We start from the raw sequence: 72,089 nt of genomic DNA, 5'->3' as shown, positions 1-72,089 counted from the left end.
TCTTATGGTTCTAGAAGTCCGAAGTCCAACATGAGTTTCTCTTGGCTAAAATCAAAGTGTAGGTAGGGCTGTGTTCCTTCTAGAAGCTCCAGGAGAGAACTGTTGTCTTCTCCAGTTTCTAGAAGCCACCTATGTTCCCCGGCTCGGGCCTCTTCTTCCATCTTCAAAGCCAATAGTGTAGCATCTTCTAATTTCTCTCTCACTTTGACAATCCTGCCTCTCTCTTTTAGACAGGAGGCCCTTGTGATTACATTGGGCCCACCCAGATGATCCAGGAAAATCTTCCCATCTCAAGATTCTTATTTTAATCACATCTATAAAATTCCTTTTGCCATGTGAGGCAACATATTACAGGGATTACAGGGTTTGGGGATTAGGAAGGAGACATCTTAGGGCTCCACTCATCTACCTGACCACAACACCTGGCATTGCTTTTCCTAGCAGTACCAGGAAGAACTAAGGGTGGGCACCATACTGCTGACTAAGTAACTGTGGGGCCAATTTCCTAAGTGAATGTCATTAACTACCTTTCAACTGGATCAATCATTCTACCAATCTTTTACCACAAACTCTTCCAAATACAACTTCAACTGCCAAGAGACTGATGGACCAGAGAATGGCTTCTTCATTCCAGGCACTTCTAAAGTCCAAGTGGTCAAATACCAGCCTCTTTTTACCAATGTTCCCACCTGTTTCATGCAGCCAAATTTCACTAGAGGAAGGTAAAGCTAATGATTCCCTCATTCTCTGTAGTTTGACTCTCTCGAAGTGGCTATTAAGGAGGACAAATACAACTTAGACATCATGCCACATTCAGGGCAAAGGCAGCTAAGACTAATGTACAAAACCAGGAGAAGCTATTGATGTTTTTTAAGTCAATACAGGGGGTTGGGTCTTCATTTTGCTTTGAAAATACCTTTTTGTGGAAGATAGTTTCATTTTATGTATACAGATGATTTGTATAAATAGTAATAACTGTAATAATGAAAATAATGTCTACTTAGTGTAATTTAATCTTTAATTTGTCTTATGGAGATAGAAAATTTACAAATGGAAAAGGCATGCCCACGTTTGAGAAAAAAACAGAGGGAGAAAGAGTAGGATGCACACAGAGATCAGTGTTGTCCAGGATTTTCATCTTCCCCCTTCTCTCCTGTGGCTCAGGCTAAGAATGGCATGGGTCATGCCATCTCAAAGTAAACTAGGCATGTCTGTGGGCCTGCCTCTGAGATAGTCTAAAAGTCTTGCCTATTTCCCAGAAGATTAGCATGGAACAGTAGCCCCTAGAAAATACCTTTAGCCCAATATTATGGGAATTAACCCAACCCAGTTTATGTAGAATATCCAGCTCTGGAATGAAGAATTAATGTAATCCAGGAGGTTAAAAAAGAAATAACTCAATTTTAGAAGATGAAAATAAATAGGCACAAACAGGCAGGATACAGAAATCAATCTAGATGTTGTGCAAACCTTAGTGTCACTACAGGTGTTAGTGAAATCTACAGTCTGTAGCAAAGATTAGGACTAGCAGTGAGCCACAGTGATTGCATGGGTTAGAGGTAGACAAGGAGAACAATATTCCTGTCAGCATCACCTTCGACCATGCAATCATACCTATATATAGCCTAAATGAATAAAACACTTTTAACAGGGAAAGGAAGACATACAGTGACATCTATTATTGTGTGCAGTTTCTAAATGACATGGTAATAAAAAAACATGTTATCACTTGCTTTTTTTCTAATGGGCTACTTAAATGAAATTTTCAATGACAGCAACCAACAATGAGTAGAAGACCATTAAAATCAGTTAGGATTGTGCTTCACTGTTTTTAATACAACACCTGACAATGATTAAACAATTATGGGATTTGTTTGCCTCACACAACTAAGGATGGAAAGTGCTGGCCTGATAGGCCTCAGTGAAGCCATCAGCACCCAGCCTCTTTTTACCTTTTGGGCTCTGCCATCCTTAGCATGTAGACCTCTTTCTCCACACTTCCAGCTTCCTGATTGCCAGATGGCTGCTGCATCCCCCGGTCCCACCTCCCCATCTCAGGGAAAAAGAAGGGGATTGGGCAAAAGGCCAAAAGGGTAGGTGAGCTAAATCTATTCTCTTTTAAGAAGTTTTGTGGAGTTTTTTGAGTGTTTTTTTTGTTGTTGTTGTTTTGAGACAGAGTCTCACACTGTCGCCCCAGCTGGAGTGCAATGGCGCAATCTTGGCTCACTGCAACCTCCGCCTCCTAGGTTCAAGCAATTCTCTTGCCTCAGCTTCCTGAGTAGCTGGGATTACAGGCACCTGCCACCACACCTGGCTAATTTTTATATTTTTAGTAGAGACGGGGTTTCACCGTGTTGGTCAGGCTGGTCTTGAACTTCTAACCTCGTGATCCACCTGCCTCAGCCTCCCAAAGGAAGCTTTTATAGAAGACTCACCCATATTGCAGACTCATCCTCTGCTCATAGTCATTGGCCAGAATTGTGACATGTGGTCATGCTTAGCAGTGAGGTAAAGGTGCCTGGCTCTGAGACAGGTCAGTTGAAATGAGTCAGTCAGAAAAAGCATTCAACTGGAAATAAAAGTCATTGCTTCATAATCAAGCACCAAGGATGAAGAAGAGGAGAAGGGAGAGAAAAAAGAGAAAGAGGAGGAAAAACATTTCCTCATGGAAAGCATTTTCTTGGTATTTAATAGCATTTACAGGACACCAAAACTGTTTTCTAGTGAGGTGGTGGCATGTTTTTCCCTGGAGATTTTTAAGGGTTTTCCATTGCAATCAAATGGATGAAAATGTTTTATAATTCATCTCTTATTGGAAAACAAGGAAAGGAACAAGATAGTCCCCTGAGATGTCATGTCATCTCTATTTAGGCTTCCAGAATACTAAGTTCCTTTCTTCTTCAAAATGTTTAAGGAAGTGTTCCTGGCAATAATGCAGAGGCTACAACCCCAGGAATGAGGCCAAAAGAAAAGATGTTCAGATATTTTTTTAAATTAAAATATTGAAATATTCCCAGAGATACATTAAGTGCTATGGATGTTTAATTTTGTGTTGGAATGATAAATGTAGGGTCAAGTTCTACACATAAGGCTCCCTCATAGACCCAAACATGTAAATCCAAGGTGGGAGTACAAAATTACAAAATCAAGAATCTAGTTGCTTAAGAGAGAATATTATCATTGCAAATATTCAGGGAAGACTTCAATTGAAAGAATATGTATATGTGTGTGTGTGTGTGTGTGTGTGTGTGACAGAGGGAGGGAGGGGAACAGAGTTGGGAGAGGGGAACAAAAAGAAAAGGCCATAGAAATGTGTTTTACAAATAAAACTCTGAAAACACTGTATTCCACCTGTGCAGAAATTATTGACAGCAGCTTTATTTTGCTGACCTAGCAAGATATTTATCCAGCAAATCTCCTAACTACAGAAGAACACATTGTCAAATTATTTAACTTGTTAATAACTTTACAAAACAAAACTTTTTTGCAAACTCTCTGCTCTGGAGGCGTATCTCAGGTTTATAAATTCTCATTCTCTGCTCTTGCTGCAGCTACTACTCCCATTCCTCTCTGATCTAGTAGGTCTTCCTCTTTCCACCCTTGGCTCCAAATCCCAGTTGAGCCATTTCTCTTTGTCCAAGAACCTGCGTTACAGCCCTGCAATCCTGTGTGCATTTGCCCAGACTGAATATATTCTAGTGGTTCCCTCCAATAATCCTCTTGTCTAGACCCATATAATTTATGAAAAGGAATTTTATGAAGGCTTAAATGTAGTCTGTGCCATATTCAATTTAATTCAATAAATATTTATTGAGTGCCCACCTAGAATTGTGCTGTGCACTGTGTGAAATATAAAAGAAATATATAGCACAGTCCCTCCTGTCAAGGAGTTTGCAATATTCCTGGGAATAAAACTTGGATGCTGAAGTAATTATAGGATGCAAGATAGTATAGAGCAATGCAATAAAATTATGTAACCAAGACCACAATATAAGGTACAGACAACATTATGTTCGGTCAGGGCAAGCAGGATAGAGCTATGGGGAAGAGTTTACAGAGGAGACGGAACTTGAGCTTGTCCTTGAGAGATGTATGGGCTCAGCTGGGAGCAGCAGCGGAGGAGGGCACTTGAGGCAGCGGAAAGAGTGTGAGTAAAATCAGAGAGCAGGAACAGTAGGCGTGATATGTAAGAGGAAAAGTGAAGAGGCCAGCCTGACTGAAGAGAAGGGGGAATGGAGTTTGTGAAGTTGTGTTGGAAAAAGCTGGATAGAAAGAATGTAATGAAACCACAGAAAGCCTTGAAGGACATAGTAACAAATTTGAGCTTGAACCATATGCTCTTAATCTCTCTATATCCCTTCCTTGATGTTCTATCATTGTCATTAGAGAATTCTTTCACTGACAGCCAGCATGACAGGCTGGGCACAGCATGGACTACAGAGTGAGAAAGCACTGATTCTGCCCCACACACAACCTGAGAAAAGTCATTTTACTGCTCAACCTTCAGGTTCACAACTGTAAAAATGAGAAAACCAATGCCTATAATTTAGGACTGTTGTGAAAAATAGAGATTATGTGTATAATGTATCTTGTGGATACAAACAGATGGAATCTTCTACGAGTTTCATTCATCCAGTAACTATTTGTTGAATGTCTACTATGTGCCAAACACTGTTCAGCACAGGGAAAATGAGAACAAAAACACACAGTGCTCATTCTCAAGACTTGAACAGATACGGTTTGAAACAGTGGAAAGACAGTAGCTTGGAATTGCATATACTTGTAACTGAAGCCCATTCCCACCTTGTACTAGTTGTATAACTTCGTGGTAACTATTCAATTGCTCTGAATTTCAGTCTCATCATTTGTATAATTGGTCCAATGGTATCTACATTATAGGCTGATGTGGGGATTAAATACAAATATGTAAAGAATCTAATCAAGGGCCTGACAATTTTAAGGCATTTAACAAATGCAATTTGTACTATAGTGAAAGGGTAGGCATGAAAAATCATCTTATAACAACAAGTAAATGACTGGAAGGGAGTTAGAGAAGTCTTCACAGATGACACAGTCACTTCACTGAGACTTAAATAACAAATAGGGTTTGCTAAGTGGGCATGTGTTAATAGGACATTCCCAGAAGAAGAAACAGGATATGAAAAAATACAGATATTAAAAGGACTGGCTTGTTCTAGGACATGCAGAATTCAGTACTGATAGATCATAAAGTTGAAGGTGGAAAGTCCCAGAGAAGAAAATGGTCAGATAGATAAGGGCCAGATTATCAAAAGCCTGGAATGCCACAAAAAGGGGTTTGGCCCAGCACTTTGGGAGGCCGAGACGGGTGGATCACGAGGTCAGGAGATCAAGACCATCTTGGCTAACACGGTGAAACCCCGTCTCTACTAAAAAAAAATACAAAAAACTAGCCGGGCGAGGTGGCGGGCACCTGTAGTCCTAGCTACTCAGGAGGCTGAGGCAGGAGAATGGCGTAAACCCGGGAGGCGGAGCTTGCAGTGAGCTGAGATCCGGCCACTGCACTCTAGCCTGGGCGACAGAGCGAGACTCCGTCTCAAAAAAGAAAAAAGGGGGTTTGGATCCCATCCAATAGGCAACGGGTAGTCATTGATCAATGTTGAACAGTAAAGTGACTTGATCAGCTCTGTATGTTGGAGAACTCTCTAATACAGAGGTGGAAAGGCAGGGACAGCATTTAGAGGCTATTCAAAAAGTTCACATGAAACATGGAGATAGACGAGATGGGTTGATTACTAGAGATATTTAAGAGTTGGTTCCATCAGAATTCAGTTTTGATTAGATTTTAGAGAAGAATAAAGATTAACAAAGAATCTAAAATGCCCCTCCTTTTCTTGCAGGAAGGTAGTGCATTTCTTGGGATTGAGAACACAGATGAGAAGCAGGTTTGGAGTCAAGATGATATTTCCTGTCTGAGATATGATGAGCTTAAGGTGCCTGTGGAATATTCAAGTAGAAATCTGGCCACATCGTTCTGGAGTACAGAATGGAGAACTAAGCTCGCTGGTGATGTGGAATTGGACATTGTTTATATATATGAATGAGGGTTAACCATAAGAATGGACTCACCCAGGGAAAAGGACACGGAAGGGGCAGGCTATTCCTACTTAGCCTTAATATTGAGCTGCTCAAGGAGACAAAACTCAAATCCTTTAGGGTAAAAAGATAAACTTCAAATGTAGAGTCTGTTGAGGTATGCCCAAGGTCAAAGAAATTCATTTTCTGGCATACTCTACATGATGTAAGTTCCATTTGTCTGAAAGAAATGAGAGGGACCACATGGAGAGCCGACCTTGGATATTGAGGGACTACATACAGGATGACAATTATAAACACACTGTCTCTAGGAAAACACTTCATTTACAAAGCAGATTTGACAGCTCAAGTTGCTTTTTGGCAGAGCGGTCCTGCCTGGCCCCTGCGTGACCTGGTGAGCTTCGATTACAGCATTGATGCTGGCTCTACCACAGAGACCCCCTAAAAGGGGAGTGATAAATGAGGTCCTGTCAGGCTTCATTCCCTGGGTGGCCTTGAATCTCTGCCGTTATCTGTTACCCTGCCAGTACTGACAGTGATGAACACAAGGCAGGCAGCTAACGACACCCCGATTCATTACCCAAAAAGAAGGGAAAGCAGAAATAAAGGGAAGGTGATTGCCATGTGGAAGCTTCTCTCACGTCAGCGCCGTCTTCCTCCTACAGGTTTGAATGGTGAAGAAATGATGGACCCTGTTTGTCTCAAACAAAGACTCTAACGACACAACAAAACAAGTCACAAGAAAGTTTGCCTGGAAAACTATACACTGGCCTCTTCCTGGTAAAGTCCTTCACAAGCCTTACAAACAGAGAAAATATTCAGCGATTTGTTTGTTTGTTTGTTTGTTTTCCAGTCCACTCTTACTTGAGAAAAATGCAAAACATCAAAGACACAAAAAACCACCAGTCTATGCAGCTTGCCCATACTAAATTGTTATTCATTTCAGGAGAGTGTACAGTTTCTTTCTGTAAGACTCTATTAAACCAGTTACTCTACAATAGCAAACATTTTAGGCAAACCTAACCATTGCTTCCCATAAAGATATTTATATCTCTAAGTGGTATCTGATTCATTCCAAAGAAATATGTTATCGAGAATTGGTTTGTTTTTGTTTGTTTGGTTGGTTGGTTTTGAGGTGGAGTTTCACTCCCATTGCTCAGGCTGGAGTGCAGTGGCATGATCTCAGTTCACTGCAACCTCCGCCTCCCGGGTTCAAGAGATTCTCCTGCCTCAGCCTCCTGAGTAGCTGGGATTACTGGCACCCACCACCACTCCCAGCTAATTTTTTGTATTTTTGATAGAGACAGGATTTCACCATGTTGGCCAGGCTGGTCTCAAACTCCTGACCTCAGGTGATCCACTTGCCTTGGCCTCCCAAAATGCTGGGATTACAGGTGTGAGCCACCATACCCAGCCAGAGATTTTTGTTTTGACTGGTTTTTTCTGACCTAAAGGGGAATGATGGTTTTTATGTTACTGTCTCCCTTTTCTCATTAACTGGACTTCCTGTGATACCTGAAGACACTGTGCACTTTAATAAATACACTTTGAATTTAATGCTCAAGGAAGACAAGATTTTCCATCTTAATTCAATCTATCTTGATCTAGGGTGTTAATTAGAGTACTGGCTCTGTGGGACATCAAGAGGAAGAATGTTATTAAAAGGGAGAAAAAATAATTCCATGGTCAAATAGATTTGAGGAAACCTGAGTTACTCAACTTTATCAAGTTTCTTTCCTACAGGATTTTTTCAGTCCTTAATATACAAACGTGCATATTGACTCTCCTAAAACTATTGTCTGTAATATATCTCAGTCTATTTTCTTCTACTCAGCATATTTTGTGCAATATTTATCTAGACCAGTGTTACATAGAACCACACTTTGGGAACTGTCAGTCTAGATTTACCACAAACCCCATCTTCTCACTCATTTATTCCATTAATAAACTCATATGATTATCAAGCTATAGCTAAGTATTTGGCAGAGCAAAACAGCCTGAGGGTGGGATAAATGCTTTAAAAAAAAAAAAAGGTGTGATATTATATCTGCCCCCAAAGCATGTATATATCTTGCCCCTATATTCCGCTCTTATACATTCTGCCTTTTAACCTTATTTTCAACATTTCCTCTCTAAGGGAAAGAAGTATGGGTTAAAGAAGATACTGGTGCAGAAAGAAGAGCAGTTATCTTAAATTTGGGACAAAGGCAATGAAGGTGATTAATACATGGATTTTATTCTTGCTTTTTGCTTAAGACAAAATTGTTTTTCTAAAAATAGTAGCATGAAAACATCACCATTTCTTCTGGAAAACACTCCAAGCTTTTTTTATATACGTATGAATGAAAGTGGTGAGAACTTCAGAATACTTAAAAACTACAGCATAATTTTCGTAAGCGCCTCATGCAAGAGCAAGCATATAGGGACGATTCACTTCATTGCTATAAGACAGCTAAGCACTGTATGTTTCTTGTTATGTAAGATGGACACACATTAGCAGCATTTCTCATATTGGCTATTTGGTTTCTTCTACTAAAGCAAGCCCCTAGTGTTGTTCAAAATAGCTGAGGAGATGTAAAGTCTGGACTTCAGCACAAACAAACTTAAAAAGAGATATGAACTAATCAGAGTTGTTGATCAGTGTTTGCTTGTTATTTTAGCCATAGAGCAAAGAAAAAAAAGTAAAACAAATTTAAAGCACACTAGAACTTTCATTATTCAAGCAATTTTAAACTAGTATCCAAAGTAGTACCTAAGCAAACTTGTAATGACTAGAAATGGACTATAAAGCCTCTCTGATCTTTTTCATCTTTAAAAAGCAATCACGATTCAGGAGAAAAGAACTGTTCATCCAAGAACTGAAGTAATATCTGAGAGAGATGAAACAATCATTATAAATTAGAAGTAGCCCATCATTCATTTTTCTGCTATCTTCTCTCCAGGAGAAAGTTGACTCTCTGGAAAATCTGACTGGTGCTCTTTCCTCATGTGTTCCAAGAATTTAAAAGCCAATTGTGATGTTTCCAAAATAAAGTACAGAGAAAGACACTTCTATTTCGTTCCTCTTTCCCAGTGGCAGATTATTTGGATCCAAGCTTCATGGAATTTACCTGAGATGGGATGAATATAATTTTCTATTTTTTAACAGAATAAGGTTTATCTCTCCACAGTTTCCATGTAAAATTCTTTTTTTCCTACAACCAACTAGGTGCCTTCTACTTTTTCTGTGAAGGCATTTATTTCTGGCCGGCCAACCTGAATTGTTCCATTATCTTGCTACCCACTCGTGATGAATAAACTTCCTTATTTCTGAGTTCTCTGAGATCTGGAGGATTGATGGGCATGAAGGAAGAACCGCGACTGCCAATGAAGGCAGGAATTCATCTTATTAGTCTCTGGTTTGAGTTAATCACTGGGGAGATAATATTTTAAACTCCAAAAGACTTTATGAAATTTTCCAGAATTTCTCCAGAGACACAGATCAATAGACCAGAATAATCAAGAAAAGGGAGCACATTTGCCAAATGCCACTCACTTGGTAGGGTATTTTACATGAGTAAGCAAAAGGGTTCTTATGGAATTATTCCAACCCTATGAAAGAAGGAGCAAATCAACCCTCCAGGAAAGCTCCTCCAAATTGCAGCTAAAGATAAAAGAAAGGGTGACATTTTAATTCCAATCTTCAATCCTCAACAGAGGGATGCGGGTGGCACTTGTTTGTTATGTTATTCAGTTGATAAACAGCTTTCCCACAGCACTGAGCAATCACTGCCCTGTACTCTCAAAATAATGCACCATGATATGGGGACCCAGGGCCCCATAATTTTGCCAATGGCTCCCCTCTTCTCTTTCAGCGAGAAGCAACCGAAAATGAAGCCTGCCTGATTGCTATGAGGGTTCCTTGGGCTTCAGCAGTGTTTAAATATTAGCCCCCAGAGCTCAGAGCTTAACTCTCAGCAGCAAAGCAGAGTTATCTACCCTGGTGCCCTGAACCAGGCATAAAAATTCAAAAATTTTAAAGCAAAGCCTAAGTTTAAAAAAGAATATCACACATGGCGGGGTACAAGGAATGAATAAACCTCCAGCTCCCAACAACATTTTCCAAAACGGCTCCTTTACCACTTCTAAATGTGAAGCACACAGATCTCTGGGTATGGGGGCTGTCCTGCTTCTAGATGCCCCTCTCCCTCTACACTGTAAGCTTTATCTGCACCTGCACCTCCTCTAAGACTTGGCTCCTTCCTGATTATTTCTGCTTTCTATGTGATATGCTCATCTTATTTTCTTATCCTCTCTCTCCTCTCCCTGTTCCATCTCTTTCTCTGTTCATCCTTATTCCTCTTCATCTCCCTCCAAGCCCCTTTCGTCTCTGCTTATGGCAGCCACTTAAGCATTGGGTGCTCGAACTTGGCTTACCTGACAGGGGTTCCCTGAGGCTGTCCAAAAGAAACAAGACCCTAAGAAAGTATAAAAATCTGAGCTGCAACAAAGCATTTTTTTTAACTTGAATTCAAAAGTATTTTCCTTAGCCCGTGCTGCATGTGCTGTATTGTTAACTTCTATCAAAGGGGTTCATATCTCAGGAATCACGGGAAACTTTCAAACATGATTGATGGCCGGTCAAAAGAACATCCACAGCGCGATAAGCTGCAGAGAGGGAATGTGCTGAGCCGGTTCAGGATTGCCTGGCTGTGCCTTTCAAATTCCTTTCATCGCAATCGGTGACTATAAGCACTGCAGGGTGAGAACAAGCCAGGACTTTGTGGAATATTCTTAACTGCTGATATGTAATCCATACAGCCAGTGGTAGCAACCCGAGGATAAAAGATTTAAAGAAATACAGACACAAGGACTGATTTTTTTTTAAAAGGCAACTTGGAAGGAAAAAAAGAGAGTGAGAACAGTAAGATTTATGTTAACCCATTGGGAGTGCTCTGGAAATCTCTTTGATGAAGGATTGAGATTGCTTTGAAGCAGACTTTATTGAAGCAAAAAGTAAGTGCGGTGTCCAGGGACTTGGGTCGACTGGGTCACTTATCAGTCTTCCTGACTTTGAGTTTCCTTTTTCTTCCAAATTCTGCATGTTACCAAGCTCCTAAATGCTGCTCTATAAAAATATTTTCCTGCTAAAGGAGGCTTTTATATGGCCTTAGTAATTTGTAGAAACTTGACTGGTGGGAAATACATTAAAAAGATAAGAACCCAGAAAAGAGGATACACACATATATACACCCACATATGATGTGTAAAAGGCTATCAAAGTATCTCCACCCTGTTATGCATGTCCTTTCTTACTATGAGTTCAGATTTCAAATGCGACACCATAGACAGTTGGGACAAACCGGATGAGTACCATGGGAAGGCAAAAGTGGTTGTCATTTTCCAATGGTAGGAATATCAAACAGAGCTTAGGGAGCAAGAAGTAAAGATAGTCATGGCTGAAAAGGAGAGAACAACAAATAGAAGGTTTTGAGCCACCAGTGAATTTGCCTGAAACTGGGAATATAAAAGCGTCCCTTAAACAAGTGAGATGGCTAATCCTGGGATTATGAAAGAGAGCTTTAACAGAAAAAAAAATTTTTTTTTTAATCAAGGAGGAAAAGAAGCAAGTACCAATGAGTGACATAATGACGAGAAAGGACATATTGCTGATGATGTAGGGAAAGCCGAAACTCAGGATTGTCCTTCCTAGCACAAGCTGTCGTCTGTAGCTGCACTTAGGCTGTTATTATAATTATGCTTCTCCATCCTTCCCGGCTGTGACCATAAACTAATGAGGCTGATTTTTTTTTAACAAACTACAGCTTATATATTCAAACAGTGTTGATTTTCAGAGAGAGCAATGTTGCTGTTCTTAGATTTTGAAATATCTGATATCAGAAAACTATTTTCTTTGTGGCTAGTGTTTTGCCTCTGAAGGCAGTTTCCAAAGGGAAGTTTCCAAAGGGAATCATTTCCAAAAATGGTTTGAATAATCATACAGCAGTGTTAGTGGTTTCACTGAAGTTAGTGTTTAACCTTCCCAGCTAACTTTTTGGAAGGACAAAGCTAATTTGGGGATACAGGTTCAAGAACAGAAGTTCAATCAGTCATTGCTCACAAAATGAAGTCACAGGATTATTGGAGCAGGAGGAATTGCAACTCCTCTGCAACCCTTTTAGACAGATACTGAGAAATATAGCAATCTGGTACACTGACCACTGAAGAAACCACACTGGAAAACATGAAAGCAAGTGCAGTGGAGACTCTGCCCACCTGATCATTGTAGCTCCCAAAAAATAATGAAATCACTCTGCTCTCACCTGCCCCAATAAAGAAACACAAATACAGTGTATTCTCAGATGTTTGGCTTACTGATATGTTCCACAGAGAGCCACCAGCTTTACACTAATAGCCAAGGTGGCTCCTAGGGAGATCAATAATACCACTACTTGGCAAATGCTGAAACCCACTGCTCCCTTTAGATTCTCCACAAGAGAGCAAGAACACTTGGAGGACACACAGAAACTTCAATAACTTGGATGAATAACTATCTTTCCACTGGTAACTCATCCTTTCTTTCTGTAAGGAAATGGTCCAGGGATATAACAATAAATGGTACCTCTCCTCTACAAGGAGGGGCCGAGCAGTACAATCCCACTCAGCTTCAAAGAGTATCAGAATGACAAACACCATGCTGTTTTGTAATATCCGGACCAGTTTCCTGTGTTTTATTACAAGTGTCCACCATTTGTTGGAGTTCCTTAGAGATGGTCAACTCCAATGCCATAGAAATAATGGCATTTTTATTTGGCTTATGGGAAAATAGATATAGTGAGCATATAAACCTCAGAAAAGGTTTTCTTTTCTCTTATTTGCCAGCTTCTATAAAATCTGTCTTGGTTGCCTGATGCTTTTTCCAAAATCTGAGGGAACTGACTGAGCATAAAATGTTGAATTTTGGCATGCAGGGAAACCAAGAATCCAATACAAGTTGACATATTGGTAAATGTGATGAGCTACAAGGTGGCGTCACTTCTAAGGCACTGAGAGATGACCAGGTTCCAAGTAGGGGAAGTCCTTCAGGCCATTGCAGGGAACAGAGTCAGGAAATTATCACAGGTGTCTTCAGACTTGAGGACAAGTCATCAAAGCCCAAGGAAAGCACTAAAAGGACTTGAGCAATGGTTTCATCACCATAACTGACCAATTTCTCTGATAAACCAAGATGACATTTCAGTTTAGCCTGCAGTGGTATGCTATTGCATTGAAATGAGAGAAAGAATGAAAAGAAATAACATTTATTGAGTCTTCACCATATGGCCAGAGACCGTATGTCACAACAACCCAGTGTGGGAAGAACCATTACGTCAATTTCTACACATTAATCAGTTGAAGACTCAGAAGTTAAGTGACTTATGGAGCTTATGCAAGATTCAAACCCTGATCTCTCCGGTAACTAACGCTAGGTGTTTTTTACATGCCTAAGCTGAGCTCCAGTGACATCTCCCAGGGTGTCCTACCATTGTTTCCTCCTTTCATGCAATCTATTCTATGAAAGTCCAGTTTCACAAAAGATCTTCATTAGAAAGAAACTCTACTTCACACATAATTCACTACTGGATTCCCTTAATAAAGGTATCATCTGGAATATCTTAACAAATGAAAAGAATTCACCTCTTGCATGAAGTGTGGTGTAGTTGTATAGGCATGGAGTCCTTTTTTGATGATGCATCAAAAGTTTTTATCCCTTATCTCCTTACATTGCCCCCCACCAAGACTACTAACCAACAACCCCACAATAGTAACCAAGCACTTACCATATATCTACCAAGGGCTAGTCCTTAGAAAAGCCATGGGGCATGGCATTTAAACAGGTAAAAACAACAGAAAAATATAAACCTGGTAATGATAGGGCAGGTACATCTCCTCCACTCCAAACTCCCCTCTGCACTATCGTTCTGACTCACCCTCCCCAGCCTCCCACTAGAAAGCTGTATAGCGCCATTTTTCAGTGTCAAGAATTCATTAACTAAAACATAAATACTATACTCTATGGGACCAGGATCGGGCTCCAAACAAAATTTAATGTGCAAACAGCACTTAAAGGCCCTTGGTCTCCATTCTGCTGTTCCTATCACCAGCCTGGTTCAGAAACCTCATAACTCGTCCTCTCCACAAGTGACTTGGCTACAAAGCAAGTTGTTTAGAAAAGCAGATAACAACCTCCCTTGAAAGAAACTAGTGAGGCATTTTAGAAAATAGGGTGTGTAGCAAATGTGGTCGTAGGAATCACACAGCAACCTCTCAGGACTGGTTTCCTTTGGCATTGCCCTAATGATGCTGCTTACGGTCTAAATGATGGAGAACAGTTCTCCCACACCCTCTCAGGTCTGTGATGCCCCCCTATTTTCTCTGCTTCTGATGCAGGGAAAACTGAAAGGATGACAGTGCCAAAGAACTTTCTCCTGGTTAATAGAGAGAATTTGAGATCACCTGGAGAGGCTCAGTCTATTACAGAGACTCTGGGCAGTAATGAGACTTGAGAGATTTATCCGCCTTCAGGCAAGGTCTCTCCTAAACTACCCCCAGATGCACCTCTAGCCTATTTTTAAAGACCTCTCAAGAAAGAAGGTTCTTAACTCTTCCCTTCTGCACAGGAATAAAGAGAGTGATGGGAAGGCAGTTCACTTACATCTCAAATCAGCATACATGTGAGTCAACATAATTGGCCAAACAAAATTGCATTCCGTGATAACAGGTAAGCTATTTTTAGATCATTCATAATGAAAGTGCTTTCCTATCTATTGCCTATTTATGAGATCTGAACTAAGGAAATCCAACCAAATTATTTCCTTGATCAAAATTCTTCTATGGCTCTCCATAATCTAAGTAATCTCATGTAAACGAGATTGAAAAGAGAAACTCTCTTTTAATTTATTGTTCCCAGAGAGCCTGTAGCTCATTCCCTCATCTCCTTCAGGACTATATGGAAATGTCACTTTCTCACTGAGGCCTTCCATTAAAAACTACCCCATTTAAAACATCCCTCACCATACACACACACACACACACACACACACTCTCACTCACTCACTCTTTCATGCTTTATTTTTCTCCATAGCACTTATCACCATCAAATGTACTATATAATTTTTTATTTTCTATTTTCCCTATCAGGATGCAAGCTCCATTAAGGAAAATATTTTGATCTGTTTTGCTCACTCCATTATTAAAATAGAGCTTGGCACAGTGTAGGTACTCATTACATCACTTTTGAGAGTACTGAATGAACATATAGCTTCCTGCAAGATGCAGGGTCTTAACGTTAACTAATTGATGATTACCTTTCTCAAACAGGACATGGACTGATGAATAAACAATAGCTATTCCTATTTAGGACATTAATTCTGCTTCTCTTTAAGAATGTGAAATGGGGGATTTTCAGCTGTGATCTTCAGAGTCGGCACTCCTCTGAGATGTCCCCTTCCCCCAGCCCCAGAGGGGTACCAAAATGTGGGGTCTTGGGCTTCCTGAATTCTGCTTCGACCAAGCCAGTTCTTCTAATATCTGTCTTATACACTGGGGCTTTCTGTAAGATGTTACCGGGGAGGAAACTGTCCCATTGCTAAAAAAAAAAACAGTTAGAAAACCTCGAGGCTGAAGCATGAGAGAGAAAGCATGAAAGAACATTGGATAAAGTGTCAAAGAAATACAGAATTAATTCATTCAACAAAGATTTATAGGGCACCCATTGGGTACCTAGATTTGTGCCAGATGCTGGAAATACATAATGAAGTAGGACAGTCAGGCTCACAGTCAGCCAAGCTCACATAACAAGTAATTATAATGTCCTTGGAAATTTTGCAAAATCAAAGGGGCTTTGGAGAAGGCTGTCAGGAATGTGTCCTGCCAGAGGCACCTGCTGAATCTTAAGGACGGTTATTAGTCAGGTGGAGCATGAGGAGACTGACCTTCACATTGTGACTTTAAATAAGATTTTAATCTCTTAGGACTCAGTTTCTCCAACTTTAAAATAGGAGGCTTGAAAATTAGCTGATATGTAAAGTTCATCCCAAATGTAAAACTATTTATCAGGCCGGGTGTGGTGGCTCACACCTGTAATCCCAGCACTTTGGGAGGCCAGGGGTGGGTGGGGTGGATCACAAGGTCAGGAGTTCAAGACCAGACTGACCAACATGGTGAAACCCAGTCTCTACTAAAAATACAAAAATTGGCCAGGCACAGTGGTGGGCACCTGTAATCTCAGCTACTCAAGAGGCTGAGGCAGGAGAATCGCTTGAATCCGGGAGGTGGAGGTTGCAGTGAGCCAAGATCATGCCTCTGCACCCCAGTCTGGGTGACAGAGCAAGACTTCGTCTCAAAAAAATAAATAAATAATAAAAATACTATCTATCCAGCTTTGATTACTCACCCTATAACCAGTAACAAAAGTTGTTAGTTTCAAGTAATATTGCTGAATATAGAGTTTTGGCCAATTCGTTGAAACATGAATAATGTATTTGGCATTGCATGATGATGAGTAAGTCCCAAGAAAAATTGTTTAAATTAATTGGTGTTTTCTTTCTATGTGAGAGGTTTTTGTTGCATTGTTCAGATTCAACTTCAATAATTCCATTATAACTGTGCTCAATACCAGATATGAAGTAACCTAAAAACAAGTTATGAAATTACAAACTTTTTTGTTCACCATTTAACATCAAGTTTGTTTTTACATTTGAGATGCTCTTCCATGTTTAACATATAGAACAAGAAAACAGAGTTCACTATGTCCTGGTCAATTTGGAACTAGAAGAGATTTCAAGACATTTTACTCCTCCATGCTTTCATATCATAACAAATATGTCATCCAAGAATTTGTTCACTGTCATCAATTATCAAACTATCAAAAGTTAACAGGTTAGTGTAATGATGAGTGGAATTCTGAAGTATATGTGCTTGGAGAATTTTGATGTTGGGGTTTTCAATGTGTACAGATCTCATTATACTTATGATGCCCAAGAGCTTAGTCTCTACCAGGAGGATTAAAGAAAATGACTTACCTTCGAAAAAACAAAATAAAAGTTAACAGCACTATTTCCAAACATATTAGGTTGGTGCAAAAGTAATTGTGGTTTTGACCATTATGTTCAATGGTAAAAAACACAGTTACTTTTGCAGCAATCTAATACATGTTGGTATGTCCTTAATTTTAAGAGGAAGCAAGAAGAAAGTAAAAGAATATGAAAAGAGATATTCTTAAATTATAAAACATGCACTAGATTTAATGTCTGTAGTTCTACCACTGAGTGGCTGTGTAGGTAGATCACTTGAGGATAGATCACTTGAGCTCTTGATAGATAGTCTGAGTTATTTGTGACTGTTTTCTTGTTTATCAAATGAAGGTGTTAATATGTATCAGAGTGGGAAATGCCCAAATTTCTATCACCTGATGAATGGATAAGCAACATGTGGTATATCTATAAAATGGAATGTTATTCAACATTAATAAAGTCTGTACTACAATATGGATGAACCATGGAAAATTATACTAAATGAAAGAACTAAGTCACTTAAGATCATATATTATATGATTCCATTCATACTAAGTGTTCAGAAAAAGCAAATCTAAAGACACAGAAAGTTGATTAATGTTTATCCGGGGCTGAGGGCTGTGGGGATGAGGAAAGGGATGGAGGTGGTGGGAATTTTTTGAAGGAGTGAGTAAAATATTCTAAAATTGATTGTGGTAATGGTTTCACAACTCCGTGATTGTACTAGAAACCACTTGCTACGGATTTAATGTTTGTGTCATCTCAAATTCATTTGTTGATGCCCTAACATATAATGTGATGGTATTTGGGGGCTTTGGGGAAGGTAATTCGGTAATGAGGTTGAGAGGGTGGGGCCCCCATGATGGGATTAGTGCCTTTCTAAAAAGAGGAAGAGACCTGAGCTCACACTCTTTCTGCCATGTGAGGATACAGAGAGAGGGCTACCACCTGTAAGTCAGAAAGAGGGCCCTCACCAAGAACCGAATATTCCAGCGCCTTGATCTTGGACTTCCCAGCCTCCATAACTGTGAGAAATAAATGAAATAAGTGTATGTTATTTAAGCCACCTAGTCTATGCTATTTTGTTATAGCAGCCCAAACTGACAAAGACAATGCAGAATTGAACACCTTTAATAGGTGAATTGTGTGATAAGTGGATTATATATCTCAATAAAGCTATTATTTAAAAATAATACTGATCAGAATTGTTGTGAGGAATAAATAATAGAAGGCATCTGAAAGTTCTTCATTGATAAAGAACATCCTATATAATATTAGCCATATAATTATATTTAAATTTTCCTTGAAAAGGATATTTTCAGTGCCACTCTGTCAATCCAAAGATATCTAAGATAAGCCCAAAGTCACCAAAACAAGAGGTTGTCACCACTCAACACATGTTCTTCAATTAGCATGTGTGACAAATCTGGATGCTGTTCCCATGATACAGTGGCACACCAGGAGTCTATCTCACTAAGATTCAGAGCTCCATCTACATTGCTGAAAACTCAGGCAGCATTTACTTTAGAACTTGTCAAACTTCTAATCATCTCACTTCTTGATATCTTACTCTGAACATATATCGATAAAGTGGAAAAGGATAAACATGTTGAAAGTTTGCTTTGAACATAGGAAATCTACTATGAAAATAGAGGTAACCAGGTATACATAAAGTAGAAGGGCAATCTTTCTCACATAACATAACCATGTTGATTCCACTACTGAAACCCATTTTCCCTTGCATTTGAAGTAAATCTTGGTGAACACAGTTTTTCCTTGTTTCACTTAACAACTGCTGTTAAAATTTAGTGACAGAATGAGAAAGTCATTCAATGGAGATTGCCAAATGTCTAATTAGATGATGTTGAAAATCAAAAGAGGGGAATCCAACTGCTAAATATATTAAGCTAAGGCATAAAATCATGGATGAAAGAGAAAATGGTACCTTCATTTTGTTAAAATGGGGTACATGTATAAGATATTTTCTGCAATTCTCCATGGATTAAGCCCATTAGGACTCGTTTATTGATTGACTGAGTTTCAACTCAGTTTCAACTACATTGATTTCACATCTGATCAAGCTAAGATCCAGAATTACTGCAAACTCATTGTAACTAAAGGAGAGAAAGGAACTGAATTCATTTTCGTAAAATTAGAAAAGTAAAAACCATGAAAGAAAATATAAATAAATTTGATTATCTGAAAATTTGTAATTACTTTTCAACAAAAGACACTACAGAAAATTTGAAGACAAGAACCAGATTGTGAAAGATATTTGAAACAAATAAGAAAGACAAAATGTTTGTATCCAGAATATATGAAGAGCTCCTAGAAATTAACGAGAAAAAAAGACAATCCAATAGGAAAATAAGCAAAGGATATAAAGAAATAATTCACTCAAAAGAAAATACAAATGGCCCCCCAAAAAAATAAGAAAATAAGCTCACCCCGGTGGCTCACGCCTGTAATTCCAGCACTTTGAGAGGCCAAGGCGAGTGGATCGCCTGAGGTTGGGAGTTTGAGACCAGCCTGGCCAGCATGGTGAAACCCTGTCTCTACTAAAAACACAAAAATTAACCGGGCGTGGTGGCACATGCCTGTAATCCCAGCTACTTGGGAGGCTGCAGCAGGAGAACTGCTTGAGCCTGGAATACGGAGGTTGCAATGAGCTGAGATCGTGCCACTGCACTCCAGCCTGGCCAATAGAGCAAGACTCTGCCTTAAAAAAAAGAAAGAAAATAAGCTCACCCACACTAATAACCAGGGAAATACAAATGAAATCACTAATGATATTTTGTACCGGATAGAAAAAACTGTTATCATTTGAAAATACCATGCACTGACAAGGTTTTGTAGAGATAGGAATCTATTCATCAGTAGTAGCTATGTAAATTAGAATATTCATTTTGCACTGCCTGTTAAAATAAAAAATGTTTATACCTATAACCTATCTTTCATCCTTGTAGATATCCTATTTTTAAAAAGCTCTAGCACATCCAAAGATGTTTATTTTAAAGTTGTTTGTAATAGTTAATAGTGGAATTATTAAATAAGATGTTTTATATTCAAGAGATAGAATATTATATACTAGGTAAAACGAATGAACATGTGTATGTGTGTGTGTGTCATCATAGATTGTTTTGTTTTTAAAGTTATTTGCATAAAATACATAAAATATCATGCAAAAATAATGCTGTTCATGTTACAATACTATACATTTTATTAAGATGCAAATACATGTATGCTAGTGCAGAAACAATCATCCAGAAAAATATAAACAAACTCATGATTGTGAGTACCACTAAGAAGGGGGCGAAGGGAGACAAGATTCAGATGGTAGTTGAAGAGGATTTCCACTCTATCCAAAATGTTTTAATTTTTTTAAAAAAGAAAAATATAGTCATGTGTTAAGTGTTTTCAAAGTATATATCCAAGAAAAAGCCTGAAAAACAAGTTATAAAAATATTCAAGTTGTTTTTTATGGGTGGTGGATATATTCGGGATTGTTATTTTCACATATATGGTGGGGGGCGGTGTGGGTGTGGGTGTGTTCTCCAAATTCCTCAAGTTAAAAAAAAAAAAAAGGAAAATGTGGCCACTACAGTTTAATAGTCATATGGAATAACAAACCCAAATTTTAAAGTGGCCCCAATCTGAGAGTGATAAAAGCACTCTGCACATAAAAGTATGTTATATGGGTGGGATAACCCACTAACTAATCAACTATTATTCATTAGATTAAACATTAGATTAAAATCTTTATTAAGCATTAAACTTTCACCTTGAAAATCAGAGAGCAGACCTTGAAGAAATGAGCAGAACTAGTAGATTTTTGTGATTAAATATTACTACATAATTTGTCCTAAACACTTTTCCTTTTAAAAATGTCAAGATAATTATATGTTAAATATTATCTTAATAAGCCCTAGAAATTCAGATTTTAATTATAGAATCTTAGGAAACATGAGCTTCTAGCCTCACATCATTTAAGTGTGGCCTTGTGGAATTTGCAGGTTATGCCAAAATCCTTCATTACCTGGTTACACACTAGTGGACAATATGACATTTTGCTTGGAAATGATATAGGATAATATGATGGAAAATAACTGCACTTTTTCTATTGTGCTTCTCCTATAAGGCTATAAATAAGTTGAATTGTGCTCCCTTGATTTATGTTTATGACTATTATTATGATGATTTATTTTGGGTTGAGTGCTGACAGTGTGCTGAGTGCTATACCAGACTCATAAGAAGAAATGGTTATGCCCCAGAGACTTACATACCAAGACAAACAATTCAGCCATAAAATACACCAGCTAAGAGATGCTTAATCTCAGCAGTGCAATGCTTCTTGGAGTTTATATGTAGGTGGAGAAAATTTCCTCCTCCCGGAGAAAGAAGGTTAACGCTTTTTGAAAGACTTGGAGGACCAGTTTTCAATAGAGATTTCATACAGGGGTAGGGAAACATCAAAGTGCATGCTATTACGAGCATAATAAAGAGGATGGTCGATTGAGGGTTCCCCAGCAAACACACAGTTTATGTACTGAGTTAGGTATTGAGGTTATAAGATTGCCCATCAAGGACTTCAGTCTAGTGGGCACACTCAACTCTGTGATTCCAGATAGGTTCAATGGGCTACTTTTAATATTACAACCATCTTAACCTTTTCTGGAATAATATTGGTTATGGATATCTAAATCAGTGTTTCAGAATGTATGTTTTAAAGAACACTCTGCTTAGACGATGTTATTAGGTATGACAAAATTTTAAAATATAGCAGACAAATAAATTTGAAAAAGGCTGGGTTAAACAAAGTGAAATAAGGATCTCTATTGCAAGGATAGTCAGAACCATCAATCAAGCCATGGAAATTGTGAACCTCAGAGTTTGACTACAAAAAATAGTTTGGTGGAGCACTTCGCGGGACTAGTACACCGGGAAATACATGTTGGGAAAGTTCGGTGGAAGAAAAGAACAAAAGAGAAAATGAATTTAACTGTGTTTGTTTTAACCATGATAGCTGTTAGGAGCCCTTTGTCTCCTGATTTGAATGCTACAAAGATATAACATGCCCTGGTGTCTCTTCCAGCTGAGCTGAGCGAGGCACAATACTCTCCACCACCTTCCAAGCACAGTTAGAAAGATAAGAGAGTAGGGTGAAGCACAATAAATGAGTCTACACATTTGTGGTAGCCAGCCCCCAAGATGGTTCCCAATGATCCCATCCTCCTGGCATTCCTGCCCTATGGGAGTCCCCTCCCACAATTAATAGGGCTGGCTTATGTAATCAGCAGGATATTGGAGTGTGACTGTCAAAGCTAGGTCATAAAATACATTACAGCCTCTACCTTGCTGTTTGGAATCTCTGGCTCTGGGGAAAGCCAGCTACCATGCTGTGAGAACACTCAAGCAGCCCAATGGAGAGATCTATGTGGTGATGAGCAGAATCCTTCCGCCTATTCCGTATCAGTGAGTCTTCTTGGAAGCAGTAAGTCAAGTCTTTAGAAAATGGCAGCCCCAGCCAACATTTTGACTGCAACCCTGTGAACAACTCAGAGCCCATACCACCTACAACTGCTCCCAAATTCATGACCCACAAAAACTGTGTGAGATAAAAAATGTCTGTTGCGTTAAGCCACTAGGTTTTGAGGTAATTTGTTACACAGCAAAAGATAACTCATACAACCTCCTAGATTTTTCAAGAATTCAAATATTCTGTCTTGTTGTTCATCCATGTGTCCTGATTTGGAATTCAAAACATTTGATCACCAGATATACTCCTTGCCTTGTACACAAGATTAAAGTCACTGAACCTCAATCAATACCAAGGCCAAAGAGCATTCAGGGAATGATCTACATGGCATTCGTCAAGAATATATGCACCACCCAGTTCACTGAAAACCTCTATTTCCTAGATGGGGCTGGCCAACTTCTCAATGAACTGATAAAATCACAGAGATAACTAACAAGATCTTTTGAAAAATAGGCCCACTGACCAGGCTACTGAGAGTAAGGAAGTGGCGTCCACTATAAAGGTTGACACTGACACTGTCTAAACTCCACTATGTGGTAAAGCAAAAGGATCAAGGCTCTTACACTGAGTTGAGGTAGTAGAACCAAATCCAGCTCTCCCCTGTGCAACATTAAAAGGAAAGAAATTGAATAGAGTCCAAGGATAAAGGCAAGGTTGGGGGAAGGGAAACAATACAAAGGGTCTGAAAAGACCTCTGCAGAGACATGAAAACATGCTACAAGGTAAGTGAGCCTGGAATCAAGGTAACCCATGCAGAGCAAGCTGGCCTAGAAGGGCAAACCTTAGGGCAGGAGTAGGAGCCCTGTGGAACAGAGCTGTGAAGGATGCTAGGCAACTTTGGAAAGAGGGTGATCCAACCTAGATGTGTGAAAAATTCCCAGATCATACAGGATAAGCAGTCTTACCTGGAAGGGAAAGGGTAGGTTAGGCAAGAGAAGTGCCAAGTAGTGGTTCATAGACCACATGGAAGCAACATGCTCAAAAGAAACTATGAGGCCGGGTACAGTGGCTCAAGCCTGTAATCCCAGCACTTCGGGAGGCTGAGGCAGGTGGATCATGAGGTCAGGAGATCTAGACCATCCTGGCTAACAGGGTGAAACCCCATCTCTACTAAAAATACAAAATAGCCAGGCGTGGTGGCGGGCGCCTGTAGTCCTAGCTACTTGGGACGCTTGAGGCAGGAGAATGGGGTGAACCCAGGAGGCAGAGCTTGCAGTGAGCCGAGATCGCGCCACTGCACTCCAGCCTGGGCGACAGAGCGAGACTCTGTCTCAAAAAAGAAAAAGAAAAAAAAGAAAAAAAGAAACTGTGAGCCAGATGATAGGATGCCCATCAGTGAAAAATGAAGCATTAGAAGAGGGTCCAATCTGAGCTATGACCTTGGGGGACATCAAAAACAGGTGAGAGGGGAAAAAATGGAGGAGTGGGGGAGGCAGGAAGGGTGGAAGGGAAAGACAGCGACTGGGAGAGTGGGAGGGAGAAGTATACAGACGGCTGGTGTTGTGGCTCACACTTGTAATCCCAGCACTTTGGGAGGCCAAGGTGGGCCAATCGCTTGAGCTCAAGAGTTCGAGGCCAACCTGGGCAACATGGTGAGACCCCCGACTCTACTAAAAATACAATAAAACACACACACACACACACACAAATTAGCTGGACGTGGTCGTGGGCGTCCACCTACTCGGGAGGCTGAGGTGGGAGGATCACTTGAGCCTGGGAGGCAAAGATTGCAGTGAACTGAGATTCAGCCACTGCACTCCAGTCTGAGTGATTCTGTCTCAAAAAATAAAAACTTTGTTTTTCATGGGAACCACTGTTCCCATTTTAAAAGTTTGGGAAACACATGTCTGTCTAGCTGAGTACAGATTTCTCGGTGGAGAGATAAACAGTGAGAAAATAACCCAGGACATCTGGACCACAGGTACCCCAACACAAAAGCAGCGGGTGTCTGGGTATCTACTCATCTACTTTAGCAACATTGGCGATCTTTTAAGGAATTCTGCACAAATAAGTTGGAGTTATTTTCTCCCATTGTACCAAGTCCAGAAATAGTCCATGACCAATGATCCATTACAGTTGCCGGTAGAAATAAATTTGCTTGAAACTTTGCAACAGGCTCAATACACAGTCTTGCCCATGGAAACACACGTAATGGTAATCGGTATTCCTCTCCGGGCCCAGACCTGGTGGATAATTACAATTAAGCTTCAATGGATTAGCTGCCAGCAGGACAGTAGATAGTGAATGGTATTTTACATCTCTACTTTTGCAGCAAATTTGGGCGGGTGGGTTTTTTTTTTTTTTTTTCCTTCTTCATGGAAAACAAAGAAGTTATTTCCAATTAATTCAGCAGAACATTAAAATTACTGAGAATTGTACTGTCTCCCATGGCAGGATGAATGAGGTACAGAGTGACTCTCTTCATTGTGTTAGAAATGCAAGGGTCACTCACATTACTTACAGAGCCCCTAGTTTACATTTTTCAATTAGGAGATAATCAGTGTGCCATTATGAGTAAGAATTGTTGGAATGACCTTTTGGCTGTATATTTTAACCAGCAAATCTTTGGGGAAGGTTTGATTGAAAGCATGACAGGAAAACAAGGCAAGTTATACTGATGATAAATAAGAACAATTATCACATTTATTATCTGATAAATAATTTATTGTGATTTGCCATTAATCCATCTCAAGTCAACTTCTAAATGAAAACACACCCCCAAAAAAACCTGACTTCTTCAGCTTTTCCCATGTCATGTCAGAAATTCTTGCCTGAAAAACACAAAGGAAGCATTTACCTGGAATATAAAGACCTGTCACTACATACTTGATCATTTTAATCAGTTGAAGATAAATTACGCCCCTTATATAAATAGTAAATCAGTACTTCTCTCTCAGCTTTAAGGAAAAAAAAAATCTGTGAGAAGTTGTTTCGAGGAGAAGCCATAGCTCAATACTTGGGGATGTTTTGTTTTTTGTTTTGGTTTTTTATGTAATTTCAACTTTTATTTAAGATTCTGGGAGTATATGTGCAGGTTTGTTACATGGGTATAGCATGTGATGCTGAGGTTTGGGATACAAATGATCCAGTTGCCCAGGTAGTAAGCGTAGTACCCAACAGCTAGTTTTTCAACCCTTGCGCCCCTCTGCCTCCCCCATCCATTAGTCCCCAGTGTCTGTTGTTGCCATCTTTATGACCATGAGCACCCAATGTTGAGCTCCCACTTCTGAGCAAGAACATGCACTATTTGGTTTTCTGTTCCTGTGTTGATTCGTTTAGGATAATGGGCTCCAGCTGCATCCTCATTGCTGAAAAGGACATGATTTCATTCTTTTTTATGGCTGTGTAGTAAGGAATCCATTTTAAGTGTTGTCTTCCATGCTTCCCATGAATTTTTAGTCAATGCCGACAGCATATTCCTAATTTCAAAGAGTACATACTATTATAAGAGGATAACTAAATTCTTCACGTTATTCCATAAATTCAATTGGTAAGGATTGGTTAAACCTATTAAAATCATTCTAAATGTTGGGGATCAGTGAAAAATGTTGATTCCTCTGTTGTATTCTCCTTTTTGGCAATTCCAATAAGCATACATGTATTATTTTTTAACTTGATAAGCAATATAGACCTTTTGGGCATGCAGATTATATTTTCCTAGTCACTTCGTCCACTAATATCTTGAAAACTAATATTAATACTATTTTTTCCTTTTGAGCCCTCAGAGAGAGACACTATGGTGACTCTCATTCAAAAATTAGGTTTTAATTCTACTGCTTCTTTTTTGTGTGTGTAATTTTTGTTCTTTTTCAAAAATGAATTTCAAAAACAAGTAAATTAATTTGATTTTGTATTATTTGTCTCTGATAATAAACAAATATTCTTTGTTAGGTTTTGTTCCCCATGCTTTTTTTCCTCTCAGCATTTTTGGTCACTACTTTGCTATTATTTACACAGTCATCCTACCTGTAAGTTTGGATTCATTTCATAAAATTTTAGGAACATTTTTAATTAGTAGATCATTAATATGAGGCAGAAATCCATGTGTCATTATCAGAAATTACAAACTCGTATTACCTGTTGTGGGCTTCACTGTTAGGGAACTGATATATGGCCCTGAGACATCAAAGGGTCGCCCTCTGCCTTCAGGTATCTGGAAGAGGTTTTTTAAAAAACTTCTAAGGGTCTGTTGAGAATGTGGCTATACAACCATTCATGCAATTTGACATCCTCAGAGTCAGGAAATTCTTCCTCATAGCTAACCAAATCCCTCCAGCTGCAATAGAAGTCCATTTCAAATTTGGTTTTAGGACTAGGAGACTCATTAAACTCTTATTTTGTAGATGAAAGAAAGGTGGTAAAGACAAGACACCACAGTATTCTTATCTTCATTGTTTCCTTGGCAATGAACAATGCCAAAAAACAGCTTCTTGGTAGGCATTTCTTATCCACAGTTAGAAATCTTTTTATCCTCCGTCATGAGGTGAGCCAGGATCAATCAATAGCCCAAGCAGTAAGCATAGTACATCCCTGAAAGACCCCAGCCCCACATGCCTTACAGAGTAAAGCAGAATGGAGTTATGAGCATCCTTCATGGCAATATAGTATAATTTTAAACAATGAATAAGATCCTAGATTACACTCAATTTAAAAACAATGCAAGAGTGCTACTTTACCTAATATAGCCAATCTCCAATATATCATACATAAGTTACAAAACTTCTCTGCATATAGAATCACAAGAACTGATTAAAGAAAGGGAAAGGAACTGGGGGAGAAAAATCTATGCAGTTTTCTCTTGTCTGACATGAGAAATAGATGTGAAATAGATGTCACTAATGCAAATCAGGACAACTGAAGGTCTTGTCATAATGCAGCATTCAATATTTTAATGTCAACATCGTGAGAATTCAAACACGAGAAATCTTTTTCTCTTTCTCCCTCTATGTCTGTCTATTATATATGTATATATCTGTCTATGTGTGTGTGCGTGGTCAGACACCACAAATACAGTACTGGTAAAAAAATAAATAGCACAAAAAAGGAGTATTTTACTCTTTTCTAACCAAAATTAATATGAGTTTCTTACAGGTATTTTCCTCTTTTTAAAAGATAATCCACTTTGAAAACTGATAATCCAGCTCTTCCCCATCTAGAAGCTCTCAGGGAAATTTGATTTCCTGAGATGGCATTTGATTTACAAAGACTAGCAGAATGCTCATGGGCAGATCCTTCTGTTTGAAGCAATTCCAGAGATGTCCCTTCTGTGAAAATGCTTGAGATAGAACATTCCAGTGCTCCCTACCAAGCAGAACAAAGCTCACATTTTACACAATTCCAGATATCCTCAGGCCTCCCAAGTTACCACCTGTGATTTGGATCTAAGCAAACAGAAAGCTAAAAGAGGAGACAAATCATCAGTAAATCTCTTAGGTGCTGATCCACAAATACTAGGAGCCAAGGGAAATAACCAGGAAGGTCTTGAAGTGATGCTACCAGAAAGGGAATTATGATCTGGTTGGCACCGGGGAACCTGTTAGGATAAATCAAATGACTGAAATGTCAATACTGAGGAATGCAATCTGTGAAGAGAGGACAAAGAGGTGGGAAAATGAGGGCTTGCACTATAGATCAAAAAGAGTTGGACTTGCAATGAAATACAGATGGATGATAAAGGAAGTAGCAATGCTGAAGCTTTATGAGTTAAGGTAAAAGAAATATATGAAATAAAGGGGAATTAGCAGTGGGTGTCCTCTGTGCACTACTAAATCACGATGAACTCACTGATAAATTACTGTAGAGGGAAAAAAACAGATACCCATGTCCCCATAAATAAATAAAATGTAGCATGCAGTATAAATCTCTGCATAGATGTCTCGCCTCTCCCTGCTGCTACCTACTAAAATTCTCCAGCATTCTCCTCCTCCTTTTCCTCTTAACTCCCGAATAGGTGGGGGTGCTAAAACCCTTGTTTCACTTCTCGCCTTTGAATAAATGACGATATTCCTGGTTTCAGTCCTCCAGGTCCCTCAGGCACACTTTGACCACTCTTGGGTTTAAAGGCACAATATACATAAACCAAATATAAGTAAAATGCTAAATGACAAGATCACAAAACTCTGCTACTCTAGATTTCAATTTCTGAGACATTTCTTAAGGGATAATAAAAAGAGCAAAATTCAGGTCATCCGGGAATTTTTAGAGCTGCGTTGCTGTTAGTTGCTTGTTTCGTAAAGTGGAAAGGGCAGCTAGAGGTGAGGCAATTTGGGCCTGCTCATGACAAATAAGGAAGAAACAATCAGGAATCTAGAGGTGAAGGTCACTCGGGAGCCTGACCTGATTCCATTTGCTATGCTGAGAGGAGCCTTATTTGTGCAACTTCTCACAGATACACAAAATAGGAAAAAGGTGAAGCCATAAGAGAGAATTCTGCCCTGAAAGTTAAAACTCACAAGGGAAAAATCTGTGAAGCAAAATTACACTGTGAAATGTCATTCTCTAAAGGGCTTAAACAAGAACTGTGATAAATGTTATTACTCTGCAGTGCCATAAGGGTGTTGAGGACTCAATCACTGCTCTGATTTTGCCCAACAAGTGCAAGAAGGCAGTTATAGGAAAACAGACCCTGTTCCAAAATGCTTTCAGGGCTAAAGGCTTCAGGAGAGAAGCAAAATGGGAAAACCGCTAATACAGCCATCAAACTCACAAATAACTTTGGATCATCACTGCCTCGTTGCACTCTTGGGTTTAAAGGCACCATAAGGTCAGTGTAAGCAAAAGATAAATAAAGTTAAAGGTCAGAAAGGTCCAGAAAATATCCAGTCAAGAACCAAAGGAAAAATAGCCTAAACCAATCTTTAAGACTGATTTTCTTAAATATCTCAGCAAAACAGTTGCAAGAAACCCCCTAAAGTCATTCCAAGATCAGGCAAGTGTGTCTAAGACTGGAGAAGAACAGCTGCACTTCTAATCTAGGATACAGATAACAGAGTATCCAAACAGTTAGAAATTAACACCCATGGGGATGGTTCCCAGATATGTGATCACAGAAACTTTACAAAATGCATGTGTGTGTGCTTGTGTGTATATGGGTATTTTATTTATATATATATGTGTGTATATAATCACCAGTCATGTCATCTTGTACTCTAGTTGCAGTGCAAAAGAGATAGATTTTAAAGAGTTGAGAGTGTTATTTTAAACATTTTTTCATACTTTGTTTTTACCTTTGAAATAGTTCAACCTCAACACTGTATTATCCAAGTTGTGATCGAGCTTCCCAGGCTACAGTCACCCTAATGAGGTCCTCCATGAAAGGGCCATAAATTAAGGGAGGGATCTGTGGGTACCATGAAAGAAAAGGTCAGAAAGGGTCAATAATTCAAAAAGGGAGTTTGCTCCCCAAACTTTCCATGTGTACTTGGACAACTAGGTGTGAAAAAGGAACATTCTCTCCCAGTGAACAAGGCCACTTCCAAACTTATTAGTAAGTCAAAGCTACTACCCAAAGCAAAATGGAAGACTTTGGGCTCAGGTTAGGGCTTCCCCACTTGAGATGACAAAAGTCGACCCTCATATACTTGCATAAATTGATAGGGAAAGATGCTAATGACAAAGTAACTTTTTTAAAAAGGGAAGTTACAGAACAATATGTACAGTCTGATTGCATTTTGGCTTAAAAAGAGCACAAGTTATAAATTATGTGTTTTATGAGCATAGAAAAGGATCTGAAAAATATACAAAAATTTTTAACAGGTTGAGTAAAAGTGGGATTCCAGGGAGAACTTTTATTTTTATGTGATTCATTTCTGTATTTTTAAAATTTATATTATAATTGCCCTATTTTTATAACTTTAAAAAACAACTTTAATATTCTCATAATTCAACTTTGGGACTTCCTGGCTGCCTTTTATGGTTGTTTGTTAAAATAAAGTAACATTTATCCATTCAACTTTTCATGGGCTCGCTTAAGCTCAAGAATTTAGCTTCTCCATGAAAAACAGAAAAACTGGGTTAATGCTCCAGGTTAAGCAGACACAGAAATGGGACAATTGTGTATAACACATGAGCCTGGGTTGGATCCTAAACCAAAGAATGTTATGTTTTTCTCTTGCTATAAAGTTGGGGTTTTTTTGTTTGTTTGTTTGCTTGTTTGTTTGTTTGTTTGCTTGAGACACAGTCTCACTCTGTTCAGGCCATAGTGCAGCAGCATGATCTTGGCTCACTGCAACCTCCACCTTCCAGACCCAAGCAATACTCTCACTCAGCCTTTCCAGTAGTTGAGACTACAAGCACACAGCACCACCCTCAGCTAATTTTTGTATTTTTTGTAAAGACGGGGTTTTACCATGTCGCCCACGCTGGTCTCAAACTCCTGACCTCAAGTGATCTGCCCACCTTGGCCTCCGAAAGTGCTAGGATTACAGGCGTGAGCTACCATGCCCAGCCTCTCTTGCTATAAAATGATTATTAAGATAATTAACAAAATTTGAATAAATACATAGATTTAATACTATTGTCAATGTAGTTTACTGATTTGTATGACTTTACTACGGTTATATAAGAGAACAGTGAATATTTAAGCACAAAGGGGCATCTATTTTGTCTTTTACTCACTTTCAATTAGGTCAGAAAAAAGCATATAGATATAGAGAGATAAGTATGGATGCACACACACAAAGAGAAAGAAAGAGAAAGTGAATGTCCGAATACCAGCAAAATGTTAACATTTAGGCAATCTGGATGGAGGTTATACAGGAATTATTTGTACTACTTTTGCAACTTTTCTATAAGTCTAAAATTATTTCAGAATAAAGTTTTAGAAAATTAGGAAAGAAGAAATGAAAGGAGGAGGCAGGGAGGGAAGGATGGTGATTTGCCTTTTGCCATCTACTCCTGACTTACAAAGGCCTCTATGATCCTCTTCATTGTTTTGTTCGTTTAGTTGATTTTATTCATTTATGTGGTTTGATCTTGTCAGTGAAATCCAATATATCTTCAGGAAGAAAGTTGAGTTTTCACAAATACTTGAGAAAATTTAGCTAATAAACATATCTCAAGGTATCTCACAGGCAAATATTAATAGCGAGTGTGATTAACCTAACTTATTAGTAGGTGAAAAGATCTAAAGAATTTGGACAAAGTCATAGACTAAGTCAGCAGTAGAAGTGGAAATAGAAATCAAGTTTCCTAGTAACTCATTCAGTATGATTTTTTAAGCCAGAATTTTGTGATGCAGCAGCTATTCTACGGTGGAAAATTGCCCCTGGGAAGCTACAAGAGTTCATCAAAGGCAGAGGGTCAGAGTCCTGTGTCTGCTGTGGTGAGACACTGGTCATATTGCTATGCACCCCATAAATCACAAATAATAATATCCTGAGGCATTCTCTTCTGTATTAAAAGATAAGAACTCTGTTTTTGTTTCCAGAACCATTGCTCTCTTTCCCTGCTTCACATGGCTCATGTAATTCAGAAGATAGACTTCATTCAAAGAATGAAAAATAGGTGAGTCTGAATCCCGGTGCCTCTCTCCATCAATTCAGCAAGCTGCAGAACGTTATCTGCCTTGTAAGTAGCTCGGCTCCCTCTAACAAGATGAATTTCTTTCCTAAAACAGGTTTGTACTTAGGGCTTCACCACCAGCAGTGTTAGCACCACTCTGAGAAAAGTTATGTATTGATATAAGAAGCCCAAATATGGGCTTTATGGAGTGCAGGTAGACCTCATCTTTGGAGAAAAAAGATATATAGTATTCATAAATAATAGGCTTTAGAAAAAAATGATAAGGAAACACTCTCCTTGAATCTTGGCCAAACGAGAGGCAGGCAGAGCTCCAAAGTCATCAAACTAGAAATGGCTCCAGAGGCTTTCTGCAGGCAGTGTTTTCATGGACTAAAACCTGTCCACTCCAAGTGTAGTCCATAGACCAGCTGCTTCAGCATCACCTGGGAGCTTGTTAGCAATGCAGACTCCAAGGCCCCTCCACAGATACAGCGAATCAGTGTCTGCATTTTAGCAAGATTTCCAGTACATTTGCGTACATATTATTGGAGTTTGACAAACACTGGACTCCAGGAAATGATGGAATAACTAGCTTAAGCCTAGCAGAAGCAGGGGGGAAGCACACACACACACTAACACTGCTCTGAGGCAAGCAGAGCCACAAAAGAAGATCCGAATTCTAGTCAGAACTACCCTCAGACTGGCATCCGGCACTCTGCTACTTCATCCCTCCACTCTACCCATTCATCCATCCCTCCTCTGTGTCTTGAATGACCAGCATTCACCCTAAGTGAAAAGGCTGAGCAGCCTATAGCCTGTTATCTTAGAAAGGTGTTCAGGTGAGAGGGGGCCACACACAGCTCAGTGGCAGAGCATTTGACAGCAGAAAGGTGTTCAGGTGAGATTAAAAGTAGAACTGCAACATAATGCAGCAATCCCACTACTGAGTATGTATCCAAAGGAAATGAAATCAGTATGTCAAAGAGATAACCTGCACTCCCAGGTTCACTGCAGCACTATTCACAATAGCCAAGATATGGAATCAACCTAGGTGTCCATCAACAGATGAACAGATAAAGAAAACCAGGGATATATACACCATATATACACAATGGGATATATACACAATACTATTCAGCCTTTAAAAAGAAGAAAATTCTATCATTTGTGACAATATGGATGAACCTGGAGGATATTATGTTAAGTGAACTAAACCAGCCACAGAAAGACAAAAACCACATGATCTCACTTATACATGGAATCTAAAAGAGTTAAACTCATAGAGGCAGAGTAGAACAGTGGTTACCAAGGGCTGGGGAAAATGTTGGTCAAAGGATGCAAAATTTCAGTTAGATAGAGGAATAAGTTCAAGAGATCTATGGTACTAGATGTTGACTAGAGTTAGTAACAATGTATTGTATTCTTGAAAATCGCTGAGAGTAGAGTTTAAGTGTTCTCACTACAAAAAATAAGTATGTGAAGTAAGGCATATAGTAATTAGCTTGATTTAGCCCTTCCACAATGTATACATATTTCAAAACAATACGCTGTACATGATAAACATACAATTTTGTCAATTAATTTTTAAAATTAAGGTAAGAGAGGTGTTTAGGTGTGGAAGAATTCTTTGCAAACCTCGGGGCTAAAATCTAAGCTTGAGCATGCCTGCAAGCCTTATAACACATGGCATCCCATTTTCCAAATCTCATTAGACTGGAATGAGATGAGGTTATGTTTTTTTAAAAAATTGCTTAATTCTATTCCTCTTTGCTTCTGTCTGCTCATGCAAGCCCCAGTATCTGAACACTTTCACAAAGTAGAGACCACGGTGGGTTTTGCCCACCATTTGTGTCCCCCTGGCATTGTATTGCCATTACCTGGCATATGGTGGGTAACCAGCAAATATTTGTTAAATGAATGTTGAAATTTCTCCCAGGGAAGTCTGGTCTGCTCCCCAGTAGTATCTGCTGGGCATCACTGTTGTTTCTGTGGCAAACTGCCTGTACCACTGGTACTGCCACCCTCGCTGAGCAGAGCTGTCATTTCCACTGGCTAGAACCACTTCTGCCAAACGCTGCCACCTCCCAGTGGATAGTAAGGTATCCAGCTGGGCACTGCCAGAGCTGAGCCCAGTAATTCCCAGGCTTCTCTTGTTCCACCCGATTTTCCATTATTCTCTGGGAAAGCAATATAAAAACTGCATCGACTATGCCACAGTACTTAACAGAGTGGTGGTCAAACCACTCTTTGAGCTTTAACTTCCAGTTCACTTTCTCTTTAAGACCCAGGAATAGACCACAGGCAGATTTGAGAATGAGACACCATGCATTAGAATCCCACTTCCCCTCTGAAGTTTTAGGGTTGGAGGGTCATGCTGTCTCCTTCTTCCCATTGGGATAAATCTTCTCCTAGGATGCTCCTGGGTCCTTCATGCCAACCAGCACTAAGGGCTGTCAGAAGCCTTCCCTTGGTCCCCCACCACTCCAGTTTAGTAGCCTTGGCCAGACTTGTCTGAACCCCAGTGTTGGACACAGCTTAAACTCCAAGTGGGACCTCTGGCTACATTTACAATTGAATTCAAGATCATATTGCATTCTGCACCAGGCAAGGTGGCTCAGGCCAGGCACGGTGGCTCAGGCCAGGCATGGTGGCTCATGCCTGTAATCCCAGCACTTTGGGATGCTGGTGGGGGCAGATCACTTGAGGCCAGGAGTCTGAGACCAGGCTGACCAACATGGCAACACCCTGTCTCTACTAAAAACACAAAAATTATCCAGGCCTGGTGGTGCACATCTGTAATCCCAGCTACATCTGTAATCTCGTACGGGAAGCTGAGGCACGAGAATTGTTTGAACCTGGAAGGTGGAGGTTGCAGTGAGCCAAGATCGTGCCACTACACTTCTGAGCAACAAAGTGATACTCTGTCTAAAATGAAAAAAATAATAAATAATAATTTTTAAAGCTATATTGCATTCTGTCTCTATGGAGAATCACAGTCAATACAAAGTAGCCTGTTGGGGTATAGAACTTTGGAATGATAACCATCATTTAAAAGATTATTATTTCCAGTTTTGTCCCAAGTAAACAGGTAGCTAACGATATAAACCAGAACCACAACACCATTTCACCCTCACCCCCTTTCCTCATCCAAATCTTCCAGTAGACATTTTTCTTATGTCTAATCCAACCTAAATGGGTTGGGAAGAACGTGAAGGAGGCAGCCAGACACTCAGTGACAGAAGAAAGACAGTACGAATACAGTGTGAAGGGGAAATCTCACCAAGAACAGGCCAATGGCTTATATCTTGCCCCAACCTAAATACCACCTTTTCTATTTCACCGGCCCACCATTAGACAAGCTAAAGAGTCTATTGCACAGTCTGTCTGCACAGTGAAAGGCTATTGAAGGGCATCTCCAGGACAATGATTTGTCACTAGATTCCCTTCACAGATGGTATAGTGTGTTGAAATGGTGATCCCCAAAAATCATGGCCAGTTACTAATCCTGGGTGGGTACCTGTGAACATGAACTCATTTAGAAAAATTATCTTTGCAGATGTAATTAAGTTAAAGATCTTGAGATGAGACCACCCTGGATTAACCAGGTGGGCCCCAAATTCAATGACAAGATTTGCTTGCTCTTTTTTTTTGAGACAGAGTCTCGCTCTGTTTCCCAAGCTGGAGTGCCGTCGTGGCACGATCTTGGCTCACTGCAACCTCCGCCTCCTAGGCTCAAGCGATTCTTGTTCCTCAGCCTCCCGAATAGCGGGGATTACACGCGCCCGCCACCACGCCCAGCTAATTTTTGTACTTTCAATAGAGACAGGGTTTCACCATGTTGGCCAGGCTGTCTCAAACTCCTGACCTGAGACGACCCACTTGCCTCAGCCTCCCAAAGTGCTGGGATTGTAGGCATGAGCCACTGCACCTGGCCAATGACAAGTATTCTCATAAGAGACAAAAAAGAGAAGACAGACACCATGGACAAGGCCATGTGAAAATGGAAGCAGATATGGGAGTTGTGCAGCCAAATGCTGAGAAACACCTGGAGCCACCAGAAGCTGGAAGAGGTAAGAAAGGATTTTCTCCCCAACTCTTGGGAGGGAATGCAGCCCTACCAACACCTTCTGTCAGGCTTCTGTTCTCCAGAGCTGTGAGAGAATACATTTGTGTCGTTTTAAGCCACCAAGTTCGCGGTGATTTTTTACAAAAAAAAAAAACCAGAAAACTAATATGGAGGTTATCTATGTTTATAAGCCAACCTTGTCCCTAAGTTGCTTCATTACCTGGCTGTATTATTTTTAATTGTCTGGGAGATTTAAAAGGATAACTTCCATTTATTGAGTGACTACTCTGTACCAGGCCCTGTCTCAGGCACAGATATTATCTCAGTTAATGATTATAACAGTCTTGTAAGGGTAATAACATTAGGTCCATTTTATTAATTTAAAAACTGAGGCTTTGCCTAATATCATGCAGCAAATAAATGTTTGAGCTAGGACCTCACTCTAGATTCTGGGCTCTTTTTTCTTTCTCCTGTACTACAACTACACGAAAACTAAGATTGTTAATTTTCTTATTTCTTGTTTGTTTGGGTTTTGTGCTTGACGGGGGGGGGGGGGGTTGTTTTGTTTTGTTTTGTTTTTAGACAGGGTCTCTCTCTGTTGCCCAGGCTGGAGGCTGGAGGCTGGAGTGCAGTGGCACGATCCCGGTTCAGTGCAACTTCCGCCTCTTGGGTTCAAGTGATTCTCCTGCCTCAGCCTTCCAGGTAGCTGGGACTACAAGTTCACGCCACCACACCCAGCTAATTTTTGTATTTTTAGTAGAGATGGGGTTTCACCATATTGGCCAGGCTGGTCTCGAACTCCTGACCTCTAGTGATCCGCCCGGCTTGGCCTCCCAAAGTGCTGGCATTATGGGCATAAGCTGCCATGTCTGGCCAATTTTCTTATTTCTTTTTTTTTTTTTTTTTTTTGAGACGGAGTCTCGCTCTGTCACCCAGGCTGGAGTGCAGTGGCCGGATCTCAGCTCACTGCAAGCTCCGCCTCCTGGGTTCACGCCATTCTCCTGCCTCAGCCTCCCGAGTAGCTGGGACTACAGGTGCCCGCCACCTCGCCCGGCTAGTTTTTTTATTTTTTAGTAGAGACGGGGTTTCACCGTGTTAGCCAAGATGGTCTTGATCTCCTGACCTCGTGATCCACCCGTCCCGGCCTCCCAAAGTGCTAGGATTACAGGCTTGAGCCACCACGCCCGGCCAATTTTCTTATTTCTTAAAGGGAAAACAGGCTATTTTATTATGACTCCACTTCCACAGAAAACTAGATTCTGTCCAGGGTAGGATATATAGTTTCAGCAAGGCCAGAAATTGTCCCTGAGTTGTTATGGGAGATGGGGAGGACATTTATGAAATGTCATAGAATCTTTGTCTGACAGTCTTCTAAAGGCCTCTAGAGGTTGTCCAGGCCAAATACATCCCAGTCCATGCATCTCCCTTAAAGCATTGGCTTTAACCATGGCATGAGGAGAAGTTCACTTTTACAAGAAGTTGCCCTTTCGGTTTAAACAGTCCTCTTTCAATGGAGCCAAAATAGGCTCAAATTATTCCTTGGAAGCCACACAGAATCCCAAATCTCTTCACTGCAGCAGCCTTTCAAGAATTGATGACAATAAACAGGACACACACAAAAGTAGAAATTTCTCTTTTGCCATTAAAGAGGCTTGGTCTGTGATCTCTTCCTTATAAGACATGATTTCCAGCTCCATCCCTACCCTGACTCACCCTCCAGTCATGCACAAATCTGCCCATGCTCTCCTTTCAAGGGAACACCCACTGTCCAGGTCATAATCAAAGCTGTAGTGGGGCTGAGGCAGAGTCATTTTCTCCCTTTAGTTGCACCTCACTTCTCTCTTTCCATCTTGATTTCTACCCCAGCCACTCACACTCAAGCTGATCCAAACTGTCATCCATCTACCAAAGGGTGGTACTGCTGATAACGATACAAATGCATTAACTCTCTGAAGTATTTCACCAACCCACTCACCCACCTGCCTCCGAAGCCTCCTGTTTTGAAGTGGCAATGTGATCAATCAAGTCAGTTTCATGTTCCCAGCCCACACAGTACAGGGAAAAAATTAATGACACTGACTGCTCTTGCTATAGAAGCAACTCAAGTAGACAGCAGCCTTCACAACAGCAGAAAAGGAACACTTTGCTTTTACTCATACTGTAAGAAAAGGTGTGGGGGGGGAGGAATTGTGTGTGTGTATATATATATGTAGTAAAAAGCCATTTGCCTAAAGGCCATAACAGGGCTTATGCTCCACTGGCTTAAGTAAAAACTAGGACTCCTCTTTGCACTCAGTGCTTAAGCATTTCACAGACAACAAAGACAGTCAAGACAGAAATACTTGATTTAGAGTCTTTACCCAGCCCCTGTAGTTTGCAGATTGGGACTTCCAAAGCCAACCCAATGTGAACGGAACGGATGCAGTACAAGGACAGGAGAGGCCCCTCCGCATCATCCATCATAGGCTCCCAGCAGCTCTGCCTCATTTCCTGCCCACCAGACCCAGGGAGTAAAGACTGGGTGCATTTCTCCTGTTCTCTCTCTCTCTCTCTCTCTCTCTCTCTTTCTCTCTCTCTCTCTCCTTGCCTCTCTCTTTGTCTCCTTCTCCCTCTCTCCTGCTCTTTCCCCACCCCTCATTCTCGCTTCATGCCCAGCCAGGGGTCAGCCTTTCCATTATGAAAATAAAATCCATCCCTTGCACAGGAAGAACTGTGAGGCGTTAAAGGCCTGCTCTGTTCAGCTTTGTGCACAGGTGCCAGGCCCTACCTGTTTCCCTTACTGTCCTCAAAAGGAAATGGCCCCTCTGTACTCCTCATTCCTCATGTCCCTAGAGGTACTCAGATTTCCACGCCCTGAAATATTTACTTCCTAAATTAGATTTCCCACCCCCAGCACTATGTACGCAGAAACAGCATGGGGCGGTTTGGAGTCTGGCTCTTAGGGAACTTACTTAAGGACAGTGGTTTTCCATCTGTCTTCCACAGAGATCTAGGGTGTCTTTGGAACCCCCTCGGGGGGCAAAGGGAAGGCCCACAGGATGGGCTCGCTTTTACATATAGAAATACTGTGTAGGGTTTTTTTTAATAAGAATACTCTTCTACTCAAGGAAAAAAAAAAAAAAAAAGCCACGTTACCATAGGGAAGCACTCCTTCCTCATTTATCGCCCCATGGCCATGAAACACACAAACAGAAAGATGCATGTCTTCTCTGCTTCGCTGTGAAAAAGAAAAAGCTAAGAAAAGCCTTTGTGTTGGGCAGTAAAAAGCCACAAACAGACAGAATGTTACTGCTTCAGCTTCTCCCCGTTCTTAGAATGACACACTCTCAGACAGCTCAGGATCATCCAGTCCAGCCCTTCATTATTCAGATGTGAAATGAAAACCCACAGAGGTTAATGGTTTGCTTTACTAACTTAGAAGCAAAGTCACTACCACAATTTTTTATACGTAGTGGACACTCAGTGTTGAAAGAATAAATGTTTACGTAAATAATTTGCTAATATACACCCGATTCATTCCAGAAAACAGTTCAGGTGGTTTCCTAAGAAACATAAATCAAACAAACAAAAAGGAATGACATTTAATCGGAGTGACAAAAAGAATGAATAGATAGGAGCAGAGATGTTCTTGTCTTGAACCAAACCTCCAAAAATTGCCACCTCAATACTCAAGACTTTGAAAATTAACATTCATTGTACTCTTCTAGGCTATTCTAAATTTGAGTAATGAACAATTTTCTACTTGGAAGTTTAAAAAACTAGTAAGAAGCCAATGAGGGCTGGCAGGTAAAGAGGTGTCTTTGTGGATAATATCTTGTGTCTAGGTCTATCCTGCCTTGATTTCATTAAAATTTGATTGCTCTTCTCTCAAGACCAGAGCCTTTTCACTAAGATTTGCTGTAAGAAAACAGAATTGGGTTATGACAAATAGCAGGCCAAGTAGAGAACCTAAAGAGGTCACATAGGCCGGCATGTGTTGGGACAGGCTTGATGGCTGTGTGCAGGTATCTTGCGGAAGAAGGCTATAGTCTCACCTCTCTAAGATTTGCCCATGAACCAGCACCAATGGCATCACCTGAGAGCTGGCTAGAAATGCAGACTCTCAGGCCCCATCCCAGACCCACAGAATCGGAATCTGCATTTTAACAAGATCATCAGTTCATCCGAATGCACATTGAAGTTCGAAAAGCCCTGCTCCCCAGCATCTTTAAACGCACTGATGCAGATGCCTAAAGTGCAGCCATAAAGACCTTATGAAGATTTCTCAAAGAACTAAAAATAGAACTACCATTTGATCCAGTAATCCACTACTGGGTATATATCCAAAGGGAAAGAAATCATTACATCAAAAAGATACCTGCACTTGTATGTCTATTGCAGCACTACTCACAATAGCAAAGACGGAATCACCCTAAGTCTCCATCAACAGAGGACTGGATAAAGAAAACATATATACCATGGAATATTACTCAGCCATAAAAAAGACTGAAATCATATCTTTTGTAGCAGTGTGGATGGAAGTGGAAGCCATTATCCTAAATGTAATAACTCAGAAACAGAAAGTAAAATAGTGTACGTTCTCACTTAAAAGAATGAATATGCAATGGATATACAGAGTGGAATAGCAGACACTGGAGACTACCAAAGGTGGGAGGGTGGGAAGGGGGTGAGGATTGAAATCTTACCTATTTGTGTAATGAACACAGTGTTCACTATTCAGGCGATGGATACATGAAAAGCCCAGACTTCACCACTATGCAATATATGCATATAAGAAATCTACACCTGTACTCCCAAATATATACAAATTTTACATTTTTAATTAAAATCAAATAAAATGCAGCCATAGAATAACAAAATAAAGCCTGAAACATACAGTTGGCTTGGAGCACATCAATAAGAGGATTTAGGGGAAGTGGGGAGAAAACTTTGCTTTAGTTTTTGTTTTTAGAGGTTTTTGTTGTCCTCATTGATCTTCGATGAAACTATCAAATGAAAGTCAAATGGGGAAAAGCTACTTTTTGAGCCAATTTGTTTAGTCATACTTTGGCACACATTCACAAAGATATTCATCCCCAGGGGGCATAATTGTTCCTGAGAAGTGACTTTGTTTTAGAGAAAACTTTTGTTTCCAGAGGCGCAGGCTACACAGCACGGAGTGGAATAGAAATACAGCGATTATCCAGTTCATTTACTTGCAGTACACAGCCAGACAAACCAATCCAGGTAGTGCGGGCCATAAAAAAACATTTCGAGGTGGCTGAATTATCCAGGTTCACTGCTAACTTTGTTCAAATGAACTGGATCACAGCCAGCCCCACATAGCATTGTGTGCTTTTAAATATAGTGCAAGGGGAACCTGCACCAGCAGACATGAGGAGGGGAGGGGCAGGTGTCGGTGACCCTTGGACCCAGACGGCATCTGACAAAGGGTGACATTAGGCTTTGGCAGAGCCTCGGCTACACTGTCTGCAAAGCGGTTATCACAGGGAAGACAGGGCGGCCTGCCAAAATACAGACACTGGGACCAACCAAAGGATAATTGCTATAAATTCCATACAGGGAGTGGAGAGAGAGATGTCAGGAGAACACGAATCGTGGCTGGGTAGCAGCAACACAGGACTGCAGGGTAGAGTCTGACAAGAAAGGGAAGATTTTTTTGAAAAGGCCAAATTTGTTCAAACAAGGTATGGCAGGCCAGCTGGAAGACATGTCAGTCAAGGACTAGACTCTGCTCAGAGGTATTTCTGTCACTTGCACACGACAGCTTCTCAAAACTAAATATAAGGAAAAATTAGAGCTAGATTTTCTCCAGGCATGGGGTGAGTTCTAATTGTAATTTAGAAACTGATAGATTGACTAGCATTTGTTCAGGCCCTCCTAAGTGGCAGGTCCCTTTTCAGGTGCTTTGCATAAATTGGCTATTGGAGGGAAGTGGGGGTGGTTAACCCCTTAGGGATCAAAACCACCCCATTGGATTCTTATTGGGACTATAGGGATCTAGTGACCCCTGAAGTTCCCGAATTGTCCGAATTTTTTTTTTTTTTTTTTTTTTTTTTGAGACAGAGTCTTGCTCTGTCGTCCAGGCTGAAGTGCAGTGGCGTGATCTCAGCTCACTGCCATCTCTGCCTCCTGGGTTCACACCATTCTCCTGCCTCAGCCTCCTGAGTAGCTGGGACTACAGGCACTCGCCACCTTGCCTGGCTAATTTTTTGTATTTTTAGTAGAGTTGGGGTTTCACCATGTTCAGCAGGATGGTCTCGAGCTCCTGACCTTCTGATCTGCCCACCTCGGCCCCCCAAAGCTCTGGGATGACAGGCGTGAGCCAACGTGCCCGGTCTGAAAGTTTTTTTTGTTTTTTTTTTTTTTTTTTTTTTTTTGAGGCCGAAGTCTCAGCCTGTCACCCAGGCTGGAGTGCAGTGGCCAGATCTCAGCCTACCAGCTCCGCCTCCCCGGTTCCCCGCCATTCTCTGCCTCAGCCTCCCGGAGTAGCTGGGACTACAGGCTACCACCACCCTCACCCGGGCTAAGTTTTTTTTTTGTATTTTTTTAGTAGAGACGAGAGGTTTCATTGTGTTAGCCAGGATGGTCTCGATCTCCTGACCTCGTGATCCGCCCGTCTCGGCCTCCCAAAGTGCTGGGATTACAGGCTTGAGCCACCGCGCCCGGCCCGAAAGTTTTTAAATGTATTTACATGTATGTTTTTTTCTGAGAGAAGAAACCATGGTTCTCATCAGATTCGGAAACAGACCCATGACCCCAAACAGATTAAGGATTACAGTTAGCTGAATGAACTGGGAAAGACTGAAGGAATAACATCTATGGAGTATTCTCTGCCAGGCCCTGTACTTGGTGACATCATTCGATGTGGTTTGGCTGGGTCCCCACCCAATCTCACCTTGAATTGCAGCTCCCATAATTCCCACGTGTTGTGGGAGGGACCCAGTGGGAGATAATTGAGTCATGGGGGCAGTTTCCCCGATACTGTTCTCATTGCAGTGAATAAGTCTCACTAGATCTGATGGTTTTATAAGGGGCTTCCCCTTTCGCTTGGCTCTCTCTCTTTCTTTCTTGCTGCCATGTAAGACGTGGCCATGTCTGCCATGATTGTGAGGCTTTCCCAGCCGAACTGTGAATCCATTAAATCTCTTTTTTCTTTATAAATGAGTCTCAGGTATGTCTTTATCAACAGCATGAAAACAGACTAATACATCATTTAACTCTCCTAAAAACCCTAGTGGTATCATCCCCATTTTACAGTTAAGGAAAAGCAAAGCTAAAAGTGGACAGGTGGTCTTAGCAGGTGAATACACCTACTAACTGTAAGGTCTAGAAAGTAAACTCAGACCTATCTAGTCCAAAAATGTCAATCTTTTTAATACTATGATGCTTCCTGGGTATGGTTTTTTTGTGGGGAGGTGGGTGATTGCAGAATTAATGAAGGAAGGCACCAAGGAAGACCAATGTGGCATTTTCGCTGTCTCTTGAAGAATGAGCTGAGATTAGGCATCTCAGGGGAGAAGGAAGCACATTCCAAGTGGAAGGGGCAAGGTAAAAAGAGGCAGAGCCATGGGAAAAGATGAGATGTTAACTGAGGACATTGCCCTCCCTCCTGTTGACTAAGGCACTTTGCAAAAACTTGAGAGCCAACTAACAGTCACAAGACTAAATGCATCCAAGGATTAAACTTCTAGCCCATTTTGTCTTAAATTTCCTGCCACCCAAACCCCAGTGGAAACAGAGGAAAACCTCTCCTACCAGAGACCCTGATATAAAGCCCAGAAGTTGCTTAATGCCCAATATCGATTCAAACAAGTGCATTTTGTTTCTTTCTAATGCATCGTAAGCAGGAAGAGCAGGCTTATTGCAGGTCAGGAAGAAGCCAAGAGCTTACCCAGGGCCACTGGAGCCCAGACAGCAACACAGGGCCTCTCTGGAAGGAAAAGATCATTTGTTAATTGTGTGGGGTTTAATGCATCTCCAGTCCCCCAAGACCGCTCCTGTCTCAACATAAATAACATCCAGAGACTAAATATTCCCTGTGCACCACAATACAATTAATCAGGCTTTAGACACCCATTGACTCTACAGTGGGATTCTGCTGCCTTCTGAAACAGAAAAGCCATTGACAAGAGGAATATTAGCATGGAATCCCATGTAATTGAATTGTGGTTTTACGTCTTGAGATTAACAGATGACAAAGTCTCATCCCAGGGTGCTCGTTCCCCTCTCCTTACCCTGCAGACACACTGTAGATCATTTGGCCACACCACCAGCCACACACTCTTTAGTTCTGGTGTTGTTTTTAGAAATTAACTCTTTTTCAAGGGAGCCATTTCACATGCAATATTGCTGCTCAGGTAATAACTCCAAAGCATCTTCTCATTGGCTTATAAAAATTTTTAAGTGGATAACAGGCCAAACCTCTTCAGGATCCCTGCATGGAAACTCTTGTGAGTTTGTTTCCCATAAATAGAGGGCCAAAGGATGTTAAAAAGATAAAGATGCATGGCATTCATCTTGTTTCAGTAGATCATAAGCTCCTCAAGGTCAGGAAAGGGTTATTTGCTGATTGATTTAATATTTATTGAGTCCTAATTATCTTCATGGACCATAGAATTAAATCTATCGATATATTTGATTACAAGAAAAATATATTACTCCCTTTAGAAAGGATGCAGCAGCATTCCCTTTGATGCCTCCTTTCCTTTATACTGATTAACAACTTGAAAGAGCAGTTCTTGTTCTGAAAACAAAATATGAGTGGAAAAATACTTCATTCTATTCCATAAAACCGGAATGAAAGATTCTCCCTCTCTGAAATAACAAGGTGTTTAGAAATGAAGGAGCTGCAGGGGAAGGAGGCAGGGGGATCCTCATTCCTGCAAACATTTCACTTTCAAAGTACACAATATCAAAAATCTATGTAATTACGAGATTTCATACTTACTATTCTCAAAACGTGGTTTCAGCCAGAATGGAAGTGCTGCATAAGGAAACCTAAAAGGAAAAATTTTAAAAACAAACCAAAAAAAGCTAACAAATTTCTAACAGAGTTACTACTCTCAAGACCAGCAAATATGTGCCTATAAATAAATGCATTACTCGTGCCTACCAGCATATCACCTACAAGTGCTACACTTAGGCTGGGCGGCGGGGGCAGGGGCAGGGGGAGTGGGGAATGACACAGGAGAAAGGGTGGCTGCAGTTTTACACACGTGAACAGCACTCAGACCATCGCTGACACGTGCAGCATGTCAGATCTCTGGATTGAGATCATTACAAGCCCAACTTTGGCAGCTCGTTATCAATTCAGTGTGGGTGCTGTTTTGTAAACACATTTAATTTGGTTTTAAATTTTAATCCATAAAGTCATTACTAAAGGACTCCAGGCTGCTGAAATGATGAACCAACTGCTACTAAAGCTGACACGAAGGCACCAGAGCCAGGGATGGGGCTTTCCGTCCTCAACGGCCTTCTTTGCTTCCCTTACTCCTCTCACGTCCCTGATTTCCTTCTCACCAGTGAACTGACTCTCTCATGCATGGTCCCCGATCACATGGAAGATTTTTCTGTTCCTACCGGCTGTATGTGCATATGTGTGTCTCTGTGTTGTGTCTGTGTGTTTATGTGTCTGTCTCCTTCTCTCTCTCTCTCTCTCTCTCACACACACACACACACACAAGCACACACAATGAAACTCATTGCCTTTTTGTGAGCCAATATTCCAATGACTGCCTCCTCTACCTTTCTGATCTAAGCTACTTCTATACATAAGCATTACTCTTTAACAAAAAGATCAGGCACTGGGTGAGTTTGGAGGAATGAAATTGTCTTAAAGAGCTGATGGCAGGGAGTACAGCTGACTGACAGATGGACTGACCAACTGACGGGGCCGGCAGCGCCTTATCTATTGCCCTCCTTGGAGAATTGGTTCTCATGGATAATTAACCATAAAATGAGAGGTTTTCTTCAAAGGAGAGATCAAAAGGTGAATCTTTCAAAACATACCATATTATAAAATTTGGTTTATTTAAGAAGGTATCAGCTCTGGTTCTAAGGGATTTGTTTTATTTCAGCTTTTATTTTAGATATGGGGGTACAGGTATGGGTTTGTTACATGGGTATATTGCACCCAGGTAGTGAGCATAGTACCCAGTACGTGGTTTTTCAACCCACACCTGCTTCCGTTCCTCCCTTCCCCGTCTAGTAGCCCGCAGTGCCTGTTGTTCCCATGTTTATGTCCATGTGTCTCCAGGTTTAGTTCCCACTTATCTATGAGAACATGCAGTGTTTAGTTTTCTGTTCCTGCTTTAATTTGCTTAGGATGATGGCCTGCAGCTCCGTAACCACCAGTTTACTCCTCATAACAACCCTGTGAGGATGGTGTCATCCTTGTCCTCCTCTTCCCAGGAGGCTGGAGGACAGAGAGGTCAAGTAATGTGCCCAAAATCTCACAACTGGAAAGTGACTATCAGGATGTCCACCCAGATAGTCCAGCTCCAGAGTCCATGCTTCTACCTACTACACTCTGCAGTTTCTGACTTGATGGATTGCATCTTTGTCTAATAAAGAGGAAAATTTGCATTTATTTTTGTATGCATTTTATCTACTATTAAAGCCAAGTTTTCTCTATCAGGGAAAACAGATGAAACATTTGCCCTACTGGGTACATCAGTTACTATCCTATTTACCCTCTTGGATGTTTATCCTATTTTATTTGCCCCATTGTGTAAATCAAATATTGTTCACTACTTGTGTTTATGGCCCCACCATTAACTTAACAATACATGTGTTGACAAGAAATATTCTAGACCAACTTATGCTCCCTTCTATCCATTCTCTTTGCTAGTCCACAGACATAATCACCTCCCACTCCCATTCCAAAAAGCAGCTTCTTGCAGAACCATTCTCAAGCACTCTCCCCTACTGCTCAGTGAGGTTTAATATAGCATCCCAGAGCAGCCAAGCTTACACAGCCCTGGGGCACCTAACACAGAGGCCCAGGAAGCTTCCCTAGAAAAGAACTAGTGTTGATCAAGGAAGTCTCCATGTGCTGTGCTGTTCTGTGATAATCGTCTGTCTTCCTTTGATCTAAAGTTAAAGTGGGCAACATAAACCCTGGACAATGTGGGAAAGCCAAAAGAGTGATTCCATTCTTTTTCTGTGGTAATAATAATAACATTTTCTCTTCTGCAGGGCCGGTGTTTTTACTGAAGTTTCTTCCAAAGAATGCTGTGCTTCAGGATTTTAAAACCCAAAGGCCCCAGGATTTTTTCCTCTTTCAAAAATGGATGGTTCTGCTTTTCATTTAAGGTGCAGTTTAGAGAGAAGCAGCCTGTGAAACCAATTAACTAATTGGAAATCACTTAATGACTGTAGCAGCATTTTGGATTTCCGGCGTTGGTTCACAGCAGTCAAGAGAAATTGCTTTCCAATATTATGATAAGGTAAGCTGTGGAGGTCTCACAGGGGGCGGCTGAAGGCTGCTGAGAGAAACAATCAGCTCTAATATGCCCACCAAAATAATGGAGACATTATAGCATGGAACTCAGTGATTGTAAAGTAAGCACAACATAAAAATCCAAAGATACGTGGAGATCTGCTGAGAATAAATGTGCAGCCATAGTTCCTTGCTATGATTTTTTGAGAGATTACAATCTTCACATAGACATTATGCTGTGGAAATTGCTCTTACAGAGAGAGCCAGGCATGTGTGGAAAAGGTGACATGAGGAGAAGGAAAAAATAATAGAGTAAGTGCTTACCCTGCCACAATTGTTCAATTAATTGTTTAGTATGAATATAGTCATTGTTCACATTAGGGAAATAATCTAGTTAATTGCTCTAGTTAACATAGGCAGAGAACATAAATTACCCCAAACCAAATATTTTATCCATTTGCCGTTGGTTTGTCTTCAGGTAATGAATTCTCTTAGCCTATTTCTAAATATCATAATTCATTAAACCAAAAACATCACTGTAGAAAATAATATCAGCAATCTCCAATACATCTTATTCCTTTTTTACCTTATTTTGAAAGAGAGGCACAGGGATATGCATGGGCAAAGGCAGTTTAAACTTGCTTTGAGGTGGACAGGTGCCTCAGAATTATTTTGTGAGTATGGCAATCTTTCCCCTGACCCCCTTTGCCTTAGTTTACTCAGTTGTAAAATGGATTGACACATGTTAGAAGACATAGGTGTTCCAGTGATGGTGACATGTTACAAACACGAAGCTAGAACACTGTAAATTCTTCCAGCAATTACAAACTTTCATTTTTTCTTCCCCATTGGTACAGTAAGTTTGGGCAACAAAGAGTCTCTCTGAGAGATACTTGCTGTTGTTTTCCAACAGGAAGGAAATTCTGTACACCCGCTTGTCACTCTACTGCCTGCATTTGGGCCTTACCTAGTCCCCAGCTTTATTAATTCAGTAATGATGAGCAATGTATTAGAGGCCTCCACTGGGTACTGCCTTAGATGCTTGCTTTGTATTCAGCCACTCCCCAAAGGACAGGAGGACAGAAGGTGTTCTCTTTTCAGGCAGCAGCATAAATAAAGACCAGTGTCACTTATACAAATCACTGTACCAAGAATTAGCCCACCAGACTATGGGACTACATTAGCCCTTTCTTCTCACCTGCCTCATATAGTAGGTGCTCATTCAAAGCAGGACTCACGTTGTAGAGCTACATGCCTGGAAGTCCTTCATACAAGAAAACACCTGAAAACACCCAGGGTGAGGTGGGCAACACTAGTACTCTAACACACTGATGATTCTTCCTTTAGAAACAGTGTTTCATCCTGAGCAAATTGTTACCTGTTTAAATTATTACCTTTCCTAGGACTTAATTTCTCATCTGCATTCCAGAAAGTGACATCCTGCTAACATCTGGATTATATCAAGACAACAGGGCTGATAAACTGATTTTTCATTACCAGTAAAGATGATCAATAAGTAAAGCAGAACATTGACTAATGATACAGTGGAGGAGCAACCACATCCAGAATGTGCCAGCTGTGAGCTGGACTACCATGAAATAACAAGGAAACATTCCATTCTTCTTAATAAAAGGAAAACCTCCAACTTATCAAAGGAGAAAAATCCTGCAAATTAACCTTTCAGACTGATTCAGAACATTTTTCTGGATGATGCACCTGAAGAAAAACATGTGATTCAACTGATAGCGTTCGTCACATCACAGACTGATCCAAAGGTGAGGCTATACCTACGAAGACAGGCTGAATGCCAACTCGTGTAGCCTCATTTGCAAAGCTCGGCACTCTGGAGCTTAAATGTCCCTGCTTAACAAATGGGGAGCAATTTAGACTGTTGTATAAAGACAAGACCAAGGCCAAAGTCTAACAATAGCTCCCCTCTCGCCAAGTCCTTGAATTAGTAAATGTTATTACAAAAAGAAAATATACTTTTATCTAGGTTGTTACTTTTTCCCTCTGCTGTCCTCTGTGGCTTTGCCTATAAGCTCACAGTTTTTAGTTAAATTGGACAATTACTGAGTGAGAAGTGCATAATTAATGAACAGTCACCGTATATGTTTGGGAAACTGTGACCCAATCACTGAACAGATAACTGAACCACTAAAATAAATGACTTGTTCCACTCATTACCTGATCAGCATTTGTTTAGAAGTTCCTTGGTGCCCTATCAAAATTCTAATCAGTTCTATTTAAATTACATTTTTTGCACTGCATTGTTATAAATGCTAATTTATGCCTAGAATGGAACAGCTTTATTTCTTACCTCCTGAAGAAACGGATGAATAAAAACATACTTCTACAGAGCATAAAAGATTATCAAGGGTTCAATGACTATTGGATTTTGCACTTGCCAAGACACATCCTGAGACTTCGAGCTAAGCCTTAGGGGACAACAAGGACATTCCAAGCCTCCCATAGCAAAGCCATCCCCAAGAAGAGTCTGAGGACTGTCACAGCAGCATCTGCAACCACTACAGGGATTTGATGCCTTTGGGGACTGGACAGTCTTTGGGGTGGTGAAGGGAAAGAAGGGAAAATTCTTACAACCTGAGAATAATGATCCAAAGAATCTGAAAGGCAGATGGTTATTTCAGAATCTCTAGGCAACTTTTGTGCACGGAGAGGGATTTCTCCGAGCCTGGTAGCCCATCTGCTTTTGCGATGGTGTCCATGTCCACCAGCTTGTAGGCGGTGGCGGATCTCACATGGTAACTCCATATATTTTTCACAATTAGTTTGGTCTCCAAACTTAGCACCAAGATGTCATTCTAAGCAACTCAGGCAGTTCCACCCAAGAGAAGACTAGAACACAGTTTTGCTCTCTCTGATGTGCAAGGCTTGACCACTTGCAGCCTAGGGCTGGCCCAGATAGACCCTAAGTCATTTGGGATCTAGAGGACCTCAGAAGAGAGAATATTGAGGCTAGTGTTCCAGAAATAGCAAGAAATCTCCTAATGAGGCCATAAAAGTCCTGCCTTTAAAAGTGCTTCATCCACTATGACGCTGCCCTCCCATTCCAGGCTCAGTGCCTGTGGAAGTCAGCAAGCCTGCCATTATCCTGCCTGGAGTGGGAGGCATCAAATTCAGAATTCATTGCCAGAAGTTTTTTATAAGCTGAGGAATTACCTTGAGAGGATTGAATTTCCAAGTGCAAGTCAGCAGCTGCTGGGGAGGCTGGGGCCACCTCAATCATCCTGTACCCACGAGTCTCTTGCAGAGAGGGGCCAGGCGAGGCTGGATCAGTCTGGCTTAGGGCTGCATGGCCAAGGGGCTAGAAAACACAGGTTCACAAAGGCATTTAACCTCGTTTAAGCAGTGCAATGTGGCTGAGGCTTAAAACAAGGCTGGAACGTTTTCTTGCTTATTATCACCTTGATAACCTTTCCTTGTAGCTAGGAAGGAGTGGAATGAGAAAGTGGGGCATAGGGAGACACTGGGAGAGGAGGGGTGGGCCATGGCACTGAACAGGAGGGGAGAAAGCTGCTGTTGTCCTGTTTTCTGAGTGCAGTTGGAAACAGAGGAAGGATGTTTGCTCTCTTAATATTTTTACTTTTAAATAGAAACTGTTTTCCAGACTGCATGGCTAATCACTTCATAGAAAAGGGAAGAAAAGAATAGCTTTCATTCACTTTCTTTGAAACCTATTCATTACAGTTTGAAAGCAAAATTTCTCTATGAAATACCTAAGTAGTGGCAGCATTTCTACAAGATCTAAGTGTGGGGGCGAGGTAGCAGAGACGGGAGAAGTAAGCAGAGCCCAGGAATAGCTGTGCTCACGTCATCATGGGAAGAAGAGGACTGGTCACCTTCGTCTATTTCACAGAAAGTGCTGGAAGTGGTCCTCGGCGGGGAGGGGCGCGGGAAGCAACATGGCCCCCTCCCCACACCTTCTCAAGGAATCGCTAACAGCACACCTGTCTGCCCTGTGGCTGAAACCAATCCTAAAAGGAGTCTTTTTAGAGAAATTAAGCTTTACAATGATTGTTTCTCAATCTTGTTTAAATCAGTTATAATAATAACTGATTCTAATACGCATAAAAATCTCTCATCCTCCTCTAAAGCTATTTGAACGAAACCCAGATTAAAGCTCTGCGATGGGAGCATGTGGGGTTAAACGCCTCACTGTGGTTCCTACCAGCAGATGATTGTGACTCTAATACCCACCCACTACTCTCCTGCCTGATCATCCTTGGACTGGCAATCAAAAGTCCTAGATAATATTTCTAGTCAAATCTGTGTATAACTTACATTTGAGTTATAGAATTTCACTGCTCTAATCTGAAAAAGAAAATTAAGCCCCTAGGGGAGTACGTGTTGTGGACTTTACTACCAAATGTTCACAGATTGTGAGGCTCAGTTACCATTGTGATTATCTTATTATTATTATTGTCATTGCAGGCATTTAACATTAACTGAGGAGCTACAATTTTCCTGACTCTATCCAGGATAAATGATACAGGAGTTTTACAGAATCATAGTTACCATTGACTCTAGGCCAATAATTTGGCATTTCATCTCAAAATATTGCTCATATTAGAAATGTGAGACAAGGGGTCAAATGAGAAGACATCCTCCATCTGTGAAGTGATTCGCATTTTCAATATGTCTATTTAGCCTCCATCCTTATCAGTTATAAAGCTGTGGAACAACCAAAGAGTCCTCTGACATAGCACTAGAGGCTTCATTCCAGATTAAAATTGGTAATTAATCAATATTACATATACTTTATTGTTCCATCCTCTTAGCAATTACTTGGAAGACAAAATAAGTAATGCTCTTTAAATTTTAAGATGGCGTAAATCTGGGAGAAATAGCTAATATTTTGAATTCCATATGACTCAAAAGTTCTTGCCAGGCTGGAGCAATGGAAAAAAAATTTATATGAAATGTCACAAAAGTAAACATAACCCTGCACTTAAGTTCAAAATGCCATTTTAGTTACATTACGTTTTACCAGAAATCATGTGAAAAACCAGAGGGGTTTTACTGTGTGGTTTAAAATCAGGAGAAGCCAGTGTGATATGGCTCCCCAAAATGCTAACAGAATTTCAGATGACAATAATAGACATCTAGTCCAAAACAGGAGAGGTAATGGTTCTGTTGTACAGTGGTCAGACATCATATCGCTAAGAGAGAAAAGGTAACACAACCTCCTTCACCAACTCTGCAAATTCAAAGAAGTTGTCATTTGAGCCTTAGTGTTCTCATCTGAAAATGGAAATAATAGCACCTAACAAAGATATTCTCATAAAATTATTGTAAAATCAAATGAGTTGGTCTTCATAAAACTCTTTTGAAAATTATAAAGTATCATTGCTCTGGACATCTGCTGTTTGTCATTCAATAATCACCTTCCTCTTTTTGGCAGCTGCAATTCAGCCCTCCTTTGGGGAATCTCCTCCACCATTTTTACCATGTGGTGGGCCCAACTTGGCTGAGGCTGCAGAGGTTGGTTTAGGAATGGCTACATGACGCAGTCGGAGCCAAGGAGACATAAGGAGACTATGCTAGGGCTTTTGAGAACACAGAGCCTTGCTCCTTAGCTGTATTTGGTCATATAAAGAGTCGAGTCTTGCGATAGCGTCCTACTACCCAGGGAGAAGTCAGCCTGAAGATGAAGTTTAACCAACAGAAGTGGGGGAGGAAAGGCAGAAATGAAAGAGATGAAGAAACTAAGCCCTGATGACCTCCTTTGATATGTGGATCAGACCGTCCCAGCCAAAGCCAGTATTCCCTTGCACTGTTCTATGTTCCAAGCCCATATATTACCTTTTATAAGTCAGTTTGAGCAGGGTTTTTAGGTCACTTGTAACAGAAAGAGTCCTACAATTGTGCATTTATTCTAATGTCTTGGAAAATCCAGTTATTCAAATATATGGAAATAATACATGAGAGAGTTTTCAAATGGAAAAGATAGATTCCACAAAAATCAAATTGGTTTACATTGTGTTAGATTATTATGTTTATGTTAGATTGTTATGTTAGACTGTGTTTACTAATACAAGCAAAATTTCATTATTGACTACGTCTTGGATTCTAAGACTTACATAAGGATTTATATAACAACTTTGTTCTAAAAAGAATTTTTTTAGCATTCTGCCCCTGGGAAATCCATGTTGCCAGCCTACCCCATCTTGTCTTCCTGCTGAGCTAATAGCCAGATCTCCAACTAAAACAGCAGTGCCCATCTCTGATTAATGGGACCTTTCTCCCCACCTTTTTTAATGGCTTTCTCCCATTGTGATTTCAATCAGAACGTTGCTGGGAATCCCTCCTGGTGCCTCTCCAGGATCACTTCTATTGCCATTTCTTATAGACTCCTCCTCGAAAAGAGAAAAGCCAAAGAAATGTCCCCATACTCCAAAGCTAGAATCAATGTGGAATGTGGAGAAATAAATTATAGCATTTTCCAGCCAGAAAGGCCTATAGTCATCATCACCTCATCAACAATGGGCTAAATCCATTCCACCTGATTTTTATTTTCTTTTTATTTTAATTTTAAAAAATATTTTATTTAACCTAATACATCTAAAATATTATTTCATGTGCAATGAATATAAAACATTACTAATGAGATATTTTCTATTTTTTATTCTAAGTCTTCAAAATCCAGTGTGTGTTCTGTACTTACAGCACATCTCAACTGGGCTATACCATTTTTTAAAATTATACTTTAAGTTCTAGGGTACATGTGCACAACGTGCACGTTTGTTACACAAGTATACATGTGCCATGTTGGTTTTCTGCACCCATCAACTCATCATTCACATTAGGTATTTCTCCTAATGCTATCCCACCCCAGCCCCCCAGCCCCCCACCCCCAACAGACCCTGGTGTGTGATGTTCCCCGCCCTGTGTCCAAGTGTTCTCATGGTTCAGTTCCCACCTATGAGTGAGAACATGCGGTGTTTGGTTTTCTATCCTTGTGATAGTTTGCTGAGAATGATGGTTTCCAGCTTCATCCATGTCCCTGCAAAGGACATGAGCTCATCCTTTTTTATGACTGCATAGTTTTCCAAGGTATATATGTGCCATATTTTCTTAATCCAGTCTATCACTGATGGACATTCGGGTTGGTTCCAAGTCTTTGCTATTGTGAATAGTGCTGCAATACATATACATGTGCATGTGTCTTTATAGTAGCATGATTTATAATCCTTTGGGTATATACTCAGTAATGGGATCGCTGGGTCAAATGGTATTTCTAGTTCTAGATCCTTGAGGAATCATCACACTGTCTTCCACAATGGTTGAACTAATTTACTCTCCCACCAACAGTGTAAAAGTCTTCCTATTTCTCCACATCCTCTCCAGCATCTCTGATTTTTATTTTCAATTGTTTTATACATAAAGTTTTATTTGAACACAGCCATGCCTGTTTGTTACATATATTTGTCTGCTTTCATGCTATAATAGCAAAGTTAAATGACTGTGACAGAAACCATATGGCCTGCAAAGCCTAAAATATTTACTATCTGGCCCTTTATACAGAAAAAGTTTGCTAACCTCTAATCTAGTCCAAACAACTAGTTTTTAAAAAAGCAGCTTAGTCCCAGAAAAACTAGCTAATCATACACAAGATGCCAAATCCAAGTTTGTTTCACACGGTGGTATTTTCATGTTCTATTCCTATGTATCTACTAGATTAGAGGTATCTTATGGGCAGAGATTGTCCCTCATGTTTCTGTGATATCCCAAACAATAGAGGCTAAATACTGAAGTATCCATTGAAACCAGTTATATAATTGCAAAGGTATTGAGGGGATAATGAATTTATTCAAAGACGTCTATGTAAACCATCTCCCCTCCTGCCTCCACAGCCTCCAAATATTTGTAGCCACAAACCAATGATTCTCCACGGGATATCAAGTCACTATCTGTGACATCATCTATAAAATGGCATAAAAGTATCCACCTCACAGAATGGCGAGGCTCAGATGAGATAAAGTGTGGAAGGCATGTAGCACAGAGCCTAGCACACGTCAAACTCTCAAAGACTAGTGGGTTACTATGATAACTATCATAAAAATGGAGGCACCCTGAGACAAAACTAGGTCTTACAGGGAACATGTATTTTGCTTATATTACTGTAGTAGGGACTTCTCTCAGATACCTACATAAGCAGTGGGGGAATATATATAAAGGTGGGTTCCAACACTTCATTTCCACAAACAATTGAATCCATATTCAATTGCTGTCACCCAAGGAAGTTAGAACACAAGTGCCAGAAACAGGGTTCTCCCAGATCCCAACAGCACCTGTAGTACTAGAAGGAGAGAAAAAGATTCTTTCCCTGGGGCTAAGGCATTACAAATGTCAATACTTACTAAAGTAAGGAAAAACGTAGCATTGTGTCAAATAGCATGTGTACAGTATAGATCCAATTGTGGTCAAGGACATTTGTCCTGATTCTCCCTACCATGGAAATGGTCCCACCCAATACCAGAGGCTTTCCTCTGACCACACTGGCCCTTGTCTCTTCTCACTAAACCTTCTTTAGATTTTATGGCCATAACTTTCTCAACTAATAGGAATGTATCATCATCGCTCAACAGCATACTGTGTTTATTGCATGAAACTTTTAGCTATGGGCAAAATATTTTCACCATCCAGCCCATCCTCTTGCCAAAGAATTATGCTTATAAAATTATTTTATATTTTGATAGTCCCCAATTTGGAAGTAAGAAGGGAATAATAAGCCTATGATCCCATGCAAGTAGAAACAGCCAAGTACTCATCCTCCACTCCACCTCTCTTCCTGGTCTAAGGTGGTACATCGCAATGCCCCTTTTCTTTGTTGTTGTTGTTGGTTGTTGTTGTTGTTGTTTTGAGACAGAATCTTTCTCTCTTGCCCAGGCTGGAGTGCAGTAGCACAGTCATAGCTCACTGCAGCCTCAAACTCCTGGGCTCAAGCAATCCCCCTGCCTTAGTCTCCTGAGTAGCTGGAACTACAGGCATGTGTCACCACACCAGGGTAATTTTTTGATTTTTCTGTAGAGACAGCATCTCACTATGTTGCCCAAGTTGCAATGCCCCCTTAAATAAATGCCCCTTTAGAACCTAACAAGAACATGTAGAACAATATAGTCTATCCTCTCCTTTATCCAATTTCTTCTTTTGATGCTAATCACAGGGAGTAAAAATTTTTCCAGAGTCACTTAGCCCATATCAGGAATCAAACCCTACATGTGGTCCTCTGTGATGTGCTAAACTCATCTGCTTAGGTCCTGGCAGCCAGAAAAGATTACTGGGGCTAATAACTAGTAAACTCCCCCATTAGGAGGGCCTTTCCCACCCCGGCCCCCATTCCTACTGCCACCATCTGTGTTTGTTCTTTTGCTACATAAGAACTCAAACTGGGTGGTGGGCCTGTTATTTTTAAAAGTCTTTTAGTAGCGTCTATACCCAGAACTGCCTCATCACAATTATCCTCACCAAACGAGGAAACTTCACGTTGAGAATGGATATGGTTTTCAGCCAGCACCAAATGTCTCTCCTTCTGCCTTTTTGTCTTTCCGATCAATCAGAACATGTGAAACTCCCAAATGAAGAGTAAACACACAGCCCAGGTTCCTTTCATCTCCTAACATATGTCATGAAGGGGGAGGGAAAAACTCTATTCCCAGCTTCAATCAGCCCTTCCTATTCTGCGACTTGAACCTGAAACTGAAAGGGATGTTGCGGGGCGCTGTGGAGGAGTGCTGAATGTGGGCCGACTCCTTGGAAGATAATAGGTATTCGCTGCATACCTGAGTCTTGGAGTCATTATCTCCCCTATGAGCACTTCTGTATTTATATATAATGAGATCATTACCAGGCAGCTCTTCCAATTTTATTCAGACTTTAATATTTCTTGAAGAAAAAAAATAGCGTACAAAAGGGTTTGTGATGCCAACTCAATCAGACGTGCTGTTGATGGAAAATTATTCAAGGGCAAGCCAGAACAGGCAAAAAAAATTTTTCAGAGAGGTTTCTGTCAAAGCTGAGTTCACCTGCGACGATGTTTCAAGCGAATGTGCCGAAGTGTCCAGAGGTGAGGAAGGAAAATAACAACGAACAGAAGAGAGGGCTGTGTATAGGATTAAAAACGAGGCACGTTGCAGCCTAACTATTTAGGCAGGTAGGGCAGGTGCCTCCTGCCCAGACTCGATTCCCACCCTGGCTTTCAGTGGGTAATTAGACCAGGGAAGCAGCTTTACTTGCTGTCGGCTTCACTAGGAGCAGTCAGTTTTTAGAAATTAACCCTTTGGTGGGTGCTACTTCCTTTTGTGATTGAACTCAGGTGGATAGGCAAGGTAGGTAAAGGCAATTCCTTCCTCCTCTCACAACAAGCTTTAAAGAAGAGATTTTCTGTCTCTTCAGTCCCATTGCATCTTCAGCAAAAAAAAAAAGAATACAGAAGAATTTTTTTTTCCCTTTGTCCAGTAAACGCCTGTTCATAGAAAATGGCTAGAAATTCAGTGCCCCTGCTAATTCTGGGAAAGGCTCTATCCATTTTCAGCAAATTACAAAATCAAATGAAATCAACTGAACACTAAAACTAACAAAAAAGAATCTCGCTTGATAATCCAGACAGCATCGCAGGATGATGCCAAGCCTTGGGTGACAACCATGAAGGTGGCTCCTCACTGGCACCCACTTTTAGAAATACACTCTGCTAATGTGAGCTCTCTGGATGTTTGCACTTTGGATAAACACAAGCTTACTGACTCATTTCTGGGATCTATGGTTTATCCTGTGATACAAATCCAAGAAGACTATCATTTTAGCTATTCGCTCCCTGTCCTGAAACTGCAGATGGGAATAAGCAGATGGAGCAGGGATGCAGACTTGTCATCACATAAACATGAAATGAAAGGATCCTGGCTCTTTTCTTATGGTGGTTGTAAAGCACCCATTATTTTTCCCCTAGCACTTCCTAACAGGCAAAACCAAAATAACATTGGAAGAAAATTTACAGAATGCGCATGCTGTCCACTGAACCCCCAAACACTGCTCAAAATAGCATTGGTAGATTGTTTTTTATTATTTGTATTATTCTACTTTAAAGAGATACCCTGTAATGGTTAGGAGTTAGTTCTGGTAAAATGTTACGGCTATTTTATAGATCCTAGTCTTAGGATGTACTTGATGTTTAGAAATCAGTTTGGGAAGGAAGGAAAGAAGCGGGAGGGAGGAAGAGAGGAAGAGAGGGAGGGAGAAAGGAAAGAGAGGGAAAAAGAGAAAAGGAAGAAAGGAAGGGCAGGCAAGTGGGTGCGAGGAGAGAAGAGAGGGAGGAGAGAGATCTCATGGCTCTGTGAAATGTAGCTATCTTTGCCATAATCTATACTATGCAGGTAAAGAAGTGCATCAAAATAATCCTAAAAGAACACTTGAACTTAAAAGAGATGTAAACATGAAAATGGGGACAATTTTCTCCCCTCAATTAAATCTACATTAGCTAGTCATAGTAATTATTTTAAGATTAACTCCCTGAAAAGGGGAAGAATTAGCCCAAGTAAGACTTATTAAATGTCTGTCCATTGTTCACTATTGCACTATTGTGTGTTAGCAAGTTTGGGGATGGGAGAAGCAGTATGTGTGCATGTTGCAGGAGGTAGGTGAGAGAGAAAGAAAGAGAAATTTCATTGACCACCAACATGGTTTCTCCAGGGAGCACGATAACCCAACAGTGTTCCTCCATCTGCCTCCCTTGTGCAAAGAGCACTCTTGACTCTCAAAAGATCAACCTTTTGATCTTCCCTCCTAGCCTTCAGAGAAGAGATCTCTCTTTTTCTCAAAAACCAACTGCCTCTCCAGCATTCTCACCCTATCCTCCAGTGGTCTTTTCCTTCTGTCACTAAATATGTTGATGTTCCTCTTCCACAGAAGATCCTTCCTTGGCTGCTATCAGGAGAGATGGATCCCAGCCCCGCTCTTCCACGGACTGGCCATGATACCAGCAAGACTGCTGGGAACATCATTTTGTCTCAGGCTCACCCTAGTACTGCCTCAAATATTGCTTTATTTTGATCTCTTCTTTACTAGCAATATCACCTCACCACTCATTCTCTCTGGGCACATCAGAAATATGGCTTGCATGCTCTCCACACCATTAAAACTTCTCTTTGGAATCATCAAATTGAACTATTTTGCCAAGTCACATAGTCTGAACTGATTCTTAATCCCTTGGACTTTTTAGCTGTATCTGATGTGACTGAGGAAACTCTTCTTGCAACCCTTTTTTTCTGAGCTCCCCACACTGATCTCCTCATTGCCTGTTCCTCCCTGTCTCTATTTTGTCCGGTCCCACATAGTTGCTATAAGGCACATGGCTTTATTCACAATCAGGCAGCCAGCTACACATGTGATGGCTTCACTCTCCAACCCCACCTTCCCCACCACCACCATACACAGAGCGCTCCCTCACACCAAATATTTGATTGAAGATACACTACTTTTGGTTAAAGTACTGTGTCTCACAGAATCTTCTATTCAAAAGTAAATAGCTCTCAGAAGCTTGTACATTAATTCATCATCTATTCATCCAAAATTAATAGATAATTCATGTTTCCTCAGAAATAAAAAGGTGGCACACTGAGGAAATGGAGTCCACTATGAAGGAATGTCAACTCTATTATCTAGAGAGAAAATAAGGCTGAGCATGGTGGTTCATGCTTGTATTCCCAGCACTTTGGGAGGCTAAGGCAGGAGTATCTCCTGAGCCCAGGGGTTTGAGACCAGCCTGGGCAACATAGCAAGACCCTGTCTCTACTAAAAATTAAAAAATTAGCCAGGCATGGTGGCACACACCTGTAGTCCCAACTACTTGGGAGGCTGAAAGGACTGCCTGAGCTGAGGAGTTGGAGGTTGCAGTGACCTGTGATCGTGCCACTGCACTCCAGCCTGGGCAACAGAGCAGGACTCTCAAAAGAAGAAAAAAAGAAAGAAAGAAAAAAGTGAAATCACATTCAAGAAAATGCTGTAAATATATATTTAATACCTATTAAAAAAAAACACTGTTTACATAATTAAAACAACAAATTGCCATAATTGACACATGGCAAGGTCATAACCTTTTAACTCTCCAGAATTCTCACCAAAGATGACAAATCTGATGCTCCCTTAGAAAGCCAAAGGTCTCTGGGAAGGAGGATTCTGGAAAAGTTAATTAGCAATATCTGCCTATGAAGTTTCTGAAATAATATGATGATTTACTATCAGAAATATGACAGAGAAGTTTCCTATCCTGCTCAATGTTTTGAGCAGAACAGCCCCTGTACTCCAAGCAGAGAAAATTGGTCACAGGATTTTGCTGTGAGGCCACAAGGACCTGATTCCTTTTTCCCATAAATAGCTTTCTCTGCACATGTGCTCTGTGAGGAACACTTAACCCTGTATCATTACTGTCAATAAAGTCTTGGAACCTGACCCTCTTGATTAGCCCACTACCATTTAAACTACTGATGGCAGTCACCATGCTGCATATAAAGCAACTGAGTGTTCATTTGCCAGAGTTTAGCCTCTAATTTCTGAGGCTGCCCAAGATGCTTCTTTCTATAGTCTTGGAGCCCAGATCAGTAAGTAGCAAATAAATTGTCTAGATACTCTATGTGAGGGTGGCCAAGATTAAATTTCTCTTTTCTCTGCCTGCAAGACGTACTCTGGTACCAGATTAATAAGATTACACCTCCACTCTGGAGCAAAGTGCCACCTTTAATCATTTTCAGAAGTGGACCACCCGACCCACCACTCGTTAGGTTTATGAACAATAGGAAAAGATCACCAGGCGACAGCAAAGGCCAAAAATACCATGTCTCTGAAGACCTTCTTATGAAGGGTCTTATGAATCAAAGCAAGGGCATAGCCACCTGATATTTCACAAACAGAGGGAAGAAAAATTGAGAACCCCTAGTGTTTGTAATAAGGGAAACTGAAAATTGTATTAAAATCAGAACTACACAGCATTTGCAAGGAATGTCCTTACATTGAACACTAACATCATAAAATGAAATTCAAGCACATCCTAGAAACTGAATGAATGGTGGAGGTGACTAGGCTGATTATTGGGTTCTTGGCCTTCTTATGAGCCTGAATGGCCATGTCTTGTGGAAGAAAACAAGATGGGGTCAGAGGGCAAACAGAGAGTCTCTTGCCCCACTGTAAGTAAATGCTACCATGAACAGGGTCTGATTATAGGAAACACTGCCTAAAGGTGAGGTGACTTATTTAGTTCTTCTTTTCATTAAAGAAGACACCTACCCTCTTATATCAACAAGATGTCTTCTTCCAGAAGCCATTAGAGCAAGAGTTCTTAGTTGCCCTATATCAGGGATTAGCAAATTACAGCCACAGGCCAAGTCTGGCCCACCATCTGTTTTTATAAATAAAGTTTTATTGGAACACAGCCACACTTATTAGTTTACATATTGTTTGGGCTGCTTTCTTCCTTCAGTGGTAGAGTTGAGTAGTTATAGCAGAGATCTTAAAGACTGCAAAGTCTCGGGTATTAACTATTTGACCTTTAACGGAAGGAGTCTACTAACTTTTGCCCTATATCCTCCATGGCAAAATTTAAAATGATTATAATAAAAGTCAATGTTTATCAAACTTTTCTAATGTGCAATGTGCTATTAAACACTATACATGAACTATATTATTAGATCTCCATAACTGCTCTAGGAAGTAGGTACTTTTGTTTTCTTCATTTTAAATGTGAAGGACCTGATGCTTACAGAACTAATAAGGTCTCAGAACTAGGAAGCGGTGAAAGCAGAATTCAAAGCCTGTCAGTCTGACTCCAGTGCCCTGTAACATGTTAAACATACAAAGGTTGGTAAACAGTAGATACCATTTACCAAGTCCTCACTATACATTAGCCATTGCATATATTGTCTCTAAAGCTTGCCACTGCCTGTGGTTGTGTTTCCAAAAGATCAGGGAACAGGCACCCAGATTGGTGAAGTGATTTGCCCAAAATCAGATGGTGGAGAGTAGAAAATTCTGTGTTCAAACTCAGACTCCATAGTGCTTTCATTATATATGCCATCTCATTGCAGAAAGACAGTATTTCAGAAATAATGTAATGGACATTAGAAATTGTAATTTTTTTTTCTAACTTCCCATTCTGTCTAGAAAGATGGAGTTGACACGCCCAGGTTCTAGCCCTCGCTTAGTCATTAATGATCTTTGTGGCTCCTGGCAGGTCATTCAATCCCTTCCGATGTCGGTTTCCTGGTTGGCAAAGGAGATAGTTCAGGTTGGCTACTCTGTAAGATCTTCCAGCCTCCAATACTCTCTAAACCTTCAGTTCCGTTCCCTCAGAGAATTATGTGGTCACTTCTGTGCTCTCTCACTCTCTCTCCCTCTCTCTCTCAGTGTGTATGTGTGTGTGTGTGACTGTGTGTATCTATGGATGTTTTCCTGGTAATTCCAAACAACTATCTGAACGAACCAGGCAAGTTTCTGATTTAAAACTTCTCACTCTCAAAGTGCTAGAATTATAGGCATAAGCCCTACACCCGCAACATTTGTGGAAATTTATTTCTATCACATATTTTTTTAAGAGATAGGGTCCGGCTATGTTGCCCAGGCTGGTCTCAAACTCCTAGGCTCAAGCAGTCCTACCCCCTTAGCCTCCAGAGTAGCTGGCACTACCAGCATACACCACCACACCCAGCTTCTACCACATCACTTTGAATGGCTGCATGGTGCTCCACTCTAATTATACACTACAACTTATTAAAGCATTCCTTTATTCTTAGACATTTAAGTTGTATACATTTTCTACTATTAGAAACTAGGTTGTGATTAAAAATTCGTGTATGTGCAATAAATAAATAAAACTCCTTATCTGAGATCATCTCTCATTATGGATGCTAATTTCCTTTCATTCAAAAGAAAGGCTAAAATCCCCTCCCATAGTATCTTATCATTACAGGATGGCTCATTAAAACAGCTGTTCCCTCTTAGAACACTAAGAAGATTCCAGACACATGACTCTTACTGCTTCTGCATTAATTTTATTACCTCTCATTTGGTGTATGTCTGTTAATCTATTAAACAGTCAGTAATATCTAATTTTCTGAGGCCCAGATGGGTTAAATGCAGTAAAATGTGCATTTAATATTATGTGATTTGGCAGATGTCATTGTTTTTCTTTACTGTAAAATTTTAAATCACCACCATCCCTCTGGTAAACTTTAAAAGTAAGGCCTATTGCTTTTCCTAAAAGGTAGAGCTTGCCCATCAACGATAGACTGGATAAAGAAAATGTGGCACATATGCACCATGGAATACTATGCAGCCATAAAAAACGATGAGTTCATGTCCTTTGCAGGGACATGGATGAAGCTGGAAGCCATCATCCTCAGCAAACTAACACAGGTACAGAAAACCAAACACCACAAGTTTCCACTCATAATTGGGAGTTGAAAACTGAGAACACATGGACACAGGGAGGGAACATCACACACTGGGGCCTATCTGGGGGTTGGGGGCTAGGGGAGAGATAGCACTAGGAGAAATACCTAATATAGATGATGGGTTGATGGGTGCAGCAAACCACCATGGCACATGTATTCCTATGTAACAAAACTGCACATTCTGCACATGTATCCCAGAACTTAAAGTATAATTTTTTACAAAAGGTAGAGCTTTCTCATTTAGCTATTTATCTCTGTCTTATTTCCTATTATCTTTTTCTGTAAGGACCATTGAAGTTTCCTGATAGATGCCTTCATGAGGTTAAAAACAGCCTCTGAAGCAAAGACTGAGTTCTAAAACTTGCTCTTTGGAGTTTCTCAAATAGTGGCCCTTCTCAGCCTGGGTCCCCTCACTTTGACTGATGGGCAAAACTGATGTAAGAAAATATACCTATTCAGTTTTCTTCTTTTAGTGACTTGTTTAAAAAAAAAAAAGAAAAGGGAAAAAAAAAAAAAAGGCCATCTTGCTAGTGATCCCTTTAAGCCTTTTTAATTGCAAAAAAATTTTTTATGGTGTCGCTGACCTAGCCTTAACAGAGTTCATTTCAGAAATGTGCTGAAGTGGGTACCAGCACTGACAACTAAGGCTGAGAAATGTTTTAAGTATCACGACTCTACATTTTTCTCCTGTCTGTGAGGTTCAGGGATTCATCCTATCTGAATCATGCCTGCCCTTTGTTTATGCATGAATAAGATATTCTAGACACTGAGGACACCGCACAGACACCAGTCCTTCCTGGAAAAATAAGACCTAGACCTCAAATCAGGGTGAATACACGGACTGTCCCCAGTGCCAACTAATTTCTAAATGTGAATAAAGATACATTGGTTAGCAAGCTTTCTCCAGTTCTCCTATTGCCCCCTAACCTTTAGCAAGACAAAAATGTCACATATAATGGATCCTAAAATTAACGACACATTTTGCTTTTCAGTTGATCAGATCAGCTGAGAATGGGGTCAGTCTCTTACCTCCCCAAGATAAGAGGTTGTCACTGTTTGAGTGCATTTAACTGCACCACAGACATTAGGCCTCAGAAAATCCTTGACAACTTAGAAGCCCAGAATATAAATCAGGAATAAACCTGCAAAAACATTCAGCCTCATTCCCTAAGTCCTGATAGGGCCACACTTAAAGCATCCTCTTCCTGTATCATTTAGGAAAACTTCTTTGCTCACCAATGCACTGGATAACCATTTACTGGGCACCTAGTATTTGCAAAACTCTATTCTAGGCACTGGGGATCTTCTGGACACAATAGACAAAGTCCATACAGTGACAGAGCTTACATTCTAATAAAGGAGACAGGCTATCAACAAATAAGAAAAATGTATGGGAATAGTTAGTGCTATTTTGAGGACAAAACAGGATAATAGAATAAGAAGGACTGTACTCGCTTGTGTAGTCAAGAAAGATTCTCTGAGGAGTTGACATTTAAGTTGAACCATGAATAAAAAATTGGCACCCTGTAAAAATCTTGGTTAGGGGAAGAACATTCCAGGAATAGGAAATATCCAGTGCAAAGGTCCTAAGATGAAAGGGAACTTGAAGTTTTCAGGAAATCACTAGAACATGATGAAGGAGAGGAAGAGATATATAAGATAAGGTCAGAAAAGGAGACAGAGGCCAGCTCTCATAAGGTCCTGAAGACTCAGTAGGGCGCTTCATTTTGGTCTAATTATCATGGCAGCTATAAGAAGATTTTTATAGAGGGAACTTTGTGATCTGATAGGATTTTTAAAACAGTACCCTTGCTGCCAGGAGGGGAATGGATTGTAGGAAAGCAAAAACAAAACCAGAGAGATCACTTTGGAAGCAACTGCTGTAGTCCGGATGAGAGACAATGAGACTTTTACAGAGGTGATATTCAGCAAAGGTGGGGCGAAATGGGAAGTGTAGACACATGTTTTGGAGACTGAATGGCAGGATTTGCTGATGGATTTGATGCAGGGGATGAGAGAGTCAAGAATGACTCTCAGGTTTTAGCCGGCTGGTAGTACATTGGACGTGTTCACTACTTTGGCATCTGAGATTGTGACGTTTCAGCCAAATGGCACCAAATGCACAACCAATGCACTATAAATTTGAAATGCACAAAAGGAAACTGGTATATTTTATAAACTGTCACCAGAGAAATCATCACTATTCTGATTCTTTCCTTTAGAGCAAGTGTGTTACTTGAGAAAGCCTCTAAGCATGCCTGCACACTCGTAGCATTCTTAACTTAAGCAGAAAGAGTGCATTTCCTCATTATGTCCTTGTAGCTGGGAGGCACGTGAAATGGAGAGTGGGCTGGGGATTCTGTGCTTTGTTAAAGTGAAGGGACAATCAGCATCAGGAGCATTAGCCGTGGCAGTACACAGGATTGCGCAGCGATGTATGAAAAGAAAAACCAGTCATCAGAATTGAATTTTCAGCTGGAGCCTAAGAGGCCAAATTTAATCATCCCCCTAAAATTATCACACAAGTCAATACTTCCTCCCTTCTCCTTGCAAAGGGAAAGAAACGGATTCTTTATTTTTCAGTCAAGCAGGTGGCCTTGAGGCAGCTAACCAGCTGGCTGAAATCTAAATACCTTCGCCAAGACAAAAGTCAGTAACATGATTGATTATCTTCTCATTGTAGGAGAAGAGAACCTCCCCCAGCCAATCAGCATACAGAACTGCTATTGGATTATCAGTGAACCAAACTAGGCTTAGAGCTGATAAACGAAGGTGCCCAAATCCCAGGCTCCAATTGGCTGGGGCTTCATCTACCAGCTCAATTACACTTGATGCATTGATTTCTAACAAGGTTCAGTTAGTTTCTTAGTTGTTAAGCCCCGGCTTTCTTTTTCAGACCTCAAATAAGTATCTACACTCCCAGTCCATCGTTTTAATATATCTGCTTCAACTGGAATTGGTCTGCCCCAGAGTGAATGCTCTTCGTCCAAATGGGTTAAAAGTAGAGACTTCTGAGCAGCTCAGAAGCTGCCACAGGAGAGCCCTACCAAACTCACTGTTCTTTCTCCCAGGGGTGAAAAAAATACCTTGGATCCATCTCACTTCACTGGAAGTGCACAGTTCAGATTCTATCTGACCAGTGGTTTGTTGTCTTGCACCCCAAGCATCTTGACAGCAGGAAGTAGAATGGTTCATCCAGGGTGGTCTCAAACCAGAGCTCTTTGCACAGGGAGCTCCCAGGTGAAAGTAGGACCAGACCAAACTGAGTGTGAGGTGGCACTCTCAGACCTCAGTGAGTTTCCTGCCTCTGAACTGAAATTCTCATGTGCATCTACAATATCATCTGGTCTCAAACCCAGGAGGAATATGAAAATTGAGATTAAAAGACCCTGGCTAGGCACAATGGTTCACACCTGTAATCCCAGAACCTTGGGAGGCCAAGGCGGGCAGATCACTTGAGCTCAGAAGTTCCAGACCAGCCTGGGCAATGTGGTGAAACCCCCACCTCCACTAAAAATACAAAAATTATCTGAACGTGGTTGTGCGCACCTGTAATCCCAGCTACTCGGGAGGCCAAGGCAGAATTGCTCAAACTCAGGAGGCAGAGGCTGCAGTGAGCCAAGATTGCACCACTGCAGTCTAGCCTGGGCGACAGAGTGAGATCCTGTCCCCCACCCAAAAAAAGAGACCCTCTCTTAACAAATGAAGAACAAAGGTTTCAAATTCCACTTGCTCCATAATATTTACCAAGTCTATCAGTACCTCAAATTTCTCTTTGGTAAAATGGAAAGGAAGAGTCACCAAAATAAAACACTAGAGAAAGGATTGTAAAACAGTGGGATTAACTTTCTACCAAATGGAAATCTCACCCATTGTATCAGAGTAACTCCTCCTGATTCACCATAATAGAATGGTGTCCCTTATTCCTAAGAAAATCAAATAATGTCGTTTACTCGCTGGCTATCTTTTTTTGTTTGTTTTTCCTTATTCCACTTGATGATTGCTGGTGTCATAGCTTGTAGTGCTTGTTACTAGCCTTGGTATTTGCACTTAAGAAAAAAGTCCTTGTAGAAAGAAGCTGTCACAGAGGCAAAAGGAGTCAACCAATCACCCATTACCCTAAAACACCACTTTCCACAAAGCTGAGGATGAAAGTCAAGAGTCTTCATGTCGCGGCACAGAAATCTTTCCTCTCTTCACTCAGGAAGGTTATCTTCCTCCTAAACACTGAACATCAGACTTGTCAAAAAATGTTCCTTATTGATCTGACAGAGACAGAATGTTGAAGTTAGAGAGATATTTGCTGAACTATCTCCCTTGTCTCGGGGAAAAGCTGAAATGCTGTTGTTGACCCTGACCATGAAGATTAGAATAGAGGTTGTATGAAAACAGAGGTAGTGCTGAGTAGACGCACCACCTCCAGCCTTGGAATATAAGCCTCGTGATTGATAGAGGCAGGAACCCAAGCACTCAGCGAGGGGCATGTGGGGCAGGCGGGGCGGGTGGCAGCTTGTCTCCTCTCCACACCAACCGGATTAATGACAACATCACAGGAGTTCAGCGGCTGCTCTGGTTCTGTTTGCATTCTTTCCTTCTATGCTCTTAGGCAGAAGCACAAATACATCTTGTGAGAAAACCTAGTATCAGTGACAAAGAGGAATGTTATTTTTAAAGGACTCCTTGCTCAGCCATGAGGCTCCATGCAGAGCCTGCTTCCAGACAGCCCTGCTCCTCCTGGCCTTTTTCCCCAAGGGGCAAAAAGCCACATTCTATAGACTGCACGACCTTGGGTTACTTGGTGGGCATCTGAGTATGTCTCCTTCCTCAGAGCGCTCAAAGTTCAGTCACGGTTCTATCTACAGCAAAGAAAAGGTAGAGAAAAGCCTTTCTGTGGCTTCTTTTTTTCCACATTAACGGTATCCTTTATACTCAGTGGTTTTTTGAAATGATAAAGAGAAGAAGGAAGAAGGAAGGAAGGAAGGAAGGAAGGAAGGAAGGAAGGAAGGAAGGAAGGAAGGAAGGAAGGAAGGAAGGAAGGAAGGAGGGAGGGAGGGAGGGAGGGAGGGAAGGGAGGGAGGGAGGGAGGGAAGGGAGGGAGGGAGGGAGGGAGGAGAGAGGGAGGGAGGGAAGAGGATGCTTTTAAAGTCAAGACAGTGATCAAGAGCATGCTGCTGTGGCACTGACGCACAGCACCTGTGGGCATGGAGCAGTGAGAGCGGGGGTCTAATCACAGAGGGGTCACGCCGCAGCACCTGGGGAGTGAGGGAGGAGCCACTATCAGAACTGCCTGAGCAACTTCCCCAAAACACCATCCTCCTCCTCCTCCCCTCTAAGATTCCGAGGTTGATTTACAGCGGACAGTGTGGAAGGATGTCCGAGTGTGTCGAGTGGAAAAGACAAGATGCAGAAGAGTATTTTTGGGAAGATCCCATTCTGTAAATAATACCGTCATGATTGTATCTTGTGTGTGCACATCATTATAGCCCCAGAACAATATGAAAGAACATACAGCAGATCTAAGCCGTGGTTTCTCTAAGGGATGACATGATGATGGACTTTCACTCTTAAATTATACATATTAGAATCTTTCATATTATTTAATCGTTATGTTTCTCCCCCATTTAGTCTCACCAGATCCCTTTATAGTTACCCTGTCATAAACCACAGACCACAGAACAAGAAAAATGTTGCAAATACTAAATTTTTAAGAAAAAAAAATTTTTGTTTTCTGCCCTAAATCTAGAGCAGGAAGATTCTGCCATACACTGACAGAGCGAAGTTTTAGGTAGAACCCCCACGTCTAGAGAGAAGAAATGGAGGAGGCATATTACAGGGGCAGGAGTGGGTGACGAGGAGCAGCTACGATCCCCCACAGAAGAGAAAGTCCAGCAGGCTCCAGGGAGCTGCAGCAAGCTGAGAGGGGCTGAGGTGCTGCCGCTTTGCCCCAAGGTGAGGACCACCCGTCACCAAGGGTTGGTGTGCCCCGTGGAGTGGCACTGATCTGCTTCCCTGAGTCTACCCAGCATAGCCCTGTGCCTGCTCCCAACCCCGCTCCAGTGGAAAACTCCCAGTCTCCAGTCCAGCAACACCGGACACTCATGAGCTGCCACCTTGCCCCTAATCAGGTGAGACACAAGTACTAGAGAGTGACTTCGGGGTGAAATCGAGTCTTGCGCTGAGCCAGGATGGGAAAAGAGGGAACAAGTTCGGAGCCACTGAGCCAGGACGGCCGTAGAACACATTGCCTTTGATGCACGCACATTTTAGAATGCGTCATGTGTTGCTGCATGCATGTGATCTGTTTTTGCGATGAAAAACCTGATTTGAGGGAACCCAATTTAACTCAACATTCACTATTTATCAAGTATAACTTCCAAATTGACTCATAAGACCTTCCCGCCCTACCAACTTTCTGTCAGACCAAGTCAGCGTCTAATTAATCTCTGAGGACACCTTTCCATCTTCTATAGGCACACAGGCACCACACACCACACACACTCTCTACTCGCACAACACACACACACACACACTATACTCCCACACAGTGCACACACATACCCACCACACACATACCACACGATACACTACACACCGCACACACAGCACAGCACACATAAACCACACACATACCCCACACACACCACACGATACGCTACACACTGCACACACAGCACAGCACACATAAACCACACACACATACCCCACAATAATACCACACGAGACACGCCTACACACTGCACACACACAGCACAGCAGCACACATAAACCACACACATACCCCACACACACCACACGATACGCTACACACTGCACACACAGCACAGCACACATAAACCACACACATACCCCACACACACCACATGATACGCTACATACTGCACACACAGCACAGCACACATACAGCACACATACCCCACACACACCACACAATACACTACACACCACACACACAGCACAGCATCGCATACACCACACACATATGCCCACACACTGCATTGGACACCATCTATCCTCCACACAACACACTGCCATCACACACCATGTACACAAACACACACACACACCACACTATATTCCACACACCACACACATCACACACTATACACTACACACCACGACACTCACATACACCACAGTATACTCCACATACCATACACAACACAATATACACCATACACACACTCCTACACAGTATCACCATATACCATGCACACACATACACACCACACATCACACTATACTTCACACAACATGCACATACACACACACACACACACCCCAACACAGCATACATACCCTACTATATTCTATACACCACATGCACACCACACACCACCATACACTCCACACAATGCACATACACCACACTACATACCACACACCATGCACACACACACATCACACACACACATACCACACCACATACCACCGGGGAACACACCACAATACTGTGCACCATTAACATAGTACACCCCACACACATACACACACCGCTCTACACCACACATCACGCTATATACTCCACACACTGTGCGCACACACCACACTACATACACACACACACGCACCCCATGCAGCCCCTTCTCCTTTCCAGTGGCAGTCCTAAGGTCTCTGCCTGGAACGCCACCCTCGGCCTCTCATTCCTCAGCTATGAAGTGAAGGCTGACTGAATTTCCCTTTAGCTTTAGAGACACTCGCCTGGGTTTGCAGTCACTTGCCTGCCATTATCTGCCCTCACACAATTTGCATAGGGAACGTCTCCTCAGCATGGTTAGTTCCATTGCACAATCACAGCACACCATTTGCCACTGTCCCTGGGCTCTGACACAGCATCCGAAATTAACTACTCTCCTACTACAGATGACCACTCACTAATCCTCCCAGGCTCTACAGCATTGTTTCCAGAAAGTATGTTTTCCAGCTGGACAGGGTTTTTCACCCTTCTCGACAGTAGCTGTAATAAGACTCCATTATC

The 72,089-nt window shown here is 41.0% G+C and overlaps 1 long non-coding RNA gene across 3 annotated transcripts; it reads right to left on the bottom strand.

The window, feature by feature from the left end:
* Positions 1-25,286: 25,286 nt before the first annotated feature.
* Positions 25,287-54,185, bottom strand: LOC103884644. Of its 3 annotated transcripts, XR_004182677.1 has the most exons (4): positions 45,162-54,185; positions 44,106-44,144; positions 26,722-26,797; positions 25,287-26,063 (listed from the first exon to the last, which is right to left on the bottom strand). It is a non-coding gene; the product is annotated as an uncharacterized LOC103884644 (long non-coding RNA). The 3 variants fall into 3 exon arrangements; XR_001902884.3 differs by lacking the exon at positions 44,106-44,144 and having other exon boundaries at positions 45,162-54,176; XR_647319.4 differs by lacking the exon at positions 44,106-44,144 and having other exon boundaries at positions 25,287-25,415; positions 45,162-54,173.
* Between the last annotated feature and the right edge of the window lie 17,904 nt (positions 54,186-72,089).

This window comes from Papio anubis, chromosome 3 (genome assembly GCF_008728515.1).
Source record: "Papio anubis isolate 15944 chromosome 3, Panubis1.0, whole genome shotgun sequence".
Taxonomy (NCBI): Eukaryota; Metazoa; Chordata; class Mammalia; order Primates; family Cercopithecidae; genus Papio; species Papio anubis.
This window is presented reverse-complemented; position numbering and strand designations above follow the sequence as displayed.